Source organism: Miniopterus natalensis, chromosome 2, assembly GCF_054644295.1.
Source record: "Miniopterus natalensis isolate mMinNat1 chromosome 2, mMinNat1.hap1, whole genome shotgun sequence".
In the NCBI taxonomy this organism is placed as follows: domain Eukaryota; kingdom Metazoa; phylum Chordata; class Mammalia; order Chiroptera; family Miniopteridae; genus Miniopterus; species Miniopterus natalensis.
Window position 1 is genome coordinate 124,650,577 of NC_142082.1, and position 72,089 is coordinate 124,722,665.

Below are 72,089 nucleotides of genomic sequence, written 5' to 3' on the forward strand. Positions count from 1 at the left end.
ATTTTTATTTTGTTGGGATTTAAAAATACTTGTTTATTTATTTCACAGTAATTGTACAAAGTTTGAAAAAGAATAGAAATATTTTGCCTCCTACTTTTCAAAATATAGTTAGTCCTCAATCTCCTCTTCTTTGCTTAAATTACTTTAATAGGCTATGGGTTGAAGCTTTAATTAAAATTAGAAAATGCCTTCAGAAATTGCATTCATTTTGTTTGTTTAGGGGAGTTTTACAAAGATGAGAGGAAGAGAACATGACAATAATGATTTACAAGGGGCGAATTGCTTCATTCAGAAGAGAGGAAAGAAAATGGCAGAAAGTGACAGAAAAGAAAATGAGACCTATGTATGATTTACGGACAGGAATCTAGAGAGATTATCCCTTTTGGTTGCCCCTGGAATTGGATATTAAGTGATGAGACTCTGAAAGCAAGAATGAGGGAGAAAAGACCCTTCTATTAAATCTAATTTGTTTCCGACAGATATCACAGGATAAAACTCAGAGCTAGAAGATTTAGCAGATGGAGAAGAGGTGAAGAGAGACACTAACATAAACAAAAGGCAAGGCTTTACCCCATTTTTTTGGACACTGTGTAAACTTTTCAGATTCTTGTGCTACTTTAAGAGTCAGAGCCCAACAGACTGAATGAAATAGAATGGTTGTTAACCTGCCAAGTTGATTTCTTATTAAATAATATTTTTAGTGAAGCATAACAGAGGATTGCACAAATCATATTTTCAACAACTGACAAAACACAGAAAGTATACAGACTGGTGAATTTTCAGAAAATGAACACAAATATAACCACAATTCATATCAAGAAATCCAATATTACCTACCTCCTGGGGCTTCCCATGTGTCTCCTTCTGGTCTTTATGTCCCTCTCTTCCACAGAGATGAGACCATCTATCCTTACTTCTAACACGATTGATTAATGTTGTCAGCTGTTGGTACCATAAAATATGCAATCATTTGTATTTCATTTCTTGTACTGGACATCATGGTTATGACATTCATCCATATTGTGGCATATAGCAGTATTGTCATTGTATAACTATAACAAACTTATTTATCCGTTCTCTAGGTGATAGACATTTCATTTATTACCAGTTTTTAGATACTATAAGTAGTACCTTTTTTCATTCCTGATATATGTAATTTATGCTTTTGCTCTTTTTCTTATTAGTTTTACTAGATATCCTTCAATTTTTAATAAATTTTATTCCTTTATGTTAAATTCATATTTCATTAATCTCTGTTCCTATATTTATTACTTCCATTTTTTTTTGTATTTTCTTTGATTTAATTTGAATTTATATCCACAATTTATTTTGATACAAGTTAAACTCACTTAAAAAATGTTTTCTTTACTTTTTTTCCAGTATAAGCATAGACTCCTGTCTTAGGTCTATCCATGTTTATATGTAGTATTTTCAATTTCATTTAGTTTAAAATAATTTTCTAATATATATTGTGATTTCTTCCTTGACCCATGGATTATTTAGAAGTGAGTTACACACATATGGAGGATATTCTGTTTAAATTTATTATGAGTGTCTCTTTTTTATTTCTACTAAGGTCAGAGAACATACATTCATATAGTTTATTTCTTTGAGGAAAATTGAGATAGGATTTATGGCTGAGTGCATGACCAATTTGATAAATGTTTCATATATACTTGAAAATAATATGAACTTGCTATTAGATGTGATAACAATTGGATGCTATATAAATATCAAATAGGCAAATTATTATGCTAAATGAAATAAACTAGTCAGAGAAAAACAAATACCATATAATCTCACTTATATGTGGAATCTAATGAACATCTGACAAACAAAATAGAAACAGGCATGGATACATGGAACACTTTTTGTCAGTATTTTAATTCTGCATATATTTAAATTCCATTATTCTATGATTATCTAGATTTATTTCTGCATTTACCTTTCCACAAATGTATTAAGTTCTGTATTGCCCACTGTGATGGTTAATTTTATGATTTTATATGTCAGCTTGACTGGACTGTAGGATGCCCAAACATTTGGTCAAACATCATTTTGGGTATGTCTGTGAAGGTATTTCTGGGTGAGAGTAACACTGAAATGGATAGATATAGTAAAGCAGATTACTCTTCCTTATCAACTAGAGACCTGATTGGAACAAAGCTGCTGAGTAAGAAGGAACTCTTTCGGCATGACTGCCTTGAGCTGGGATGGTCTTTTCTAGTCTTTGGATTCAGACCTCAAGATCAGCTCTTGTTTCTCCAGCCTGCCAGCTTTCAGAATTGAATTGACACCTTTGGCTTCCTTGGTTCTCAGACTAGTACTACTATAACTACACACCATTGGCTCTTCTGAGTCTGCAGTGTGCCAACTGAAAATCTTGGGATTTTTTACTCTGTAATTAATAATACATTAATCTCTCTCATCTATCATCTATCTATCATCTATCTATCTATCTATCTATCTATCTATCTATCTATCTATCTATCTATCTATCTATCATCTATCTATCTATCTATCTAATCTATCTATCTATCTATCTATCTATCTATCTATCTATCTATCTATCATCCATCTATCTATCTATCTATCTATCTATCTATCTATCTATCTATCTATCATCTATCTATCTATCTATCATCTATCTATCTATCATCTATCATCTATCTATCTATCTATCTATCTATCATCATCTATCTATCTATCATCTATCTATCTATCATCATCAATCTCTATCTATCTATCTATCTATCTATCTATCTATCTATCTATCTATCTATCATCTATTATCTATCTATCATCATCTATCTATCATCTATCATCTATCTATCTATCTATCTATCATCTATCTATCTATCTATCTATCTATCTATCTATCTATCTATCTATCTATATCATCTATCATCTATCATCTGTCTATCATCTATCTCATCTATCATCTATCTATTATATTTATTTATATGGAAAATAATACAATAATTAATAAATAATATAAAAGAATAAACTGTGTTTCACGTACTCACCACTGTAAACCTACTTTTGCTCCATACTATAAACCTACTTTTGCTCCACACACACGTGCACGCACACACACACACACACACACACAGATCTCCACTTGGTTCTGTTTCTCTGGAGAACCCTAATACATCCATATACCCCCCCCCCACCTCCAGCACACTTTTACTGGTACATATACTCCTATGGGTCACAGCTTCCACATTTATCTGCAGACTTGCCTTTGGCCAACTGGAACCAACTACCCAGGGAATTTCTGTCTGCTTCCCCACCCCCATCTTTGCCCATCAGCCAGTTAACACATGTACTAAACAATAAGCTTTGCTTCAGTGTGTGTGGGGGGGAAATTTGGTACGCAGTTTTCAGATTCTCCCAGTGAGACCAGGATAAAAGCTAGTTTTTATCAGAGACTACACTCTTATATTGCCTTTTTGGGGGGGCCCCAGCTTTACATTGCTTTTGGCCCCTGCCTGATTCCCACTGTCTTTATCATTGTTCTTCCAATAGAACGTTACAAATAAACTATTGAAAACACACCGTCTTCCTCAGTCCCTGTCCCTAAGGACCTGAGAGAAATGGTTCTGAGAAGCAGATGTCACAAAAGCAACTGGGGAATTGTATAATCTACCAGTTAGATGGAGATGAGGTCATCGCCACTAGTCCTAGATGAAGCCATTCTGGTCATAGGCATGATCAGAGGGTGTGATTGCTCATATTGTTCCTGGTGGTCAGCTGGGATGAGATGCAGGTGGAATGAAACTCACTACCTGGTGCAAGTCTTGAGCCATTGAGAGGTATGGAGGAAATGCTAATTATAAGGACAGTGGAACTGGAATGGCTGACTCTTTGAGGAGAGGAAAATTACAAGTTTAGGTCTATTAATTAACATGTTAAAGCAAAGTGGGAAAATTCAGAAAGCTTTGTAGACAGCACTTAAAGGTACCTTCATTGTCAATAGCATGTGGTCAAAAATAGCTAAAGGTCAAGCAAGAAACTTAATTTTATGAGTGGCAGAAATTCAAATAAAGCTAAATTCTAAGACTAAATAAACTTTTTATGCCAAGTTCAGGGCTCTCACAGGGAGGAAGTGAGACTGTTAGACTTGGGATGGAGAGATATAAACAGGCTCATTTGAGAACCTTGAATCCCTAGATTCTCGTGAATCCTCTGAGGCTGAATTATTCATTTCTTGCATCCTAATTTCTATTAATTTATATTTTAATGCTAGACTTTGTACTTGATTCTATTTTACTGGTTTAATTTCTCTGCTAGAATTCTCCATTTTATCTCTTTATTTTCTTGAAAATGTTAGTCACATTTATTTTAAATTTGTCTTTGTTAACTCCAATATCTCATTTTTCTGAGGACTTTTTCTATTGTCTATTTACTTTCTCTTGCTTTTTGGTCCTTTTATGAGTAGTAATTTACAAGTAACTGCTTAACCTTATGTATGAAAAAAACGAGAGATAATGTTACACTTTGTATTATCTTAAGTTTCTCTATAAAGGGCTTCTTGAAGGTTGTTTGGCGACAAGCAGAGTGTGTTAATGCAGTGTATGAATGAGCTGATAGCAAGTGCCCAAAACAAATAACAAACGAAAGTAAAACAAAAGTAATTTCACAATTTCTTCATTTATGCAGGAAGACCCATTAGTCCTTGTAGAGGAGATTTGCTTCCCTTTAAAAATGGAGGCTTATGACAAATTCTAAGTTATACATAAAATAGCCATGGAAGCACAAAGCGTTATACCTTCCCCAAATGCATTTTGAGAATTTTTTTGGAAAGTAAAACAAAGATATTTTAGATGTTTGCAGTTGATGTGGGTTAAGAATATTGTAGTAACTAAATAGATGGAGTGTACAGACCAGGAGATAAAATGTAAGCCAGGAGAAATTGAAGCAAAATATGTTTGTTGAGGTAATTTTGATCAGGAGATCAAGAGGAAGAGCTAACAAAGCCACAAAATAGCCTCTATAAAAAACACATTAAAGAGGCTTTTGTAAAGACATTCCCCCTAACAATGAAAGAAAGAAGTCTGGCTGTGGACAAAGTGGATGTTGTGGTCTAAAGAAAATTACCAAACACCTAACTAGTCATTGAAGGGCCTGGGGAGAACTATTAGAAGTGGATGATTGTGAAAAAATAGTAATTTTGTGGTTTGTGATAGCAGTGAATAGCTGATAACTGCAATTCTTTGAAGACTTTGTAGAGCTGTCTCACACCGTAAACACAATCAGGGGCTGTATAGGAGGTGACGTGACAATTCCATCTCAACAATGCAAGTGGGTGCAAAGTATAGAGTTTGCTGTTTGTCACAACAGGGAATGGAGTTGAAGGTAGTTCTTCCAAGCCTCACTCATTATAGTGATGATCTCTCTGTTGAGAGTAATCTAAAAAACATTTTTAAAGGATCCTATTTTTACAGTGAAGGGATTTGATGTCTCTTTTCTGACACCAAGAATATTTTTGTTGTTTTTTAATGTACTTTTTCTGTTTTCATTTGACAATCCTGAATCAAATGAAATAAAATAATAGCATTTTAAAACAATATCTATGCATATAATATAGCACATCTATGGTCACACATTTCTAGTTTTGTTATATATACATATGAATATAAATATATGTGCATAGTATGTATGTTCTATGTGTATATATCTGTGTGTATATGTGCAGTCTTAAAATGCATAAGACAGCTCCCTTCCCAACAAGCAATTATTTATCCCCAAACATGAGATATTATGCATAGACAAATCACTTATCATCAGAAACCATAAATAAATATTATTCCTGTTTGCTATAAATTTAACAGATATGTCCAGCAACAGATGCTAATTGAGTGCCTCCAGTATAACATATGCTGTCCATTAAAATGAGGGTAAAACTAGCATTATCCAGTTCAAACAGCAGCTATTTGTAAATTATGCCACATTACTGCCATCTTTTGAATATGTTGGTAATAATTAAATTTATGAGAATTCTGACATTAAGGATACTCCTTGAGAAAGCGAAATGCATAACTTGTAAAACTGTGGGCAGAGTCCCTGATAGGATGCCCAACTCGTGCCCATTGTCCCAGGACATTCTCAGTGTTGGCACTGCAAATCACACATCCAGGGAAATTCAGTCTCAAACCATCGTGGTTTGCCACCCTTCTAGAAACAGTGGTTGTACTGTAGGAGCTCCAACCCCGGGAGCACCACACTAGTCTTTGCTAGTCAGAAAAAACACACAGGGCACCAGAGGGGAAAGCCATGGCCTTTATTACCCAGTGGGGAAGACCCCACGGCAGCCTTCTGGTGAGTTTCCCTGCCGCTCTGGGCCCAGCGCGCTATTGCCTGGCAGCAGAAAGGGGGGGCAGCCTTGCCAGGAATGGCCAGGGAGCCAGGCCAAACAGGGGGTCTGGTGAAGCCTGCTAGCCGGCAAGGACTCAGGAAACACTCGAATCTGCGCTTCTCTGCTTCTTGTGGCCGCTGGCCAGGAGGACACCTTTTCACTGATCGGGAGGGGGAACTGGGCTATATCCTCTCTGTACACTACAGTGGTAAACAAGATAAATAAAGCTCCTGCCTTTAAGGGTCCTGCATTTAAATTTTCAAAAACAGACAACAAAATGTAAATGAATAGATAAAATACATCATTCTAAGTATAGATAAGTAATTTATGAAGTGAAAAAGAATGAAATTCAGGATCACTTAAGATTTTGGTAGTAGCTGTAGGGAGTATAACTCTGGCTGAGATTAAGAGGGAGAAACAAATAATAATTCAATTTTAATTAAATGCTCACACACTAGTGCCTCAAGTCAGCCTCAGAAAAGTATTCAAGACACCTGCGTTCTATTCCCAGAATTGTCAATAATTGGCTGTGGCCCTAAATAAACCACTTAACTTTTCTGAGCTTGAATTTCTTCACCTGCCAGTTAAGCAAGATGGGCAATTTGATCTCCGTGGTTCCATCTAAGTCTAAAAGTCTGGAGCAGAGCCTTTACAATCAAGATTTAAATGACTTCTATTTTGTTCTCAGACATAATAAACATCATGTCACCTGTTCCTGTCCAGTTGCTATTCAAACACTTAAGAAGTAGAAAATAATTGCCCTTTTGACTTTTGAACAATGTTAATGTTTCATCAGAAGTGTATGGTGAATAAAAATTTATTGCTGTGTAGCATTTTACCTGCTGGGAAGGGATAGCAGCTAATAATGGAACTGTTTACAGTAAAATGCATTTGTTCTAAAGAGTCTGCCTTCTGTGAGAAGCTGATGAGGGATTTTGCACTAGATCATTTCCTCCTCATGACTTCTTAAAAAGACTTTCCGCTGGCAGGGCAATCATTTAGGAAGCAAAGCGAAGGTTATAGTTTTATATCCTTTGTGTCATATAAAAGGGGACAGAGAGTTTCTCACTGGTGGGATATTTAAAACCATTTAGACCGCAGTCATCATAAGCAATTATCTCCCTGGTGACTGCTCTTCTAAGGCTCTTTGCACTGGGTAGGCTATTTAAGCCCGTGCTCCTTAGAATCCAGTGGTCTGGTTTGGAAACCAGCTCAGTGACTTCCTAGTTATGACACTGTGGGCAGGAGGATAATCACCCACCTTTGTAATCAGAGAAAATATCTCCCATATTATAGATTTGTTTTAATGGTAAGTGTGATGATACAGATAAAGTGCTAAGTATACTACTTGAAACATACTAACCAATAAATGTTAGAATCATATTTATTTTAAAATTCAAAACCAGTCCTGTGGGACTGGTCATTAATAAAGCAGTGGCTCACAATTGGGCACTACTGAGCAATCATTTAATGCAGCCAAGCCCCCCGTCTCTATTATGATAGGGTATTTATAAATGCGGTAAATTTCATGGCAGTCAATAGGTTAGACCTTGGATTTCAGTTATTTGAGGTCATAGCTGTCTTTTTAAAATGTGGCATAGCTCAGCCGGGCGTGGCTCAGCGGTTGAGCGTCGACCTAGGATCCAGGCAATCGGGGTTCGATTCCTGGCCTGGGCACATGCCTGGTTTGCGGGCTGCAGCTGATCAATGACTCTCATAATGGATGTTTCTATCTCTCTATCCCTCTTGTTTCCTCTCTTTGAAATCAATAAAGATATATTTAAAAATAAAATAAAATGTGGCATAGAGCCCAGCCGGGCATGGCTCAGCAGTTAAGCATTGATCTAGGATCCAGGAGATCGAAGTTCAATCCCTGGTCAGTGCACATGCCTGGGTTGTGGGTTTGATCCCCAGTCAGGGGTGTGCAGGAGGCGGCTGATCAATGGAGACTCTCTCATCATTGATGTTTCTATCTCTCTCTTTCCCTCTCCCTTCCTCTCTCTGAAATCAATAAAGAGATATTTTTTAAAAAATGTGGCATAGATGAACATAATGAAGTAATTATTTTCAGTTGAATGTAAATGCATATAGCGAACATTAGGTGAACACTGGAACCATGAAATATGTAAACATTGGATATGTATTTAACCTAAATAGTTAGCATGAAATCAGGTTAATCATTTATAGAAAAAATTTGACTATCACAGATTATGTCAATTATTTTTCTCTTTGTTGTTTTGTGTTAATTATGAAAAGGAAATTGTTCACACTTTTCTGTAAAGAAAATTATTTTACACAGAAGAAAACATTTGATTTGAAACATGAAATAGTCTTTAAAACCCAAGCTCCAGAACAATATCTTGAAATTTATAAGACCTATTCATAGATCACTGGAATAGAACAGAGGCCCCAGAAATAAACCCATGCCTTTATAGTCAATTAATATTTGATAAAAGAGGCAAGATGTAGAATAAAGACAGTTTCTTTAATAAATGGTATAAAATTGGACAGGTACATGCAAAAAAAAAAAAAAAAAAAAGAAAGAAACTAGACCACCAACTTACACCATACACAAAATAAACTCAAAATGTATAAAAGACTTAAATGTAAATCATAAAACCATAGAAATCCTAGAAAAAACATAGGTAGTAAAATCTCAGACATCTCTTGTATCAATATTTTTGCCATTACGTCTCCTAGGGCAAGGGAAACAAAGGAAAAAATAAACAAGCGGAACTATATCAAATTAAAAAGTTTGTGCACAGGAAAAGAAATCAACAAAAAGAAAGGGAACCTACTGTATGGGAGAATATATTTGCCAAGGATTCATCTAATAAGGGATTAATTTCCAAAATATATAAAGAACTCATATAACTCAACACCAGGAAGACAAACAATCCAAATAAAAAATGGGCAAAGGACCTGAATAGACACTCCTCCAAAGAGAACATACGGATGGCTAATAAACATATGAAAAATGTACAAAGTCACTAGAGATGAAAATTAAAATGACAATAAAGATATCACTTCACATTTGCCAGAATGGCAACTATTAATAAATCAACAAACAACACATGCTTTCTAATATGGGGAGTAAAGGGATCCCTTGTGCTCTGTTGGTGGGAATGCAGACTGGTGTAGCCACTGCAGAAAACAGTATGGAGGTTCTCAAAAAATTAATAATGGAACTACCTTATGATCCAGCAATTTCACTTCTTGGAATATATCTGAAAAAAAAAATCCCAAAACATCAATCAGAAAGAGTCTACATTCATTACAGTGTTGATCTGGAAACAGCCTAAGTGCCCATCAGTAGATGAGTGGATAAAAAAGTTGTGGTACTCTGTCAAGATGACAAGGGCTTTCTCAACATCTTATATGTGGAATTTAAAAGAAGAAAGTTTTATTCCATTCTGTGGGGGGGAAGAAAAAAGCAGTGGTAGATGTGGTACATGTACACAATGGAATAATACTCAGACATAAAAAAGGAAATCTTACCTTTTGTGACAGCATACGTGGACCTGGAGATTATTATGCTAGGTGAAATAAGCCAGTCAAACAAAGACAGATACCATATAACCTCACTTATATGGGGAACCTAATTAACAAAATAAACTGACAAAGAAAATATGGGAGGTACTGGATGAAAAAAGGTGAAAAGATTAGCCAAAGAATATATATGCATGATACATAAACACAAACAATAGTGTGGTGATGGCCGGAGAGAGGGAGTGGCTGGGGCTGGGTGGAGGTGGGCAAAGGAGAGAAAATGGAGACATCTGTAATAGTTTCAACAATAAAAATAAAGTTAAAAAAAAGAATTTATAAGAACTATGCCTTATGTAAGGAAGAAAACGATGTTTTATAAACACATAAGGATTAGATAAACACACATAAAATAACTCTCGTGAAATTTCTTTTACAGTACAAAGTAGAATGCACTCAAACTGTTTTATGTATTATTTTTGTGTACAGATAGGATAGGGAAGAAAGTAAAATTTTAAGGATTTAATATCTAATTTTGCTGTATTAAGATGTTTAGCTCCCTGTATACAAATCCCATGAACTAATGACATCTTCCAAGCCTTCAAACCATCACTAACCTTAACTACTTCAATAATACAAGGATACAAGTACATTCATATCATACCTTCACTCCAAGAAGCAAGGATTTTTTGATCACCTAAATGCCTCACTTCCAGGATATACATAAAGTATTTAAAAAAATAGATCACTATAGATCTCAGTACAATAATGAATTTGATACGACAATAAAAAAGACTACAAGAAAAATGAAAAAGAAAACAGAGCAAAGCAAAAATGTCTTGTATTTTTATATTATTAAGGTTTTTATATTATTAAAGTTTTTTCTCTATATTAATACAAATAGAAGAGCCTATCTCTTTATTTTTTACTGATCCTTAGAAATTTCCAGCCTTCTGCTCTTTCTTTATTGAAAGCACATATTAATATTTTCATCATTAAAAAGGCAAGCATATTAGTTGTTGGAAAATTGTCCCTAAAGAAAAATTGTCATCACTGTGTGCTAAGGAAACATTAACACTGTGTTCAAGGAACAGAAAATTTTTTTTTAAATTTTTTTAATTTAATATATCTTTATTGATTTTAGAGAGAGGAAAGGAGAGAGAGAAACAGAAACATCAATGATGAGAGAATCATTGGGGATCGAGCCTGCAACCAGGGCATGTGCCCTGACTGGGCATTGAAACGTGATCGCCTGGATCCTAGGTCAACGCTCAACCACTGAGCCACGCCCAGCCAGGCAAAAATGTTGTTCTTTTTGTGCTAGTAAAGTCATCAAGTTTTTGTTTTTTAATTTATCTTTATTGTTGAAAGTATTACATACGTCCCCCCATTTCCCCTCATTGACTCCCTCCATCCTGCTCCCAACCCCCCACCTAGGCCTTCACCCCGCTATTGTCTGTGTCTATGGCCTATGCATAGATGCATAAGTTCTTTGGCCATCAAGTTTTAAAGGATTCCTATCCTTTCTCAATAAAATCTCCTGAGACAAAGCTCATCTCAGTACACATATGAATATTTATTTATGATTATTCTTGGGATTTCTTTGTATCCTTTACATATGCAGTTGGAAAGAGAGCCGTTAGATCTTTGTCGATTGTGCTTTAGTTTTAGCTAAAGTCCTATTAAACATAGAATCCAGTTAGGTAATAAAATGAATGAGGCAGCATCTGAAAAAGTAAAATATGAGTACACACATATAAAAATTATCTTGTAATAAGATAATGTTGGTAATCCAGATTTATCTATCTATTCATCCAAGTATGGTAAGAGAGAAAAGAAAGGAAGAAGATAACTCTCTTCTCAAAAATAGCTTGGCTCATGTTTTGTTAACTGCTAAAGCAAACGTTTGTTTCAAGAAGATATACATATTCCATATATACATATATTTTATATGTATTATATATTTAAATATATTTTGCTTTTATATGCTTAATTATGAAATATGTAATATTTAAATTTTACAGTATATATAAACACATAGTTTATTATTAATAGCTAAACAATATTATGAAGTCCATCTCTAATCCTCAAATTTTAATAAGGATATAAGTGAGGTTCAGTGAAAATCAAAAAGTCTAGAAGATTTTGGACATCATGTTCTAATTTCTATTGTTTAAAATATGAAAGTAATATTTTGCATTTATAATATAAATTACATAACATTTATGCTATTTAAAAGCATACTCTCCCACTTTATATAATGTCAATACCCCCCACAGGTTGTGACTGTGTAGAATCTCATGCCTTCTCTTCTCTTTCCTCTGTACTTTACTGTTCTGTTATTCCCTGTTAGTGAAAATCATCTCCTAAATGGTCATTAACTAAAAAGTTTTGAAGTATCTCATATGTGTAGGGTTATCCTGTATTTACCTTGTTTTGGAGGGTGGTGATGCATAACAGGCTTATAAAACTTTTTATAATGACTTATGAGTGGCTGAGTGTGAATAAAAAAACTGATATTTCACCATTAATAGAGCATTTTCCATGTGTCAGAAATATGGCATACTTACACTGTTCTAATGATCATAACTCTAAATAGTATATATTACTATCCTGATTTTTTTTGATAAGGAAAGTAGGTTTTAAGAAGCCTAGAAAATTCTCAATACACTGCTTCCAGAAATATGAGTTATAGTTCCCTGATTTCAAAATTCTCTGCTTTTTGTAATGCTGTGCTAGATTATTAAGAATTAAAGGATCATTTTTTAAAGTATGGTTTATGACACTGGTACTCAGACAATGATAGATTCTCATCAAAATCACCTGGAGAGCTATTAAATATACATATTCTCTGACACCAATTCAGTTTTAATGAACAAGAATCTCGGTATGAGATCATGGGATCATGGGATCACATAACTTTAAAATCCTTGCAACTTACTAAAATGTACAGATGCTTAGGGTTCATTGAGACTCTCGGATATATGGATTAAAAGTTTTCATCAAATTTGGAAAATACTTGAAAATTATTTCTTCAAATATTTTATTATTTTTTTTCTTACCCCCTCTTTTTTTGAAATCCTAATATATGAAACACATTTAATATTTTCCCACAAGTCACAGAGGCTTTCTTGCTTTTCTAATCATTTTCCTTCCTGTGATTATTTTTGATAAATATTATTGCTGTCTTAAATTCTACTGTTTTTCCCCCCTAAACTGTACTTTCCAGTAAGTTCTTTTCATTTCTGATATTGCATTTCTTATCATTAGAAATTCACTTAAAAAAAAATAACTTCTACTTCACTAATCACCTTAATTTATTTCCTTTAAGTAATTAAGGACAGTCCTAGATAAACAAAAGCTGAAGTAGGTTCATTATCTCTAGACCTGCTCTACAAGAAATGCTAAAGGGAGCTCTTCAGGTTGAAATGAAAGGATAGTAAACTAACTCAAAAGCACATAAAGAAATAAGGTTCTCTGGGAAAGGTAAATACATGAGTGAAGATAAAGGTAAGTATTATTGTATATTTGGTACAATAATGTTAGTGTACTTTTGGTGCAATTTCACTTTTTATTTCCTGTAGGCTACAAAAGAAAAATGCATAAAATAGTATATAAGTCAGAATCATTGAGTATACAGTGTATAAAGAAGCAATTTGTGATGAAAACAATAACATAATGGAGAGAGGATGGGTGTGTATAGGAGCAATCTTTGTTATGCTTTTGAAATTAAATTGATATCAGTTCAAATTAGATTGTTTTAAAATTAGCATGTGAAATGTAATATCCATGGTAACCACAAAAAAATATCACACACACACCAATTATACACACAAAACAGATGAGAAGAGAAACAGAATGATTCATTACAAAAACTCAACTAAATACGAAGAAGGCAGTAATGAAGAAGATGAAGGACAATTAATATTAATACATAAGATCTATAGGAAACAAATAGCAAAATGGCAAAAGTAAGCTCTTTCTTATTAATACTTACTCTAAATGTAGATGGATAAAACTCTTCCGTAAAAAGGCAGGGATTGCCCAGCTGGCATGGCTGTCATTGAGCATTGACTCATGGACCAGATGGTCACAATTTGATACCCATCAGGGCACATGCCTGTGATGCAGACTCAATCCCCAGCAGGGGGCATGCAGGAGGCAGCCTATCAATGACTCTCATCATTGATGTTTCTCTCTCCCTCTCCCTTCCTCTCTCTGAAATCAATAAAAACACTAAAAAAAAAAGTCAAGGATTGGCAAAATGTATTAAATACACAAACACACAATCTAACTATATGATATCTACAAGAGAGAAGTGGAAATAATACTGGAAAAATTATATAAATATATATAAAAACATGAAATTTGATCCTTAACTAGCAATATATACCACAAGTAAAAACATAAACTAAAATTAGGTTATACACCTAAATCTTTAACCTAAATTTAAAAATATCAAGGAAAAAGCACAAAATAAAATTTTGTGATATTTGATAAAGATTTCTTCGATATAACCCAAACAAATAATCCATCAGAGATAATCATTGACAAATTGGACTTCATCAAAATGAAGACTTTTGCTCTTTGAAAGTCACTACAAGAATGCTGGGGAAAAAGTTAAATCACATATTCTGATAAAAGATTTGTATTTAAAATGTATAAATATTTCTCAAAACTTTATGATAAAAACGACCAACACAATTTAAAAAAATAGAGAATGGTATATGCTAAGATACTGTTAAAGACATTGGACAATTAGGCAACTTTGGTGACCTTTTTAGACTTGTTGTTGAGAAGTGAAGGTAGAATATACAGTACAGTTTAGTTGAATATTAAATAGTATCCCTGGAATGTAACAAGCTTAGAAGTTATTACTTCTGCTTCACAGCAAGAAAAAATATAAGAAAATTGAAAATCAGTTTTTCTCAGACCCATCAAAGAACTGAGATCACAGCAGAAATCTAGAAAGATGACTGAGCTCTGCTTCCAAGGAGCTATAAACTGACAAGCCATTTATGTGACAACTTGGACAAATTGCTGAAAACTGAGAGTGATATAGAATGAGATTAAGAAATCCCTGGTTCCACAGGATTGGGGGAATGTGTACAGGTGTGGAAAAAGTAGGTTTACAGTTGTTCATATGGAAAAATAATAAAATAATAAATAATAATATAAAAATAAACTCTGTTTCGAGTGTACTCACAACTATAAACCTATTTTTGCCCCACCTTGTATTTATATGAATTTTACCTCTGTAGAAACCTCATCAGTTTCTCACTGTGAAAATCCTAAAAAGATGTCTTGTTTCTGGCAGATGGATAGAAAAAGTAACCATTATGAAATAGACTCATAGCATTTCCATAACAAAGGTTGAGGATCAAAAGAAAAGATTTTATCAGAGCTTTATGTGTGACCTGGGAGAAGGTTTTGTTGATAATATATACATTGATATGATGAGAATGGTACTTTCCTTCTGTGGTCTTGCTCCCCAAAATCTATTATCCTAATCTAACCACGAGAATACATTAAACCAATACCTTTGAGGGGCATTCAACAATTGTTCTACCATTACTCTTCTAAACTGCCAAGGTCATAAAAAGAAAGTCTGAAAAAGTGTCACAGCCTAAGGAGACATGAAAACTAAATGTTTTGTGAAAACCTGGATGGGATCCTGGAACAGTAAAAGAACATTAGGTAAAGTCTAAAGAAATCTGAATAAAGTATGGACTTTAGTTAATAATAATGTATTAATATTGGTTCACTAGTGGTGGCAATTATACCCTGTGAGGTGATCATCTGGATACCAAGCACTCCTAACCACTGTACTCCATTACCCACCCAGTGGAATTTCATCTGAAAAAAATGTTTCTAGTGTTTTATTTGCAGCATTTAAAGAGGTTTACTTTTTAAAAGCCTTTCTATTTAATACTTTTCTAAGCTATTAAGTGAAGTTGTGGTAGGCAGAACATTGAGTCTCCAAAGATATCTGAGTACTAATCCCCAGAAATTGTAGCAATGTAATTTTACATGGAAATAAGGATTTTGCAGATTAGAGTAAAAATTAAGGGCCTTGAAAAATAAAGGTTATACTGGATTACCTGAGTGGGCCCAGTTTAATCCCATGAATCTTTAACCTTTCCAGATTGAAGTCAGAGTCAGAGATATATATAACTATTGTTGAATGCCCAGAGAAGTGGATAGCTTGCACTGAAGGTGAAAGGAGACACAAGGCAAAGAATGTGGGAAGTCATTATAAACTGGAAATTGCAAGAAAGGGATGTTCTCCCAAAGCCTCTAGAAAGGACCGTAGTCCTGCCAACACCTGATTTTAGTCATTGAGGTCTGTGTTGGAATTCTGGCCTCAATAAAATGCAAGGTAATAAAGTTATGTTGCTTTAGGTTACTAAGTGTGTGGTAATTTGTTACTGCAGCAACTCAATTTAATACAAAACTTCTTGGTGTACTTGATTTATCGTATCTATAAGCTCTGATTTATTTTATTTTTGATTCAACAAGAAATCAGTGAGGAAGAGTAGGACAAATAGTCCAGGTCAGTAAAAATGCTAAAACCTGAAGTGTGAATTTATGACTGTTTCCCACGCAGGCTTTAGTTTCTTTAGCTGAAATGATGGAGCTGCTGCTCACAACAGACCCACAAACTGTAAGTGTGGACGGCTGGGAAGGCCCATCTAACAACCCCGGGATACTGATAACGTACAGTCTTCTCAGCTTAACACCAGAAGGACAAAATCAACTTCTGTGAAAATATAATAGGTCCAAGGTTAGAGCCACAAATCAGAAATGAGCTGATCTGGACATGGAGCAGAATAGGGTCAAAAGGGGCAAAATGTCTAGTTCAGGATATGGCTGAGTGGGAAAGAGAATGAGTCTGAATACTATTGCCTGAAAAATGTGGCTGAGGCTAAAGGACTCTTTGGAGATTATTCAGGGTTGCTAGCTCAGCTTTTTCTAGTAGGAACAAGGCACAGCCCTGGCAGGTTTTATTTCTTATTGAATTTATTGGGGCGACATTAGTTAATAAAAGTATATAGGTTTTAGATGCACTATTCTATAACACATTGGCTGTATACTGTATTGTGCACTCACCACCCCAAATCAAGCCTCCTTCCATCACTATTTATCCCCGCTACAGCATATTTTGCCTCTCCCAACCCCGCTTTCCCTCTGGTATTCACCATACTGTCGCCTGTGTCTATGAGGTTTATTATTATTATATTTTTTGGCTTAATCTTTTCACCTTTTTCACCCAGCCCCTCCCCTCTGACAGCTGTCTGTTCTCTGTATCTATGAGTCTGTTTCTATTCTGTTTGTTAGTTTATTTTGTTCATTAGAGTCTACCTATAAGTGAAATCATAAGGTACTTATCTTTACCTGCTGGCTTATTTCACTTAGCATAATGCTTTCCAGATCCATCTATGCTCTCATAAGGGGTTAATGTCCAAAACTTATAATGTACTTAAAAAACTCAACACCAACAAGACAAACAATCCAATTGAAAAATGGGCAAATCACCTAAATAGGCACTTTTTCAAAGAGGACATACGGATGGCCCAGAGACATATGAAAAGATGCTCAATATCACTAATCATCAGATAAATGCAAATTAAAACCACAATGAGATATCACCTCACACCATCAATAAATCAAAAAACAAGTGTTGCCAAGGATATGGAGAGAAGGGCACCCTTGTGCACTGCTGGTGGGATGCAGATTGGTGCAACCTCTGTTGAAAGCAGTAAGGAGTTACCTCAAAAAAATAAAAATGGAACTGCCTTATGATCCAGCAATTCCACTTCTGGGAATATAGCTAAAGAAACCCAAAATACTAATTCGAAAGAATATATATGCACGGCTATGTTCATTGCAGTGTTATGTACAAGAGCCAAGATTTCGAAGCAGCCCAAGTGTCCATCAATACATGAGTACATAAAAAAGCTGTGGTATATTTACACAATGGAAGAAAACTCGGACATGAAAAAGAAAATCTTACCTTTTGAGACAGCCCTGACAGTTTTGAGGAACACATTGAGGCTTAGCAGTGACAAGCCATAATTTTTTACAGCTTCACTCAAGTGACAGCTGAACTGAAAAGTCTGTTACTGTTCAATAACAGGACATCATCGCTATAAAATGTTCAGTTACCATAAATATTAAAATCCTCTGGCTCAGATAACCAGGGAGAAGTAGTTTATGTCTAATTATTTGTGTGTGTTTTTTTAATCTATACCAAATTTTTTAGGCTTCGTACCAGAAAGAATATCAAATACCTAATACACAATTTTTTTCAAAAATTGAGTACATGTTAAAATGTTAATACTGGATGCATATATAAACATGAGTAAGGTGGTTTCTTCTTTGAATCCTTTTATATTTTAAACCATCTGTTTTAAACAATCACTATGGAGAATAAAACAAATCACAAATCTGAAAATGTATTAAGCGTTAAGTCCTCAAAATTTGAAAGCTAATACTGAGGCAGAGAGATACAGACATTATAAAATCAGGAAAGAGACTTCTCAGAATCTAGTGTATTATTATGGATGAGTCATATTGAGACTTGATTAGCAAAGTTATATGAAAGATGAGTAAGCTTTTTAAATTTTAAATTTATCATGTCATCCCCTGGATGAAAATATCTATAACTAAAATGCATTTCTAGCTTAATCACCTGTGCTTCTAAATATTAAACTGCAAGCAGTTCCCCCTAATGTGCCCTCTCTCCATATAGAAATACATTTCCACTGGCCTGGGGTAAAATACAGGGTAAATCAAGTTAAAGTGGTCTTAGAAAATTGTATCAAACTGAATCTAGGCAAACAGCCTAAGCCAACTCTTGCAAAGAAAAAGCCCAATGAGAATATTTTTAGAGTGAACAGAATACATAAATTACATATTCTTGATGGTTTAAGTTACCATGCACAAAACTTTTCTCTAGCCAAAATTATTTTTTGGAGTTAGTTCATGTATTTATCATGGTGGTGATGCTGAGGGCTCATAGGGAGGACAAAGAGGTCTCAACCCAAGGACAGTGTCCAGGTTCTCGTCACTGCGCAAGAAATAATTTGAGTTCAAGACAGAAAGATTCAGCAAAGCATAGTAAATTTATTGAAGTGATAGTGAGCACTCAAGAAGGAAGGGAGCAAGGCACGCTCAGAGAGTAGCTGGGTGGTCTGGGTGGAGGTTTTTATCAACTATGAGCAAAGTGAAGGAATAGGAATGGTTTGTGGTTTCTTAAGCTGGCCAGAGTGGTTGTTGGCTGGTGGGAATGGTTGTTGGCCTGGCTCATCTCAGCCCCTCCTCTCTGGATGGTGGGATGGTGATCTGGAGGGCAGAGCAGCTTCAAAATTGGGATGTAGATCAACACTGCTGCCAACTGTAGCTAAGACTGGTTTTTGTTTGTCTCAACTGTTTCTTACCCCAGGAAACTGGGAGGGTGGTTACTGGGAAGGGAGGGTGGGGAGACAGGTGTTTAGCCACAAGTCACATCCATGGCGTCCTAATCTAGAAGGGGAGGGTAGATGGAGCCCGGGGCCTCTGTTCCCTATGCCAACTTTCCTGCCTCAGTTGGTTACCCACAAGATGATCATATCCTGATTTCAGTACAAATGCAACTTTATTCTGATTTTATCTTCCTTGAATTTCCTTATCTCAACTTTTTTTTACATATACTAATGGATTTGTAAAAATTTACTTTCTTTTGCTAACATTTGTTAGTTCCTTAATATTTTCATAACTTTTCATTTGCTCTGATTTTAACTTTGGTCTTAACCAAGTTCAGAAACACTTACTTTCCAAACTTAAATTCAACATGTAGTTATGACATGTAGATATGAGCTTGTGCTCATTTTTGTTCATCTTTATAATGTATACATGGTTACTATGTCACATAATTTGTAATAGAATACATGGTTACTATGTCACATAATTATTCTCACTTGTATCAAACTTTTTAAGGAAAAAAATGTAAATTTCCATATCTTTAAATGTATTAAGACTCTTGTTAAAAGTATGTTTTATAATCAACTTTAATTCACACCATGTTTTACTTACTTGTACTCACTACCTTAATATAAACTCATGATGTCTCCAAAAAGCATATTTTATATTTGTTCATTTACTTAGTTTATTAGATACTACTACTTCTTCATCCTATGACTTTTATTGCCTTCTACCACTTTTCTTTAAATCTAGAAATGCCATGAAATTTATTACTAAAGGCTTTCTCTTTGGGACTGGATTGTGAGCTCCATAAAGTAAAAAAAAAAAAAAAGCTATTTTCTGTTTTGTAATGCACAATATGTAGTACATTGTCTTTTACTTAGAGATCAAAGGCTTTTAGTTTATTTTTCCAACTAAAATTATTAAGCGATATATATATATATATATATATATATATATATATATATATATATCCACTTGCTAATCTAAATATTTTCTATTTATTGAATCTTTGTAGTTTTTTATTTAGAGAAACAATAAGACTTTAAAAACAAATTGTCTAAGATCCTATATTTGAGGCCTGAATTTTATAGTAAATATATATAAAAAGAAACATTAAATTATTCCATAGACCAGCCGGGCATGGCTCAGCGGTTGAGCGTCGACCTAGGATCCAGGAGACCGAGGTTCAATTCCCGATCAGGACACATGCCCAGGTGAGGGCTCAATTCCCAATGACTCTCTCATCATGGGTGTTTCTATTTCTCTCTCCCTCTCCTTTCTTCTCTCTGAAATCAATAAAGATATATTTAAAAAAACTTAAATTATTCCATAAATCTAATGTGAACTCTAGGTGCAATTACACATTTTAAATAGAAACACATAATTTAAAAATCTGACGATTCAGTTAAAAATATTTACAGAATATGTGAACTGTGCAAAGCACTTTACTTCTATTTTATTTTAAAATGTGAATCATATCTCACTGAATTAATTTCATGATTATGAGTAGATCAAGGCTAACTATTTAAGAGACATTTGTAATAAACCAAGGTTCATGAAGTATGGAAATGTACACAAAAAAATGAGATTTCTACAAACTGGATAAAAGGTACAGAAAAATAGTGGAGAAGTGCAATTTGCAATCAGTCTAAAAATGGGAACTGCACGCAAATATGAAGCTATGTTTTGAGGTTTTATCTATACACTACTGTAAGGTGTATACTTTTAAGAGGAAGTTAATTCATTACATTTTTGCTTTAGACAATTATCATTATCAGCAGCGATAGGGATGGATTGGACCTAAGAGAAGCTAGAGAAAAGAGAGTCCTATTGGAATAATGAAAGACAAAGGTTAATGAGGATTCAAATGATATAAGCACAATGAATGACTTTGAAAAATGATAGAAGATATTGGAAATGTAGGATCAATAAACTTCTGTAATTGATAGAATGTGTTGGGTGAAAGAAAGGGAAGAGTTTTCCATGATTCTTGGGGTTTTATTACCCAATAAATTGCTACATAGTAGTCACATTATCTAAAATGCACAACCCTAGAAAGCAGACTTCTAAGAGGAAAATATTAGATTTACTTTTATTTCCTTTGAATTTGAGCAGTTGTCTCTGTGACTTGACAATTTAAAAAGTATTTCTGGCTTTATGATTTCAAAATACTCTCTAATATCAGAAAAAAATCACTTTTAATAAATATTCAGATAGCAGTAATAGGAAAAGTGTTCCACTCAACTTGCCAGCACAACAGGAAAAAAGTTCCTTGACATTGTTTTTTCAATGATTTTATAAATATGACATCAAAAACCCAGACAACAAAAGCAACAATAAATAATTAAGATTATATCAAACTAAAAAAGCTTTTGCACAGCAAAAAATACAATGAACAAAATGAAAAGACATTCTATAGAATGGAAGAAAATATTTGCAAACCGGTTATCTGATAAGAAATTAATGTCCAAAATATATAAGTAGCTCATACAAGTCAATAAAAAAAAATGGACGAAGGACCTGAATAGAAATTTTTACAAAAAAAGATATACAAAAGGCCAAGAAATGCACATAAAACAATACTCAACATCATTAGTCATCAGGAAAATGCAAGTCAAAAACACACTAATCACCTATAAATAACATGTCAATATTATAACTCCTTGTGGTTATAGTTCTTTTAGTTACAAAAAAAAGAAGTTACAAATTATTTATAAGTACCAAAAATCAAATTCAAGAATAATAAAAATGATGATCATATTCTTTTCCTAAAACCAGCAATTAAATTTTATTTTTATTCAGTTCTTGTATTTTGACTTCAGTAATAATCAGTGAAAACATGCATTTTAAAAGAGAATGGTGTATAACATGGTATTAATATGAAAACTTTGTTTTTAGCTTACATAATCATATCATAAACACAACCCTCAAAACCCACAAATATTATTTTTTATTGTGTCATTGAGTCTTGTTATTAGCATTCTCATTAATATAAAGATAAGTTTAGTAGTGTAGCATTATGAAAATATTCCAAGTGCACACTATATCTAATTATTAGTAAAGATGAAATAGATAACACAATTTTAAATTTTGGACTTGGAAATTTTGTGCTTATATAAGATTTTAACATTATTCTGTATTCTGTTTTATGGGTTCTTTTGAATTAGGAATGCCTGGATACCATGTGCCCTGTAATGACTCAAATCTCTTCTCTTTTATTGTACTTGAACTTCTGAAAAACACTGTTCATATAGTACAATTATGATGTTATTTAAACAACACAGAAGAGTAGACCATAATTAAACATGCTGGAACATACTTTCTTTTGAGTTGTCATCATAATGGAATATTATAGAACATGCTGATTTTCTTTTGTAGGTGACATGTAAATCTAAGCCAATGGAAACTTGTATTTCACTGTGATACCTCAAGAATACATGAAAAAATGATGGTTAATTGTAAAAAGAAACATTGGGACAATTTCACATGCTATCTAAAAAGTAAAAATTATTTTGTTTTTTTAAGGTTTTTAATATTTATATTTTACATCAAACTTTACAATATTCAGCACTTCACAATGGTAGAATTTTTCCTTCTGCTTAAATGTTCTGTATATTCTCCCATAAGTCTACTGTAAAAGTGATATTCTACAGCTAGATAATGTCTTCATGCTGGTGCTTAAACGACAATAAGACTACTTGGAGCAGTCCTGGAGGCAGTGAGACCACATTATATAATATGTTAACAATAAATTATATTCAAAATAAGAGACAAATGTGAAATAGTAATGTTGCCTTTGCATTTCATTAGCATCATCTTGAATTTGTAGCCTAGTGTTGCATGTGTTCAAATGATACCAGTTGGAATTTCAGTTATGCCACTTGGAAACGTGACTTTGAAGAATTTCCTTAATCAACTGCAAACTCAATTTATTCACACATAATATATGATAGTACTACCTATATAATATGATTATTTTGAAAATGAAAATTATTAATAACTGCATCTACATAACAAAAGGTTCTACATGATCCAGAATAGGCATTTATTAAAAGAATGTTATTGCTATTATTAGAAATAGAATTTGTGTCTAGTCTCCTGGGACAAATTAGCATCCATTCTTTTCATTGGTTAATGGGGAGGAGGAGATCAAAGTGGGAAAAAGGGGCCTGCTTTATCACATTTATAAATAACTTGTATACAAAAAATTTTGTGTAGTGATTTGTTTAGATCTAGGGAGTAATTCTCCCAGGTAAACAATCTATGAGATAAGCCCACAGAATTTTATTTAGGCCATTAATATAGCCGACATTATGTATAATTGCAATGAAAAATAGTAGGAAAATAATACTGTTGCAATAATATCAATTAAACAAAACAGAGAAAAAATAAAATAAAAATTAGTTCCTTCAATTAAATTTTTGGGTTGACTAAAAACATTTCAGCAAAAGATAAAGGAATAATCACCTACCATTTATGTATGAGGTTCACATTATGGCATTTTAAGAGCCTTTGGAGGATGATTACACTACTCATTAAAGCTAATCTGACTTTGTGTTGTTTTTTCTTTCTATTTTTAAAGATATAATTAAGAGGAAAAAAGATAATGAACATGGAGAAAATATTTTCCTGATATTGGAAGAGAAATGCAGTTCAAAACTGGAGAAAGAAGAAAAGGCAGGTTTGTTGAAGAGGGGAGTAGATATTTGTTGGCAAAGAAAGGGGGAGAGTGAGAGAAAGACTGAAAGGAAGAAAGGAAGACGCACAAGGGAAAAGTGGAAAAGAAAGAGGAATAGGATTTGTTGAACAATTGTATGCAATGTGAGATCGAAGGAAAAGAATTAATCCTCATCATTAAGATCTGATTGTAATATGAAACAACCTATTGAAAGTGTGATTAATATCTTATAACTTCTAAATATGTACAATAATTTTGCATTTTACAAGAAAAATATGAACACACTGGAAATTAATGACCTTTCTAAATAGATCACAGATATGTGGTCACAGGGCAAACTGCCACACGGAAATCTAGAATTCAGGTTAATACTAAGAATCATAACCCAGATCAGCTCACTTGGAGCAGAAGCTTTGGAATCATATACTGTAGAAACACATATACAGTACTTTTGAGAAATTACTGGAGACTGAGTGAAAAACTCCAAGGAATCCAGTTATAGGGGGTCCCCACACTTGTGGGTTTAACTACAGGAACCTCACTGGTTTCTCAAGGTACCAGTCCTACAAAAATCCCCTCATGTTTCTTGTTTTGGGCAGGTTTGTGGTGGAATGTAAACATTTAAAAATATAACAATAGCATTCTATATAACAAAAACTTGCTCTATAAAGAAAATTAATTTTCAGAGCCTTATTTAACTAGGAAATTGAATATTAGCCATCTTCAGCCCTTAGAGCTTTCCCATCTCACCGAAAATGGGCAGGTGGGAAAGCTAAGAAACACTTCTAAACTTCTAATTTTCACAGCTGCATACACTTAAACCTACTAAGAGAGTGAGATTTAATCATAAGATTATAGAACACTTTACCACATCAACAGGGCTCCAATACAATAGCAGTGGATTATGACAGAAAAAGCTGCACTACAGAAAAAGTTCTTAGAAAATCCAAAGTCAACAGGAAGGGAAAAAAAAAACAATCCAAGGACACTGCCGGAAACAGAGGTTTTTGTCATGTACAATTACAGCAAATATTAAACACACCCAAGTTTCTATCCACATTACCATAAAACCTCTCATTAAGAACCATTGATTCTTCTCCTTATTACTCATTACATCATATCCAACTATTAACAAAAAATTTTTAAAAAGGCATACAAAAAGGCAATAAAAAACACAGTCCAACTAACCAAAGCAAACATCAGAATCAGACTCAGCTATGACACAGGTGCTGGAATCACCAACAGACAGGAAATTAATAAGTATACCTGCTATGTTAAAGGCTCTAATAGAAAAAAGACAACATGCAAAACAGACAGTTATTGTAAACAGAGAGATGGAAATTTTAAGAAAAATAAACAGAAATCAACACTCTAACAAAATGAAAAATACCTTTGATGGGCTCAGTAGACTGAACACAAAAGAGAAAGAATCTGGGATTTTGAAGATAAGGGAATTAAAATTTCCCAAACTGAAATGCAAAGACAAAAATAAATAAATTAAAAATAAAACAGGACATTCAAAGACTGTTGACCATAAACAAAGGATGTAACATGCACATATACTTGTCATTGAAATACCAGAAAGAAAAGAGAGAAAGAAACAGAATAAATGTTTAAATAAAGACAGAAATTTCCAAAGCTAATGACAGGTGCCTAAGTACAGATACAAGAAGCTTCGCCGACAGCAAGCAGGATAAATACCAAACAATCTATAGCTAGGGATGTCATGTTCAATTTGCAGAAAACCCAAAGCAAAGAGAAAATTGTGGAAAAAAACTCAGAGTGAAAAACCAAACAACAAAAATGCTTTATCAGACTTCTCGTGAACCATACAAACAAAAATACAATGGAGGGAAATATTTAAAGTTTTGAAAGAAAAAGTAACTAATTTAGAATTCTACATGCAGCAAAATTATTCTTCAAAGATGGAATCAAAGATTTTCTCAGGCAAATATTGAGGGAATTCATTACCAGTAGGCCTGCCCTGCAAGAAATGTTAAGTAAGTGCCTTAGAGAGAAGGAACTGACAGAGATCAGAAACAGCTGAATGAAGAGGGGGAGAGTGTTGGAGACAGGGTTTAATGTACCTGCTCTTCCTATGAAGTGTTATTTGTAAGCAGACTTAGATTAGTTGTAAAAGTATATTAGGTATATTGCCAACTCTAGGACAAACCCTAAAAAAAAATAACAGTACAATTGATATGGTGAGGGAGGGGAGAAAATAGAATCATGTAAAATGCTCAATTATAACCAGAGAGAGCAGAACAAAAAAAGATGATAGGAAAGGAAACAGAGACTATGTGCAACAAATACAAAACAGGAATATGATAGATATTGATTATATTATGTAAATAATCACCTTAAATTTCAATGGCCTAAATGCAATAATTAGAAGACAAAGACTGTCAGGGTGTGTTAAAAAATAATAATAAAAGAATGAATAAATAAGTAAATAAGACCCAACTTTATGCTGTCAACAAGGCATCTTCTTTGAATATAAAAACCAAAAAAACAAGATTGGTTAAAAGTAACATATGAAAAAGATATGCTAATACTAATCAAAAGAGAGCTGGAATAACTACATTAATTTCAGACAAATCAGACTTGAGAGCTAGGAAGATGATCAGAAATAAGGAGGAACACTGCATAATGAAATGATGAAGTAGCCAATGCTCCAAGAGATAGAACAAATATGTAGGCACACCACAATAGAACACCAAATTATTTCAAGCAAAAACTGAAAGAACTACAGGGAAAAACAGGTAAATCTCCTACCATAGTTTAAGATTTCAACACTTACTCCTATTTCAGTAACTGATATCCTATAGACAGAAAAGCAGTAAGGAGTTAAGGTAATTCGAGCAACACCATTAATCAACGTATCTAACTGACATTTATAAAATGCTCCATCCAACATCAGAATACACACTCTTCTCAAGATAACATGTGTCATTCAACAAGATAGATCGCATTGTGGGTCATAAATCACACCTTGAGAAACTTAAAAGAAGAGAAATAATGCAAAGTATGTTCTTAGACTACAATGGAATTAAATAGAAATAAATAACAGGAAGATAGCTGGGAAATAAAATTTAAAAAATTCGGTGATTAAACAACACACTTTTTATAACAAAGGGACAAAGAGGAAGTATGGAGAGTAATATTAAAAATATTTTAAAGTAGTTGTAAAGAAGAAAGATCACCTACCCTTTGAGTCAGTATGGATAGACCTTGAGAATATGCTAAGTGAAATAAGCCTGGCAGAGAGAAAGACAAACATCACATTATCTCACTTATATGTGGAATCTAAAGAACTTAATAATTTGATGAACAAAACAGATTCAGTGACATGGAAGCATAGATCAGACTGACTGATGAATCTCAGAGGGAAAGTGGGGGTGGGCGGGGAGAGATTAATCAAAGAATTTATATGCATGTATGCATAACCCATGGACACAGACAATAGGGTGGTGAAGGCCTGGGGTGGGGAGTGGGTGCAGGGAGGAAGGGATCAATGGGGAAAAAAGAGAACATCTGTAATATTTTGAACAATAAAAAGAAAAAAGAAAAATATTTTAAACTACATTTAAACAAAAATGCAACCTATCAAAATTTGTGGATTGCAGCTAAAGCATTGAATAGAAAAAACTATAATATTTAAAGTTTATATTATAAAATACGAAAGAGCTGAAGGTAATAAACTAAGCTTCTACTTTAAGATACTAGAGATAAAAGAGCAATTTAAGCCTAATCTATGCAGAAGAAAAGAAAAAAGTTAAAATTAAAGTAGAAATCCTTGACACTGAACATTAAGCAAAATAAAAATAGAAAACAAATTAATGAAAACAAAAGCTATCTCACTGAAATGTTTATTAGAATTAATAAACCTGTACCCTAAACAAAGGAATAAAGAGAGAAAACACAAATTAATAATATCAGGAATAAGAGGTCATCACTTCCAATTTCAGAGCATTAAAAAAATAGTAAAGGAAATGAATATTATAAGCAGCTATATGACCATACATATAATTTAAATGAAATGGACCATTTCTTTGAAAGACACAAAGTACTAAAACTCCCACAAAGAGAAGTAGGCAATTTTAATAGGCCTATAACTATTAGAGAAATTGAATTAACACTTAAGAGTCTTCCAAAAAAGAAAAAAGGAAGCTCCAGGTTTAAATGTTTTCACTCATGATTCCTGCAAAGTATGTTAGGAACAAATGATACCAATTTTCTATAACCTTTTTCAGAAAATAAAAGTACAGAAACTCTTCCTAACCTGTGCTATGAGTCCAGCACTACCTTAATGACAAAAACAGGTACAGAAATTATAAGAAAGGAAATTACAGGTTCATAATTCTTATCAACATAAATGCCAAAATCCTAAACAAAATATTGGGAAATCAAATCTGACAAATTATAGCCCCAAACTAATGAGGGTTTATTTCAAACATCTAACATTGGTTGAACATTTGAGAACCAAGTATATAATCTATCAATCAAAGTCAGGGTAAAGGTGAAAATAATATAAACTTATCGATGCAGAAAAAGAATTTGATAAAGTACATCATTCAGTCAAAAAAAACCAAAGACTAGAAATAGAGAACTTCTTCAATTTGATAAATAACATCTCAAAAAACCTTGCAGCTAACATATTACTTAAAGATGAGAAATTCCGTTATTTTCTCGTAAGACTGTAACCATGGTGACAATATCCTCTTTTACCCTCCTATTCAACCTAGAAGTCTTACCTAGTGCAATAAGGCAAGAAAAGAAAAAACAATGTGAACAATTTGGAAAAGAAGAAATATTTTTGTTGTTCACCTGATGGTCTATGTACAAAACTGCAGAGAATCAACCAAAAAACACACAAACAACTTCTGTAACTAATATGCAATTATACCAAGGTCCTGGGACACAAGGTTAATACACATACATCAGTTGCTTTCCTTTATTTCAGTAATGAATCATTAGAGTTTGAAATTAAGAACACAGTTTGGTTTACATTAGCCTCCCTAAATTAAATACTTAAATATAACTTTAATAAAATATATACAGAAATATATTTCTATATTCAGAGCAATGCAAAACTTGGATGAAGGAACTAAAACAAAACAAAACCATAAAGATATATCTAATATGAATTGGAAGATTCAACATTGTTAAGATGTCTGATATTCTAATTCGATCGATGCTATCTCAATAAAATGAAGTTAATTTTATGGCGTTCAGCAAGCTGATTCTAAAGTGGATACGGAAAGTCAAAAACTCAGAATATTTAACACAATATTAAGGAAGTAAAAAATTTGAAGATCGGCATTACTCAATTATAAACCTACAGTGATCAAGACAGAGTACTATTAGTGAAAGATTAGACATGGAAATCAGTGAAACATAATAAAGAAACCACATATAGACACACACAAATATAGTCAACGAGTCTTTCACTAAAAAACAAGGGTACAATGGGGGAAAAAGAGTTCTTTCAAACAATAGTGCTGAAAGGATTGGATATCATATGTTAAAAAGAAAAGAAAGAAATTCAGACACAGACCTTGATGCTTTTCACTAAAATTATCTCAAAATATATCAAACACCTTCATTTAAAATGCAAAATTATAAAAACTGTAGAAAATAATCTAAATTATTTTGGGATTGACGATAAATTTTTTTAAATTTACTGAGTTTATTGGGGTGACAGTGGTTAATAAAATTTGGGTTTCAAGTGTACAATTCCATAAAACATCATTTATATATTATATTGTGTGTTCACTATCCAAAGTAAAGTGTCATTTTGTCACCATTTATCTACTCTTTGCTCTCTTCTTCCTCTTACCCCCCTTTTCCCTTTGCAATATTTTTTCAAAAATATCTCCTCAGGCAAAGGAAACAAAATAAAAAATAAAAAATGGGACTACATCAAACTAAAAAGCTGTGAAGAGCAAAGGAAACCATCAACAAGATGAAAAAACAACCCGCTGAATGGGAGAACATATTCACCAATGATACATCTGAAATGAGGTTAATATCCAAAATTTATAAAGAAATACAACTCAATGCCAAAAAAACAAACATTCTAATTAAAAAATAAGCAAAGAACCTGAATAGACACTTCTCCAAAGAGGACATACAGATGACAAATAGACATGTGAAAAGATGATCAATGTCACTTAATCACCAGAGAAATGGTAATTAAAACCACAATGAGATTATCACCTCACATCTGTCAGAATGGCTTTTATCAGTAAAGAAATGAACAAGTGTTGGCAAGGATGTGGAAAAAAAGGGAACTCTGGTATTCCCACTGTTAGTGGGAATGCAAATTGGTGCAGCCACTATGGAAAACAGTATGGAGTTTCCTCAAAAAATAAAAAATGGTACTGCTTATGACTCAGCTATTCCACTTCTGGGAATATATCTGAAAAATCCTGAAACAACAATCAGAAAGAATATATACACCCCTATGTCCATAGCAGAGCTATTTACGATAGCCAAGATTTGAAAGCAACCCAAGTGCCCATCAGTAGATGAGTGGATAAAAAAGATGTGGTACATTTATATAATGCAATACTATGCAGCTCTAGAAAAGAAAAAAAAGTCTTACCTTTTGCCATGGCATGGATGGACCTGGAGATTATTATGCTGAGTAAGATGAGCCAGTCAGATCAAGGCAAATACCATATGACTTCACTTATACATGTAATCTAATGAACAAAATAAATGAACAGACTCATAAATACAGAGGATAGACTGACAGCTATCAAAAGGGAGGGGGTATGAAAAAGGTGAGGGTATTAGGCAAAAAAAAAACAACCTCATAGACACAGACAATTTTTGATACAAAGATACACACACACACATAACATAAATCATGATTCAAGAAAAACAATAGATTGCTTGGACTTTGTTAAAATTAATAGCACCTGTTCTATATAAGACACTGTTAGGAGAATAAAAATATAATTAACCCATTGTCTGGGAACAATTATTTACAAAACATTTATCTGACAACTTATATCTAAAATATTGTTTTTTAAATATCCTAATTTAAAAACACCAACAAATTTAAAAATTGGCAAATATCTGGACATTTCACCAAACATATACAGATGGAAAATGGGTATATAAAAAGATGCTCAGCTTCAATTTTTGTTAGGGAATTGCTAATTAAGACAAGAAGATAACACTAAATATACCAAATGCTTGTCAGGATGTGGAACAACAGGTATGTCATTCATTACTGATGTAATGCACAATGGTACAAACATTTTTGAAGACTGGTTGGCTGTTACTGTAGGAGATTCAAGAGATTTTGTGATTACATAAAAAAATGATGTGGGCATGAGAAGCAGTAACACATAATAAGCTTTGCATGCAAGACTGTCATTCAAAAATGAGCATGTCAAGGGAATTACTAGGGGAGAGGGGATTGGAGATGGGATTTGTGTGCGTGGGTGATGTCTCTCAGGAACATGGTGGGCCATCTCTGGGTCAGAGAATTCTGAAGGGCATTGGTGGTTTAGGGGTTTTATAACCACAAAGTTCTATCTCATCAATGGCCAATGAACACTGGATCAGCTTCACAGTGCTCTGAACTAACTTGTAACCTCCTGTAAATTCATATGTTGAAGCCCTCGGCACTAATGTTATGGTATTTGGAAATGGGCCCTTAGGAAGGAAATTAGATTGAGGGCCTTCATGATGGAATTTCTACCCTTATAAGAACAAATACCACTAAGATTGCTTTCCCTCCCTCTCAGCCATATGAGGACACAGAGAGAAGGTGGCCATCTGCAATATACAAAGAGAGGCATCACCAGGAATCAAAATGGTCCACACTTTGATCTTGGACTTCTCAAACCCTAGACTGTAAGAAAATAATTTTGTTCCTTAAGCCACCCAGTCTATGGCGTTTTGCTATGGCAGCCTGAGCTAAGACACACAGAGTATGCAAAGCAGAAAATCTCTAAATGGCTAAACATTTGTTTGTTTAAGTGGAGTTTAAAGCTGTGGTACTTGTGAGATCATGAGACTCATCCTACAGTAAAGAAATAAAAAAACCTAGGGGCCAATAAACAGAGGCCATCTTTGGTTCATTCATATAATTTACAAAGCTCAGCATAGTCTTACCATATGATCCAGCAATCACTCTCCTAGGTATTCATCAAATTGAGTTAAAAGCTTATGTCCACACAGAAAACTGCACATGAATATTTATAGCAGATTTATTCATAATCTCCCAAACTGTTACCATCCATGATGTCCGTCAATATTTGAGTGAGTAAACTGTGTTACATGCACACAATGCAATATTATTCAGCAATAAAAATAATGAGTTAGCAAACATAAAAGACATGGGAACCATCTGATGCATATTGCTAGTTAAAAGAACCCAGTCTGAAAAAGCTACATACTGTATGATTCCAATTATATAATATTCCAGAAAAGGCAAAACTATAGAGATATTAAATATTCCTGAGTCCATACTGATATAAATCAGTGGTTGAATAAATAAACAAAGGGGTAAAAAGAGACAAATTTGTGCAGAAAAATTCAAAATAATTTATGTAGATATTCCACCATAAAAAAGGGAAGTATAACTCCCCATTCTGTAAACATGGGCTGCACTTAGTGACTTTCTTCCAAAAAGTAAAGCATGGAAATGGGAAATGGGGGGGGGGGGGGTAGAGAAAGATAACTATGTCAAAGCAACTTGACAAACACAGTATCAGCCATCTGATCAAGATAAGCATCATAAGTCAACAGTCCTGACCAACAGACTGATCAAGGTCAAATGTCATAAATTGTGTTGATATTATGATGTGATGAAAATGACAAATACTTCTGCATAATTGTCCAAAATTCATAACCTCAAACTAATCATTATAAAAATAGCAGGCAAATTTCAAGAGGGGCATTCTACAATATATCTGTCCAGTACTCCTTAAAATTGTCAAGATCATAAAAATAAGGAAAGTCTGAGTAAGTATCCGAGCTAGAGAAGCCTAAGGAAACATGACAATTCAATATTCTTCAGAATCTCAGATGGGATCCTGGAAAGAAAAAGACATTACATAAAAATTAAGGAAATCTAAATAAACTGTAAGATGTGGATTGATAATAATTTTGTAATATGGGTTCATTAATTTTTAAAATGAACCAGCCCTGCCCGGCCAGTCAGGGCAAATACTGGGGTTGCAGGCTTGATCTCCAGTCAGAGCACAATAGGAGGCAACTGATTGATGTTTCTCTCAGATCAATGTTTCCCCCCTCCCTCTCTCTCTAAAAATCCACAAAGATATACTTGAGTGAGGATTAAATAAGCAATAAAATAAAATAAAAATATATCAGGGTAAATTGTGTGGGGAAGGGTGTATATAGATATATGAGAACTATATATACTATTTGCTCAATTTTTCTGTAAATTTACAATTGTTCTAAAATATAATTGATAAAAATTAATCAATTTTATAAAATGTTTTTCATTACAATTGATGTTTCATTTCTGTTTTAAGTTTCTTATAATAATCTGAAAAGCAAGGTCCTAAGAAGAAGACAAAATTAAAAGTTGTGGGGCAGTGGTTGACCCATATGTTCCCCCAAGAGATATAAACCTAAATTAATTGACTTTCCTTTAGGATTTTTTTGTTGCAGATATTTTATTTCATTACCTTGAGGGTGTTTTAAGAACAAGAAATCAACTTTTGTTCAAGATGGTGGAATAGGAAGCTGTGCTCGCCTCCTCCTGTGACCACATCAAAATTACAACTAAACTACAGAAAAACAATCATTGAGAACTGACAGAAATCTAGCTAAACAGAATTTATAACTAAGGATATATAGAAGCCACTATTAGACTGGTAGGAATGGTAGAGATGTAGAATAACTGGTCTCACACCTACGTGTAACTGTCAAAAGTCAAGAGGAATATCTCAGCTATGGAGGCTCCCCTGAGGAGTGAAGGGTTCCAGACCCATACCAGGCCCCCCAGCCCAGGGTTCAAGTGCCAGAAAGAGAAGTCCAAAATCCCCATAACTTCTTCCTGTGAAAACTAGTGAGGATTGTGGCTGAGTGAGATGGACGGTTGTTGGATTCCTAGGCATTTTTTTAAAAAGCCTCTCCCCCATAGACTTGCTCACTGATAGACTCACTCACTCTGAGCTCCAGTGCTGGAGAAGCAGCTCAAAAAGCATTAGAGGCAATTCCATTCAAGGAAGAACTGAATTGTTGCCTTGAGAACAAGGACTGGTGGGGCAGCATTCTCCCAGACACCATCAAGAGTACCAACTTTTGCATCATAGAGTTACCAGGAGGAGAAGAGAGCAAGAGATTGAAATTATATTTGAAGAAATAGTTATGGAAAACTTTCCTAACCTGATGAAGGAATAGACATACAAGTCCAGGAAGCACAGAGAGTCCCAAACAAGAATAACTGAAAAAGGCCCACACAAGACAAATCACACTTAAAATGTCAAAGGTTAAAGACAAAGAGAAAATACTAAAAACAGCATGAGACAGTTACCTCCAAGGAAGTTCCCATAAGACGGCCAACTGATTTCTCAACAGAAATGTTGCAGGCCAGGAAGGATTGACACAAAATATTCAAAGTGATGAAAAGCAAGGACCTACAACCAAGATCACTCTATCCAGCAATGCTACCATTTAGAATCAAAGGGAAGATGAAGAATTTCCCAAAGAAGAAACAGATAAAGGATTTCGTCACCACCAAACTGGTATTATAAGATATGTTAAAGGGGCTTTTTAAAGAAGAAGAAAGAAAACAAAGATCAAAATTATAAATAATAAAAGACATAGCACGGCTGAATGGATAAGAAAACAATGATGCCTATAATAGACTTACTTTAGATTGAAACACACAGACTGAAAGTAAAGATATGAAAAAAGACATGAAAATGGGTGTTAACCTATTGTAATATTACAGAAAGAAAAAAGAAAAGGGCTTAGTTCTACAGTAGGCTTTTTTAAAATTTAGCATTAATAAGAGAAGTTACCACAGATGAAGAAGAAATCGCCGCTGAGATAGAAAGAATATAAAAAGTAAAGTATATGTAAGATCAAATTAAGGAGGAAAAGGTCAAATGGTCCAGCAAGTTCAGTTCATAGAATCAACTATTACTCTTGCCAAAATAGACTTCAGTAGAGTCAAAAGAACATGTCTGGTGTTTTCTGCCACCTTATCTTCCGAATTACTTATTTGATTCTCTGTCTCATCTAATCTACTGTAGTCACCATAGCTCCTCCACTGTAGTCACAGTGGGTCCTCACAGCCAATCAGTCCAAGGGTCAGTCCTTCCCATTGACATGACAAGAGCAATCAAAGCTCAACTACAACAAGAGATCTCACAAAACCCATATAAGTGTATACCTGGAGCACCTGGTTCAGGTGAAAAAGGTGACTGTGCCCCACAGAAACAATAATGTCCATAATATTTACTAAAGACATTATAATCTAGGCATCAGTCTGAGGACTCTATTTGTATCACTTCTCACAAAACTAAATGTTTTCCTGATATTACAGATGAGGAAAATGAATCATGGAGGGATTAAGTTAAATTTATTTCAAGACTGCGCAGTTGGTAAGTGAGGCAGTTAAGATAAAATCTGGAGAAGTCTGATTTTGTGTTCATGCTCTTAACCACTGTAAGAAATTTAATGTTGAAGGCTTTGAATCATGCCCTTTAAGGGAGAAAAGCAGATGAGTCAGCCAGTTATCCTTTCTTTTGTTCAACCTATTTCCAGAGATCCTAGTTAATCAATAAGATAGAAAAAATAATTAAGAGACATGAAGATTGAAAGGCAAAATCAGTTTTGCTATCTCTATATGAAATTATTAAGTAAGAACACAAGAATCAGCAAACAATTAGAACTAAAAAAAAAAAAAAGAGTTTGGAACGTTGTCCTGATATAAGCTAAATATATAAAATGCAGCATTTCTTTTCTGGACAGTTAGAATATGGATGACACCTGCTTACGTGTCATGACTTTACATTCCCTTTAAATTTAATTCTGATTTTTAAAAGGTACTGAGCAGTTATTATGTACCAGGAATTTTCATAGCCTCAAGGCACAAGAGATCCATAGGATACAATAAGTACCACAAGGAACTCAACATTTAGTAAAGTAAAAAAATGAATTGATAAATAACCACTGCGAAGTGTTGCACATGAGAACAGACACATGAACAATTATGTGAAAAAGAACAAAGGAGTATTTAATTTTCTCAGGGCATAATGAGGCATTTGTAATTCCTGAAGTCATTACTGATGGCAGGGAGGGCATTCACAGGGGCCAGGAAGGTGAAGACAGAGTGATAACACAAGCGCATGATCTACTACACCATGTAGTTCAAGGGAAGACCCTCAGCCTCTCGTGGAGAAGGCAGGCATTTGAGAATGAGAAAGGTGGGCAGTGTAGATAGAGCACCCAAGAAGCAAAAGGCACTATACGTCATATTAGTAGTTCAGTGTTTATCTCATAGAAAATGTAAAGTGGAGGTTTATGTATTTTTTGGAAAACAAAACACTTTTATATGTATAAGAATAAAAGAGATGGAAAGAAACAATGAAGGAAAACCAAACAGGTCAAAGGAAGTAAAATCTGCCATTTCATTTTCAAAACCCTCTTGTTTCTTTTCCCTTTTGAAAATCAGTTTCCTTCATTCTTATTAAAATGTTTCTGGTCTCTATTGATATTTTCTGTGTAGCTCTTTCCAGCTATAAGCAACTCCCTCCTTGATGAAAAGATCCTTTAGTGCTGATCTATACATTTTGGAATTAATTGCTTGCTATTTTACTAATATACATTGTCTTTTCAATTTGGCTGTTACTCATTGAAGGCAAGACCATTTCTGACTTTCTGATATTGTCCGTTATATTTAAAGAAAATTTGGTAAAATATGTAATTACTAATGAATTCCAAATTTAATCTCTAGTCTGACCTTCTCCCCTAAACTACAAACTCATATATTTAACTTCTTGCTGAACATCTTTACTTGATGTTGAATAAGCACCTAACACTTAACACATAGAGACTGAGCATTTGATATTCCCTCCCAATCTGATCTACCAATGTTGTTAGCTATTTCATGAAATGGCAACTTTATTCTTCCAACTGCTGAGGTCTCAAAATGTGTAGTTTTTGTCGGCTCTACTTTTTCTAACATTCCACATGTAATCCATTGTTCATTCCAATCTTGGGAGTTTCCCAGGTAAAATCTGAAACTGGGCCCCATACATGGAGAGCAAGAAGAGACCAAAGAAAGAAGCAGGCCAATCCAGATTTGTAGGTGTAAGTCTTAATAAGCAAGGGAATTTATATACAAAGCTTGCCTTGGGCGAGTAGATCTCTGCACCTGTCCCCCAGAATCTTTATATAGAGGCCTTAATGGGGTTCAGTCATATATACTGTCCAGATGGTCTCAACAATACCTTATTGTCTCTAGGTGTGTCCTTGAAATGGCTACAGCTATGGGAATGGTGGGCAGAACATACATTCCAAGGACAAGGGAGGGGATAAAGAGCCTCTGGTTGCCAGGTCCAATTCCCAGGTCATCCAGCTGTCACATCCTCTTGATAACCTCCTCCCACATCTATTGACGAATTTTATGTTTCACTATCAACATTTATCCAGAATCTGTTTACTTCTCACTGCCGCTACTACTGCCTTCAGAGCTACATTGTTCGCATACATTCAGTACACTCTCAACAGCTGTTAGGGCGACACTATTACATATATACAATGGGACACTACTCAGCCATAAGAAAAGGTGAGATACTGCCATCGGCAACAACATGGATGGATCTTGAGAATATCATGCTAAGCAAAACAAGTCAGACAGAAAAAGTTAAGAACCGTATGATGTCACTCATATGTGGGATACAAAACTGAAAGCAACAAACCAATTAACAAGAAAAACAATCGAACGAAAACTCATAGACACAGACAACACTATGGTGGTTACCGGAGGAAAGGGGGGTATCAGGGACAGTAAAGGGTAAAGGGGGTCAAATATATGGTGATGGAAGGAGATTTGACTTTGGGGGGTGAGCAAACAATGCAATATACATATGATGTATCATAGAACTGTACACTTGAAAACTGTATAATCTTATTACCCATAGTCACCTCAATAAATTTTATTTAAATAACAAAATAAAATATAAGGTGGATCCTATTGCTTTTCTATTTCAGTGCCTTCTCTAATCAGAATAAAGTCAAGGTCTGTATAGTGACTTTCAAAGCCTTACATGAACTATGAACCGGACCCTGTGCTAAGCCATATGTGCTGAGTTCTGGCTCTCTTTTCTGCTCACTTTGGAACCGCTCCTATGGGCTGCTTTAGTAGACAGGAGGCAAGTAAACAGATTGTCCTTTAGAACTAGTGCAATTTCATTTTCCGTCTTGAAGAACGGACTTCAAGAAGGATTTTGTGTTTTATTTTTTCTCCCCTCTCTCTTTAATGCTTTGTTCTCTCAACCAAAAGTATCCCAGCCCCTATCCTGGGTTTTGTGGCTCTCATTTTTATTCTAGTTCAAGGTATATGGCCTTATTAGCACAATGCCACCTGGCTTTGTTTTTAATCTGTATTGGGCAGCCATACTCCTCACACAATGCTATCAGGAGGAAATTCTCTTGAAAATTCCTAGGGATGGCGAAGGGACTCTTTATAGACTAGGATTGTGTCCAGGGCCCAGTATTCATCTGTCTGTATCTTGAGGACAACAGTGTGGTTTAATTTTATTTGCTGTTTTTATTAACTCCTCTAGTATGCAGAAGAAGCAGAGGGAACAATTTCAGCTTTATGCTTGAGTAGCATTGAGAAATGAAGGAAGCACTGTCTGGGAGTCAAAAAATCTGCACTGTGTTCTTCCATCTGTCTCTCTGTGGCTGGATGGCCATCCTCTCACCCTGTCTCAGTTACCTCCCTGGGAAAGTGGATTATAATACCTACCTGCCTAAGGCGGGACCTGTATTAATTAATATATGAGGTTCTTTGAAAATCTTAATTTCGATCACAGGATCACAGGTTCATCTGAAATTTACCGGTTTCCAAAAGAGGCCCTGATGCTGATGATAAGTAGAGAAAAAGACACATCCAAATGAAATGCCCAGAGTGGTGGTAGGAATGCAATTTATTGAATGTTTATTCCCTATGCGGCATTATGAAGGCACTTAACTGAAATAGGAGCAAAATCAACAATGTCCCTAACCTCACTGAGATGACTGGGAAAGAAAGGGAGATGATGTACCAGGTGCTGTGATTGATCAGAAAGCCGTGTGCTCTGCCAACCTCTTTATGCCCTAGTGTTCTCCTCTATGACCAATTACTTAATCTATCAACAGTATCAAAATGGAAGTACTTAGTGAGACTTCCCTGCTTCTTCAGAGTTGGCAGCAGAAACCTTTTCTAATGATGTGGAGGCATGAAGAACACTACTTACATTCCAAGTTCAGAGAACCTCCAGCTGTTTGTTCCCAAACTAAGAAGCACTAAGGAGAGAAAAAGCATGAAAATGTCCCCATCTTGTATGAAAAGGGGTTTGAGTCATGGGAGAACACTGGGCACCTGAAAGGGTAACCTCATTCCTTACTCTTCTTCAATCTCCAGCAATTCCTTTCCATGGGGATGAGTGGAGACTGTAAGCTCTGGGTTGCCTTTTTTAAAAAATATATATCTTTATTGATTTCAGAGAGAGGAAGGGAGAGGGAGAGAGAGAGAGAAATATCAAAGATGAGAGGGTCATTGATCGGCTGCCTCCTGCACGCCCCTGATGGGGATCGAGCCCACAACCCGGGCATGTGCCCTGACCGGGAATCGAACCACAATCTCCTGGATCCTAGGTGCTCAACCACTGAGCCATGCCGGCTGGGCTCTGGGCTGCTTTTTCTATACTAGACAGCAGTGAGAAGAAGAACCCTGTGATGCTAGGCCAGGAATGTTTCTCTGCCACCTGGCCTAAAACATGTTGCAGATACTCTCAGATTTCCCAACCTGCCCAGTGCGCCAGCCCCACTCTCACTGAGGTTCCGTACCCAGCCTGAGGATGGAGGGGGCCGGGAAGCTCCTTGTGCTTCTGATTTCCCACCAGCCTCTGCCAGCCCCTTAAGCAATTTTTAGAGAAATGAACATAACTGGTCTAACTGGTCCCTGCTCTCACTCACTGGCACTTCCTCCAAGAAACAAATGCCTTTCTTTTCTTTAGTGCACAACTACCCCTTTTGTATATAACATAATGATTTTTGTCATGGTGGGCAAAATCATCAGGTGCTTTCCCCTCCCAGATTTCTGTCCCTGGTTATACAATTAGACAGTGATCTAGATACTGTAGTGAAGGGACCTGGCTGGTGGAATTAAGGTTGCTAATCAGTTTACCTTAAGATAAGGAGATTATACTGGTTTATCCAGGGAGGCCCAATGCAGTCGCATGAGCCATTAAAAGCAAAACAGGAAGGCCCATGAGTGAGTCAGAAATATGTGGCAGATCGGAAAGTAGGAGAGGTTTGTAGCCTAAGACAGATTGCACTCACTGTTGCTAGAAGGTGACAACATGGAAAACACAAGGAGAAATGTGGGCTACCGCCCGGCTGGGCATGGCTTAGTGGTTGAGCATCAACCTAGGATCCAGGCGATCGGGGTTCGATTCCCAGTCAGGGCACATGCCCGGGTTGTGGGTTCGATCCCCAATGACTCTCTCATCATTGATGTTTCTATCTCTCTCTCTCTCCCTCTCCTTCCCTCTCTCTGAAATCAATAAAGATATATTTTAAAAAAAGAAAAAAAAGAAAGAAATGTGGGCTACCAAGGAACAAAGATCCTTTGCTGGCAGCCAGCTAAGGAATGGTGATCTCAGCCCTACAACCGCATTAAACTGAATTCTGCCTAAAAAAATCAGAACTGGATTATATTCAGAGCCTCCAGTAAGGAAGGTTGTGTTGCTAACATCTTGATTTTAGTCCTGTGTGATACATGACAAATCAGAACTATAGTGTATTGTTTTAAGCTGTTAAATTTGTGGAAATTTCTTGTGGCAACAATAGAAAACAAACACAGTCCTATCCTCCTTCTACTGTAAGGAGCATTTGCCTTCCTGTCCATTAGGGACAATTATAGAAGGAATGTAGGATTTTTAGGGCAATGAAACTATCTAGATGAGACTATAATGGTAGATACATGTCATTATACATTTGTCCAGACCCATGCCATGTGTAACACTGTGAGTGCACCTTCGTGTACACTGTGGACTCTGGGCGATGACATTTGTCAGTGTGGGTTCATTACTTGTAACAGGTTCCGCTCTGGTGGGAGATGTTGACAGTAGAGAGGGTATGTATGTGTGGGAGTGGGGCTATATGGAAAATCTCTGCACCTTCTGCCTGATTTTACTGTGAACTTAAATATACTCTAAAAACTAAAGTCTCTTTTAAAAAGTATAAGAAAGATTAGAGGGGAAAACTATGTTTAAAAGCTTGAGATCATCTACAGTAGAAAGCTATGTGAAACAAATTCAGACTACTTTCATAAGGCACCTAGAAATTAATCCAGCTTTAAAGAAATGTTTGCTGAAATTCTAATATTGGTAGTTGGAATATAGTAAAAAAAACACACACAAAAACTCACACAAAGCAACAACCACCAAAAAAAAAAAAAAAAGCTATTGATTTTGAGTCAGAGCTAAATATAATTCCTAGCTCCAAAATTTAACTTGTGAGCTATCTTCCAGCTAATATTAACTCTGACAAGCCTAAACATTTTTTTTTTTAACCAGATAAGGATAATAAATATCTTTTTACGTTGTAATGTGGCTAGGTAAGTGGAATCATATTTTGAAATTATTTAACACAAACTAAATGTTAACTAAATACTAACCTGTAGATAATTTGGTAATCAAAACATTTTAATGACCAGAATCTCCAATAAATGTATTTTTATATCTATTTTACTTAAAGTTCTTTGAATTTAAAAATAATAGATGTTTATTACCTTGTAATCCTAGATGTGGCCAGGAATAAAATACAAAACAAACATTTATTAAATGTTGAATAATAGTAAGAAAGTTTATGCATCTTTCCTTTATTACTATGAGTTTTTTCACAAGTTCTCAACTTTTCATGTTTTCTTATTTACAGTTCCATAAATTCATGATGCTCAAAAACATGTCATAGAATCAACTCCAGCTTCACCAAAAATGCATATGGCTTATCTTTATTTTAGCATTAGTGGCAGTGTTTGGACAATGAAATGAAGGAATGCAATCTGCATGATGAGAACTCATTATATTACATATAATAAAATGATTACAAAGATACAATAAAACTTTAAAAATAAAATGATTCAAAAGTTAAGATATCTCAAATATCAAAATCTTTGGTGCTTTCATTATTTTTATATAATTTACCTAACTCATGAACGTTGGACTTAGGCTTTTCATTGGTACTGGTAGCTTCACTACAGTAATTACAATTAGAAATTCCCCAACCTGCAGTAATGAACATATCTGTTAATAACTTAATTATTTCTTGTTTGCTTTATTAAGTTTATTGCATAAAGGAAATCCTACAGTCTGCTCTTGAATAGATGGCAGTTACCATAAAGTTAAGAAATTACTGTAACAAGAATATACAATTAATCAGTTTTATGTTTCATACCACCATGTGCATGCCCTGATGCATTGCTTTCAGCAATACAACAGCTGTTCTTTAATGCATTTTTTAATGTTTCCAAGTAATTCTTTCATGATGAATTATGGCACATTCAGCCAGAATTAATAATGCATCAAAAGCGTGTGTAAAAGTGTAAGTACAATCTTTACTGAAGAGTTAAATTTGATTTGAGATTTGTTTTCACTGATTTGAGAGAGGAAAGAGAGAAACATTGACTTGCTGTCCCACTTATTTATGCATTCATTGGTTGCTTCCTGTATGTGCCCTGACTGGGGACTGAACCCACAACCTTGGCATATTGGGGTGACGCTCTAATCAACTGAGCTACCTGGCCAGAGCCTGACTTGAGATTTTAAATTTCTAAAAAACAAACACAAAGTATGATAACTTTCCAGCTAATCAGAATCCTACCTTGTAAATATCTTCAAATGGCAAAGAATTATACAACACATGTAACTGAATTAAAAATACATATTAACTTCAGAAAGAAATAGGAATTTCCCACTTTTGGTCACAATTAAGAATAATGCTCATTGAAAAACTACCCAAGTAAATATTGTTAATTTATGATTTTAAATTTAAGGGACCTTCATGTTAATTATGTGCTGGCTCCTCAATCTTTGTCACCAGTGGAACATGTCCAATAATTTTACTTTTCTTACTCACTTTCATCCATGAACCCTATAAGAAAAACCTTGAGATGTGTCATTTATATTGTAGTATGAATTAACTGAACTCTATTCAGTTAGCAAGTATTCCTGCAATGTTGATATTAAGGGGGGCCATTAAGAGTCTGAGTCCAATCAAGAGAGAGAATCCACATAGTAATTTAAATAAGGAAAGTTTAATGTGAAGAAATATTAGCTATAATAAGGGATTGAGTAATGTGGCAAAAGCTTATAAGAAGTGAAGACATATTAAACATTATAGGTACAGCAGATGTCAAGAATAGCCACTCCCTCCCTGGCTGAGATAGAGCACACAAGGAAAAAGCCCCGCAGGGCTGACATACAGACCATGTGGGAGGACACTCCATGGTTAACTGGGTGGCAGAAAAGTCACTTTGGTGCAAAACAGGCAAAACTTGCTGGGAAACTACCCTCTAGCACTTGCTGGATATCTACCCACTAGGGTACTAGGGAGTTCTTTGCTGGAGGTATCTCACAGGAGACACTACTATAAAATCACTCAAGGAAGGTGTGTGGTGGAAACTGCTGTCCAATGAATGCTGCTGGCTTCTGTGCACTGCCGGAGTCAGGGCAGAGAAGCTGAAACCCTGAAGGAGCCAGGTGCTGAGGGAGGTGTTCGCTTATAGAAGGCAGCTAAGAGGACGCACAGGAATCAGGAAGCAAAACGCTTGCATCCTGCACTTTCTCTCTGGCACCCTCTACTGATGAAGCTGAACATCATGCCAGCGGGCACAGCAAAAATATTTAAAGGGCATGAACCCACTTTTACAGAGCAAGCAAACTTGAATTGGGAGGTGAGAGCCGGTAAATCAGTAACTGGCATAGTGATGTAAATGCATAAGGACAATTATCTATGAACCCAAGACAGTTATGCTTGAAAGTGTGATATTCATCACATTAGGTGATAAGTATTATCAAAAAACTAGCTACAAGTAGGTTAAAGGAGGTTATGCAGGTGATTGGGTAGTTTCACAGGACAGGAAGAGCAGCTGGATGCTAATATAGAGGGAAGAGCATGGTTAAAGGGACAGGGGAGAAGATGGAAGGGAAAGAATGCAAAGTCCCAATTAGCGGTTATGTAGCTATTCAGATTTTGATGACTTGCAAATCAAGAGATAGGTCTTACTTAATAGAAAACTGAGACAATAAAGGTTTTTAAGTAAAGGGCTAAAAAGAACCCAAAATGTTCTCTAGAAATATTTATCCTATATAATGTGCAAGACAGATAATCATTGCTGCATTCCAAATATTGTGGTATTCAATAATCTTCTCTAGTAGCTTTAAGTTAATTGTAATGAAATTTTAAACTAAATATTGCACAAAGGAAACTGAGTATAGAGCAAAAACATATTCAAATCTAAAATATAATTCCAGTCTAAACTGTGCTCTCTATGTTCCATGTCATGCTATGCATACAAATGAACTTTAAAACAGATATGGTAAATGACTGTCATAGGAATAATATAGAAAAATGCATTTGAAACATTTTAATTAATTGGAAAGCACTAAATAAATATAGGCATTTGCTCTGATTTACTTCAACTGTGTTGAGGAATGCTAGTATTCTAATAACAAAGATTTATCTCTTAAAGAATTTCTTTTTGAAAGTTGTATCCAATCTGCCTTTTATTAAGGATATCTTTCTCAGAATACCCAGCAAGAAATCTATTTTCTCCTCTAACCTGAACAATGAAGAACATGGTGTCACAGTTAAAGTTTTTGATAGAATTTTCACAATCTTACGCATATTCCATATTTGATTTTGTAATTACTATAATTTGTGTTTTTCAAATAAATATGCTTCAATTTTTTTTTTACATTTTATTAAATGATTATCTGCATTCTCTTTTCTTTTATAGGTCTACTCAACTCAAGTGACATTACAAACTTATTTTTAGATTTCCAAGATCCATAATTCTAAGCCTTCTTTTGACACATTTAAAATTTTAAAAAATATCTGTTTTAAAATATTTATTTTTAGTTAAGTAGGTTTAAAATTTTCTTGTTGATAAACTTACAAAAGAGAGAATAGTTTACCAAATAAGTATTATTTTGTAGAAAACTGTTTTACATGGGTCATATATCTCAAGTAATAGAAGTTAAAGAATGTAATTTCTATTTCCATTAATTAAAAATACATATATTCAGCACTCAATTTGCATTTGCTAAGAGAGCCAAGAATCATCCTTGTTTTGAATTATGCCTACTAAAAAGAAATGAGCCTCATAATGTAGCCCCAAACTGGCATTAATCCCAGAAATCAAAGGGGAATTTTGCCAGGGTAAGCATAACAAAACAAGATTTGATACTTGAACCATAGCCACTTCCATACAGTGTGTCTCTTTGCAGAATAGAGAAACACAAAAAGGGAACTCTCGAGAAGTATGAGGGCCATGAGCAAAATCCAAACCAGAGACTGAAATACAAAAGCCAGAAACTTGCTTATATTTTTCCAGAATAAGGAAGTCAGGCCACCTTATTTTGGATTTTAGTAAGCATAAGTGCTGCATGGTGGAAGATGATCTTGAAATAGGATGACTTAGCCTAATTTATGAAAAAGAAGGAGGTACCCTAACATAACTGGGGGAAGATAAAATGCAAATATCAGTGTTTGATGCCATTTAAAAAATATTTTATTGGATCACATCAAGATGGTAATTAGCTTAATAATGAACATAGGTCACTGAAACTATTGAACTATTAAATAGATTTAGAAATTTTAAAAGCTATTGATTCATTCAGGTGATGTGTATCTTTTTCTCATTACACACTATAATGATTTTACTTACACAGCAAAACATGAGCCTTATTGTTAATTACAAAAACTGCATGAGTCACAAAAAATTGTGCTTTTGTTTTTCAGAAGCCCTTTAAATTTAGTTATATATACCATAATGTTAAAAAATGTTTGTTTAAAAAAAATTGAATGTTATTGTCGATTATCTCCACCTGATTTTAAAACTGAATTAAAAACTAACTTTCAGGCTATTTAAATGTCTGCTTATAATGGAATAGCTTATATCAGACACAATTTTTCGACAAGAGTAAATATAAGCCCTGAATTAAAAATGAAAACTTCTGTTTGAAGATATTGAAAATCAACTCAGGCAGTCAGGGCTTCAGGGTGCAAAATTCCCAAGAGAAGAAAAACACAATGAAAGGATTCCGACATTGTTTATCTGCCATTTCTCTTCTTGAGGCATTTACAAAATTGTCAGCAACATGGGGCCCATAGGCCAAGTAAGTAACACGTGGAAATAAGGAGGAAGACGCTGCCAGAAAAATGACTATGGATTTACTCAGAGTAGTAAATATCCATATTCTTTCACCCAAAGACAAAGTTTGTAAAAAATTTTATTTCTTTAACTCTGTTGTCTTCTTCAAAAACTATATAGAAACTATGATTTCATAGCTATAATTGAGTTTTGCTTTATAAAAATTTCTGCTTTAGTCCTTTTAGTTTTTAAAATCAATAGCATGTAAAAGTGTGACCATCGAAACACACATGCTTATAGACAGCATAGTTTAGTAAAAACAATATTCTATTAAGATTCATGAGTATTGAGTTCAAGTTCTGCTAATGCCACTTTATCAGTTAAAAGTAAAATTCATAATATTAAAAAGAAAGCTGACTACAGTGGCTTTCCAAATAGAGTTATATTTTTCTTATAAAAAAGACCAGAGATAAGCAGTCCAGGATGCAACTGCTCAAAAAGGCAGTACCTTTAAAATCCAGCATCCTTAGCATGTGTGTTTCATCCTGCTGGTTGCAAGATAGCTGCTCCCACTCCTGATATACATATGACCTTTTGACATAAAGAAGTAAAGACAAAAAGTAAATCAGTTGAGTTTATAGTTTTTTATCAGGAAAACAGTCCAAGAAGCTCTATCTAGTAGATGTCTATTCACGTACCATTAGCAGTAATTGTGATACTCTTATTTACAAGGTATTATGAGTATATGAATATTTTTAATAAGGCATATGAGCATCCAAATAAAACTGGTGTTATATTAGTAAAAAAGAAAGAGTGGATATTGAATAGACATCTAGGAATGTCAGTTCCTGTAATCATATTTTTCTCAAAATTTACAAGGGCCAGGTCAAGTCTGAGATTCTAAGATTACATGTCAACTGAAAAAAATGTGACCAACGTCAGATGTCAGTCATATTTTATATCATAATCATAATACAAAAATCAGTTGTTTTGTCTGTAAATAGAACCACCCTGGGATTGCATTTGTGATTATGATAGCAAAATGCTTCATTATAACACAATTTCTCTCTCATTAGACTAAGCAATATTTCTGAACACTGAGTAAGCTAATGTCAGAAATGAGTTAATTAGACTTTTTGCTTTTTATATTGTTTACATCAGATCTAAAGGGCTCTTGCATTTCAAAGTAGCAGAAATGCAATTTCATGGTATTCTGCTTAAGTGACTTAGAGAGATATACTAACTGCCTCAAGTTTGATTATTTTAATGATTTTAAGTCTACCGAAACTCAAATGCAGATTTGTGATTTTCTAACCAACATACTTGTTCCAGAATTAATACTTTAATCTAAACGTTAATTTATAAATTTGCTCATCTAAACTAATGTGCGGATCACAGAGAAGACAATTTTAGCAAAAAAAAACTAAAGTCTGTAAAAGTTTTGTAAATAATTTATAGCTAATAAATCAGGCATAGAATAAACTATCACAGAACCTAAACATAATTACCAAACAACCTGAGGTTATGGGTAAAGCTAATTTAGCATTTTAATCAAATATTCACTAAAAATGATTTAGATCATTGGTAGAATAATTCAATCAACTAAATTTCAATTAGTTGATCAAAATTTCTATTGTGTCAAGTGGCTTTTTGTTATATAAACACTATTTTGAGATTCTGATAGATGCTGTATTTGAGCAAAATATTTGAAACTATATACTATCTGTGTTAAGTTAAAGAGCAATTTAAAGATTTATATTTAAAAACATCCTGTGATTTAAATTTGCTTATCCATTCATTCATCAGGGATAAGGACTTTTCTACATTATGACTAAGCATCATGCACATTTGTTTTGCAAAAGTAAATGCAATGCTATGTCATTTATTTCATAAATAACATCTCAGAAAATTGGTATGAGAACTAAGGCCAAGAGAGACATGCATGAGAGTTGGACCTTTTTACTCTTCTGGGTGTTTTATGATTCTGGTTAAGGAGGCTGAGGAGCTGAGTGGCAGAGCTGAGGTATTTTCACAATTTTTCATGAGAATTTCAAAGATGGGTGCCAATATAGGTAAGTATACATTCTCGGAGGCCAGATAACCTAGGTTAAACTGATTTTCCTATTTATTAGATCTAATTCCTCAGAAAAAATAACCTTCTTGTATTTGCCTTCTGCTTTGTTTTTGATATTTTATAACATAAACAGTAAAATATAAGGTTTTTATTACTAACCAAATACAAAATGATAAGGTAAGGGGAAAGGGAAAGAACATTTCTTAATAGATACACGAAGCAGAAGCAAAAACACTCAGTAGACTTACTCTCCTTACTTGTCAACGATTCTGTATTTGTCACTAGTATATTTATTTACTTTCCTGATAGATATAAATCTACCAGTGTTAATGAAAATATCTTTTAAAACATTTAAAATTCTACAGGTAGAACAGAATGAATCTAGTAGAAAAATAATAAAAAATATTAACTGTTAGTTAGGCCAGGTACAGAAACCCAAGCACAGAAACTCGGGTACAGAAACTCTCCAAGGCAGAAAGCCCCGGATGCCTGGCAAAGGGTAAAACAAGGAAAACAAGAACCTTGTCCCCAGGGGAACCTATCCTCCCCCAGCACCTTGTTGATCATGCAGTTTAGACCCTCTGAACTTTCCTCTCTAAAGATAACATCTAGGCCTCAGTTGTTTTTCAGCTCCAGGCCCAGAAAAGCATGGAAACCAGAGAAGTGGGCCCTTGGCTGCCTCAGGACCAGCTACATTGACTAATGACCCCCTGCCCTCGCACCGACCAGTCAGCGGAGACCACAACCCTGAAGGAGCACAGCTGGAAAGCTGGTGGATTTTCTATTGAGACCCTCCCCTAAGATTTCCACCTGCAAGAAAGAGATAAATACACTTGGGACAAAGGACCCAGTATGAGCTCCCCACTAAGGGAGCACACCAGGGCCATCTCCAGCCCTCCCAGGGGACCCCATGAGCCATGCAACCAGGAGAGCATGAGCAGCCACAGCTCCTCCTGGGCTTAGACCTTGAACCTGCCTCCAGGGCCCCCTTCCTGCTCTGACTTCCCAGCGAGCCACAGGAGCCCAGCCTGGGCTCTCCTGTTACTTCTGTGCTCTTTCTTGTTTCACTGTCCCAAGTATATTTTTGCTGCCATCATGGACCCAATACAATTTGGCTCAGTGCTGGATAGCCCTTCCCTTTGGTTATCCCCACTCCCTTTCAATAAATTTTATTTTTCTTTAGTCACCTGTCTGAGATGGCTATTTAGCCTACCCCTGCACCACCAACTTTTCAGATGAAAAGAATGGAAAATAAACAAGAAAATTTGGTCAGTCTTAAGTATACCTTGGAAATATTAATTCATATAATGATATGATACAATTTCAAGTCTACCAGACAGTGAAAGAAAGGAAGGAGGGAGGGAGGGATGGAAGGAAGAAAGGAAGGAAAGGAACAAGGAAATGCAGGAACAGGAACACAAACAAAAACAAAAAGGAAAGGAATCTGAGAAACCAACATTCCAAGTTACTGAAGATGTGCAACAATATAAACCCTCAGACTCTGCTGGTTAGAAGGGACGCTGGCAACGTAATTATGAAAAACAATTTGACACCCTCTAGTAATGTTAAAGATGTTCATAACCTCTTACCCACCTCCAAGGATTATAATCATGATTATTTATGAACATGTTCATATGAAGACCTATAAAAGGATATTCTTTGGGATACTGTTCGTAAAAGCAATGTGTTGAAAACATCTTCATATATAAGAAAACTGATACCTAAGTTGTAGTAGAAATATACAATTAAATATTATTTTAGCATAGACCACAAAGATATAATATTGAAAAAAAAGCAAGATATGTGAATTCTTATAAAACAATAATTTAAAATACATGTAAATGTGCACAAATTCCACATGAGAATGATAAGCACTGAGACAGGGTAAAGGATTCCTATAGGGGTAGAAAGGATACCCAGGAAATGGATCAGTGACAGGTTCTTTATTTATTTATGGTTCCGTTGTTCCCCCAGTTCCTTAAACAGAAACTGGAACAAAGCAAGTTCTCAAAAATGTTCGATGAATGACTGACTGAATGAATACTATTTTCAGTTTTTTAAAATCTGTATAATTACTAAGATTTTAATTATATTCTCTGCACTATTATGTTAAATATAAAACACTTCAGAATTTTTAAAATTATAAAAATACTGACTTCACATAAAAATTTAAGCAGTTATTCTAATTTTAAAAATATTTCAGTGCCATTTTGAGAAAAAGTTGTTCATTCTTACAAGACATTAATATTTTTTTACTAATAATGACAAATTGAAACATATAAATAAAGTCAACGCTGTCACAATTTCATACTCAAAAATGTTTTGAATTAAAGATCTTTTATTTCCATCATAATCTCCCATCTAATAAACATGATTGGTGTAGTTATATATATACTTGAAAAAAGGTCCAAGATTAATTGCATCAGGTATTGTCTAAAGCTTCAACTAAGCAAAATAATTCTCTTAATATCAGAGTAACACCCATCATCTTACCTCACCATTAATTTGTACTGACCCAGTGACTGACTTAAGGCAGGTTAATGCTAATGAGGCCAAGGACACAAGCTCTTTGCCTTGCTCTGTACCTGGCTATTGATTGCACCATATGGTGGTGGGTCTTGCTTGATAATTCATAAAAATAGGAGAGAAAAAAAGGTTTCATTTAAAAAACAGACTGGAAATCTCTAGAAAGTATTCCTCTTTCAAAAATCAAGTTGTTACTGGAATGTAAGAAGCTAGATGAAATTCTCAAAGTTAAGAACAAAAAGCAAGTTATTCATGTTTGGGTCAGAGTTAGAAATGTAAATCTGAAGCCATTCCTGGATCCTGTCTTTAAAGATGGTACATAAGGTTCTCTTCTCTTTAGTTACAACCCAGATATGTATAGCTAAAAATATAAGAAAACATATAAGTAACTCCTAATTTCCTAGTAATGATAGGAAAAAATTAAAGCACTAACATTTGCTAATTTCCGTTCTTTAATCGTTAGCCTTTGTTCAAAGCAAAACTTTTTACATTATCGAATTTAATCAATTGCAACCAATTCAAATAATTTCAGGAGACAAGGTAGTCGTGTATATATGTAAATAGATTTAATGTTCTACCTGTATAAGGAATTGTGGGTATCATAGCAAACTGGAAATTTCACACTTTAATTTTCTGTGTGGATATTATTTAGTCTAGTTTGTGATTCCTTTTTCTGGTCTCTGCCTCATTGATCAAGTGATCTATAATACTTCATATTTATATTATACTTTAGAATTTAAGTGTAGCAACCATATATTATCAATTTCTCTTTCCCTAGCATTCACTTCATTTAATATATTTTTGGTGTTATAATACAAATGCATACTATTACATTTGTCTCTACAGGAGGTAACAAGATCATCAACACAGCAGTGGCAGTGTGGCTCCCGAGTTTTATTGTTACTACCAGAGGACATCTGCATAACATAGTAAAATGCCATATGGGAACTTAATTTTGGAGGCTTAGCACAAACGTTTGCTATTATAAAATACTTAATTTGTATGAATCAATACTATTGTACCTGAGTGTCTTCCTTGAAAAAAAAACAAATGAGTTCTCTCCTAGAGAGCACTGTACCATTTCTAATTATTTGATGAGAGTACTGAAGTGAATTCATCTTCAAAATTTTAGAGGTTTGTGAATTTATGCTCGATTGAAAACATTTTCATCCTAGAAATATCTACTCTTTACATGTTAATTTTCCCTCCAGCTGTCCAAATATTCAGAATGTGAAAAATACATTCGATCATATCCAAATTGTCCTTTTTCTTTTTGTTTCGCTAAATGAATTCCTCTAGGGAAAGGCCATTCTCCATCTTATTACATTGTTACTCTGTCTTGGAAACATCATAATGTAAGGGTTAAGGTATCCGACTCCATTCCTTTGTTTTAGTGACTAAACTGCCTTTGTAGTTCATCTGGACAACTTTGGAGTCCTATTATACAGTAAAAAGATCAGATTATTTCCAAAAACTGCATCAACAAAAATATACCTCATGAACAAAAGATTTACTAAATCTTTCTCTTAATTTCTAAGTTCCTATTATTATAAGACCAGATTGTTTTGCTTATGGCTTATCAGCCAATGAGTGGACAGAGGCTGTGCTCAAATGCTTTGTGTCCCTAAGGCTTCCACTTTCTGCTGATGGATCTGGGGCTGCGAGCAGGGGTTGAAATTTTTTTTTTTTCACCCTCACTCAAGGATATTTTTTCCATTGCTTTTCAGAGAGAGCTGAAGGGAGAGAGAGAGAGAAACATCGATGTGAGAGAGACACATCAATGGGTTGCCTCCTGCATGTGCCCTGACCAGGGCCAGGATGGAGCCTACAACCAAGGTACAGGCCCTTAGCTGGAATCGAACCCGGGACCCTTCAGTCCACAGGCCGACACTCTAACCACTGAGCCAAACCAGCCAGGGCAGAGAATGAAGAGTGTTCAAGCCTCCTTTAGCTTTTACTTCCTGGCCCAGCTCAGTCTCCTCTGTGCATGCCCATTGTTTTCTGGTCAGCCAAGGATGTGTGGAGAACTTGTCTGTCCCTTGCTTCCAGGACTCTTATTTCCAGGCTCTCCCTTTTTTATTTTTAAATATATTTTTACTGATTTCAGAGAGAGAGGAAGGGCGAGGGAGAGAGAGATTGAAACATCAGTGATGAGAGAGAATCAGTGATCAGCGGCTCCCTGCACACCCCAGCCCCCTGCTGGGAATGGAGCCCGAAACCCGGCACTTGCCTTGATGGGGAATCCAACCAAGATCTCCTGGATCCTAGGTCCATGCTCAACTGAACGTCTGGCTTGTCTGCTACTTTCCCCAATCCAGTTCACAACTTCAGGTTTCTAGCCTTCTTTCCTACACTGTTACTTGTACTGACTATGCAGCAGGGTGTGATTCTCACTCTCTGTTCCAAATCCAGTCATCTGCCTTTGTCAGCTAAATTGCTAGTTTTCTTGGCCAGCCACACCCTGGATAGCCCTGGGGCTGTGAGAGGTGGAAATAGGAGCAGCCTCAGGCAAGAAAGCCATAGTATTTCACTGTTTTTAATTAAAATTTTAGTAGCTTCTTAAAAATAAATAAATGGTTCTCAATTTCTTTTTGCCTTTGTTCAATATTCAGAGTCCTGATGTGGTTTTCAACAACACTGTACTTTTATACTTGCTCTTTTTAGATTTACCGATACCTGCTATCTATCACTGCTAGAAAACCTGCTTTATTTCTTGCATTGTTAAAGTTTTTCCCAATTACCTCATTTTATCATCACAACTAGTTCATTAATTAATAATATTCATATTATGATTTTACAGAAGCAGAGTTCATGACCATATTGTTTCAGAAGCATAACCGGGGATAGGACCTACATCTACTCAAAAAATGTCAAATGATTGGCTTGTTCCAGGAAACTCCTTCATACCGAAGTGATAGTGGCCTTCCTTTACATAAATGCCCTAAGGAAGGCGAAACAAAACCATCATGCTTCACAAACAATCCACACACTCATACATAATAGTATCATTTTCAAAATTACAATAGAATGATCTCTTTCCACTTCCCATACTGCCATTCAATACTCAAATATTCTCATTATTAAAATATATTGTTTTTAAGTATAAGGAATGCATCTAAAATTAAGAGCATACATTCCAAAGACTAACAAACAGTTTATTTATATAACATGTAACAAAAACACTTCATTAGGAATAACACTTTTGAAAACATAGCATAAAAGTGAGAAATTATTTTAGTATGTAACAAAAATTTTTAGTATCTAATAAAAATTTCCAAAGTAATCATCACTTTATTTTTTTCTAATTCTATCATTGAGGTTGAAAACATTTTCAAAAAGTGTTTTCCATGTGTACATTCTGTCTTTTCATACAGCACTTAGTTTTGTAAAAAGAGAATAGCCTATTTTTTATGTGAAAATTCTGAGTAGTCCAAACAATAGGCTTTGCGACAGGGAAGTTAAATGATATCATGAGATACTATAAAATAAACAATTCTAAATTCTGAATAGATTCACCTGATTCACCATTAGGTTTATTGAAAAATGTATGCAAATATCAATTTTAATTTGTATTTCAATATTCAGTGTTTTTTTAGTATATGATGCAACTTTTTAAAAATTATGTCATTCTCCCTCAATTTCCTAAAACTGTGTATTTCGGAGGAAGTCATCATTCAATGCTGTTTTATATAATTTAGCTGTCATTGTGATTTCATCTTGGATAGCACTGTAATTTTCTTTGCTTGAGGGTGCTTGTGCCATTCCAAATCTATATACATAAATTTTCAGCTGGCATTCAAGGCCTTCTGCACTATGATACAGACGAAACACTATTTTTCCCTCTCCTAACCTATACTTCCTGGCCAGGTCTCACATTGTTCAAGTTTCCAGGAAAACTGGATTAATTACTGTTTGCTGAACAACACTAAATCTTTTCCACACCTGTGCCATTTTTTACACTGCCTTTTTCTAGGAATGAAACACACACACACACACACACACACACACAGGTGCATATACCCAGGGAATAATTCCCATATTACATTCCTGAATTTTCCTAACCCCTTCTGTGACTTTTACCTCATTAAATCTCCAGTCACACACTTCACAACTAAATTTGAAGACAAATCGTTAAGTGTTTTCAAGTCAGATGAGAACAACAGCAATCACATAAGGAATATTGTTCTTATGTGGTTCAAAGTCTGTAAAAAAAAAGATATATACTTTTTAAAGTATAGAATATGTGCTGCTTTGTTTCTTTTTGTCACAAATTGTTAACTGTGTAATTTTTTTGTCTCTCCAAGTTAGCTAGCTTGGAAGTAAATTTCACATACAATTGTGTGCAAACATTAGCTCCCAGGAGGACAGTTTCCCATTCAAAAGGTGTGGCACATAGGACAACCATAGACAAGAAACGGAAGACCACATTGAAGACTGTGCTCTATGGGTGCAGGTTAAAACCCTGTTTTGGAAGAAAAGAGAGCACAGAAAAAGCTTTGGCAAAGCTGAATGTATAAGGCACTCTGTGTAACCATGAGGAGGAAGCTACGGGAAGGAGGCTGGCGGGCATGAAGCAGCCTCGGTCAGCTGCCTGGCGGAGGAGCCGAGAGCTTCGTTGGGGCTCAGACGGGAGCAAACCTGTTTTCGGAGCTTGTTCTGCACCTGACATCGCTCAGACGCTGGGGTATTGATTGACAGGAAGAAAGCCAAAGCCCTGCTCTCATACAACTTACATTCCAGTGTCACAGAAACAAACAAACACGTTGTATTATGTCAGAAAGCGATTGACAGTCAAGAAGATAAATAAAACAGAGTCAGGGAAAGGGGGCGACTAAATTTGCTATGGTGAATAGCAAGACCTTTCAAATTAGGTGAAATATGACTAGGGACCTGTGTAAAGTAAGGAGGCAGCCATAAATATTTCAGAGTAATACACCTTTTGGACAGAGAGACAAAAATTAACACATCTAGTTAAGAATATAACAAGCTTGGTTAGAGGAGCAACGACATAGTAAGGAGGTTGGGACAAAGTGAACGAAAGGAGAGTGGCCTAGAAGAGTTTTTAAAAAATATATTTTAATGAACATTAGAAAAGTTCATTGTACACTTAGAGCCATTTGTAAAAATACACTCTACATAAACACACTTTTTTGCTGATTTAAAGAAGAAATGATTATTTCTTAATTAGACTTCTTTATGAAAAAGAAGGTAGTAGAATTTAAACCGATTTGTTCCAGATCTAAACAAGAATGATTACATTTTCTCTATGGAAATTTTATTTTGATTTTTTCAAATTTTTTGTAGGTTTATACAGCAAGGTTTTTTTATTGTTACATAACAAAGCTAAGGTAAAAATATGTTCTTATAAAATAAGTCAAAATGTTTCAGTTTCTTCTGAATATAGGAGATAAGCAATTTATCAAAATCAGTATAGTGGGGAAAGTGTGAGGACTATTTTTGATAAATGAAATCTATTTTTCAAGAAATTTAGAAAAGAGATCATTTGTCATTATTTTTAAACCATAAGATTGAAGTACGGTGGCATATTCTTGTACCTGGGAGAGTCTCATTAGCAGGACTTACAGCATTTGGATACTATCTAGGACAACTGGGCTCTTCTATATGGAATTGTGACCAACCTGACAGCAATTATTAATATTAAAAGTTGAGATAAGAAAGGAAGATGATTATAATACTCTAGTTATTATAAATAATGAAAATGTTTGCCTTTGATACTTTTTGTAACTTCTTAATAAATGTTGGTTATTTAAGAAATTCAGATGAAGATATATAAATATATATATATAAATGTAAATTAAATGAATAATACATTATTCTTTTCCTTTGCCAAGCATTGTGTCTACAGCTATAACTAATAATGACATAGTCTATGTCTTTGTGAAACTTGTTTTTTATTTTTTCTTATAATAAAAACCAAGTATTTAATTGATGTGCTGAAATGCATATTGAAGAAGGAATGTAAAGTACTTCCATTCTTGGGATATTAGACTAATCTAGACTAAATCTAGACTACTTCCTGCTGTGAATAATTAGGAAAAAGTGTTTAAAATATAACAATAATTTGCTTAACAACACTGAAAATCTATCTAGGTCCTACAAATGTATGGTTCTAATATCTGAGAAGAAATCCAGGTGAGGGAGGCCAGTTTGGGAGCTGCATTTGCAATAAGAGCATATAACAATTCTGGAAGAGATGGCCTAGAGCCATGGAACCATGAAGAACTAAGGAAGTCAATTTTGGAATACAGAGTCTATAAAGGAGAAGAGATCGCCCTCCCCACCCCCCCCAAAGGAAAACCTTACACACACTTTTTGGGGACTCTACAGAGCCTAAATGCAGAATTAAGGACAGAGTAGGCAAATCTGGCCTTGCAGGGATGAACCCCAATTTTGAAACATGACAATTTCTGATTGAATTAGGTGATCTAGAGTTGTAAGGCTCTTGGGCAGCTGCCACTCTTAATGGATATAGTAGCACCCAGGTCTCACATAATATCTATAATGTACCACTTACAATTTTGAGAAAGCAGCAAGATATAAGCAGATAAATGAGCAGATAAGATAGTGTCATTGAAATTCAAGAGGAACTACAGCTCACTGACAAGCCTCCTACTGGGAATTCTGGGAAATATAGCTCCCAGCATCCCCTCTGTGATTCAGGACCTGAAAAAACATATTGATAATGGAGAGTTGACAGTGGACAAGGCAGCACAGTAAGGACAGAGATGTGGACAACGTGATTAAGAAACTTCACTTAACAAAAAAGACAGTTGCACCTAATAGAATTTATATTTTAAAAAGTCAATTTGTAAAAATTGATTGTATGTGAGCTATGAAGAAAGACCCAAGCAATATTAAAAAATTGCAAGCATATTAGTGTATTCTCTATGTAGATAGAAATTAAGCTAAAAATACTAAGATAGGTGGAAAATAACAGTATATAATTATGAAAAATAATTAGAAAATGAGTGTTAGCAAGGCTGTTGGACACAAAACACTATATTAAATTTAATTATACTTCTATATTTAAAAGTCAAAAAAATAAATTTCAAATGACCATTTGCCATAGCAGCACAAACAGATACACACATATATTTGGTAATAAAGCTAATAAATATCAGAATTCTAAGAAAACTGAAACATTTTTGAGCCATTGATAAGGTATAAGTAAATCAAGGCATATTCCATTTGCAAGATAGTTCTTAAATACTAATCCTCCTACTATTACTCTTTATATTTATTGCCATTTCAATAAAAGATTCAACAGTTTGTGTATATGTACATGTGTAAGTTAAAATTTTGATTTTTAAATGTATACAAAAATGCAAAGGATTTAGAATATCAGTCAAGTCATTCATGAAAATGATAAACATTTTTGATCTGGAATAAAGGATAATGTTTTTAGTAAAAGGTGCTCAGAAAACTTACCTGTACGGAAAATGAGAAACTTGAATATTACCTCAGACCTCATATACATATAAATACCAAGTGCACTATAGATCTAATTAGAAAAAACAAAATAAATCAATACAGGATGCAGACATACATACATACATACATACATACATAAAATTTCTAGAATGTACTATAGAAAAATGTTTATTATTTTGTGGTATTGAGTTGGGACACATAACAATGTCTAACTTTCTGACAGTTCCAACCAACTAACTTTGTACTTCAGTTAGATAAAAGAGACGTTAATTTTAAGAGACCTTTATTCTTACTGGCCCTTAAACTGTTTTATCAACTGAACATAATAATGCTTTTCTCTTTCTATATAAAATGTGTGTGTGTTTTATAAAATGTGTGTGTGTGATTTGTAGGCAAAACAAGAGCAAGAACTTTCTTGGGAAGAGAACAATGACTCCGATGTTAATTAGCACAATTAAGGTGACAATATCTCAGATTCTTAATTTTTTTTTCATCTCCTTACAGATCCCTGCCACTCCAGCTAAAGAATTTCTCTCTAAGAGGTTAACAATCCAGCCTCCTTCTAGTACCAAGGGAAAAAATGTACATGCTGATGCCCACAAATCTATATCTGAACTTGTGGACACAACCAGCAGTGTGGTAGTTGCCAGAGGGAAGGGGGTGGGGAGAGAAGGAGGTCCTAATATATGGTGATGAGAGAAGACACGACTTTGGGTGATGGGCGCACAGTGCAATATACAGATCTTGTAACATAGAAACCTGTATGTTCATATTAACCATGGTCACCCCAATAAATTTAATTTTTTAAAAAATATTTTAAATCTATATTGTAAACTAAAGTTACCTGTTTATTTTTTAATATATCTTTATTGATTTCAGAGAGAGGGAGAGAGAGATAGAAACATCAATGATGAGAGAGTCATTGATCGGCTGCCTCCTGCACGCCCCCACTGAGGACTGAGCCCCCAACACAGGCATGTGCCCTGAGTGGGAACCCCACCTCGATCTCCTGGATCCTACAACTGATGCTCATCAGCTGAGCCACACGTGGATGGGTTGAAGGTATCAGTTTAAAACATCGGTTAGCTTTGCTAGACACACATTTAAGAATTTGAAATACAATAAAGGCAATGCATGATTTTTTAATAGAAAAATATTTGAAGACTGAAAAAATAAAAAGAATATGATAGGGGAAGATGCACAGGGGCTGGAATTCATTGAAACTTCTCAAACGTCCAGAGGGCATGTTCTTAGAAACCAGACCTCTCCATGTTGCAACAGTCATGCATGACATTCCAGAAATAATAGAATATTGGTGACATTTATCATAATGATGACATTACATTATGTCACTGACAAAGAGAGAATTACATAAGGCCTCTACTGGAGAAAATAAAGGAGAGAAGATTGTTCCTTACAATCAAATGTTACTATCAAACAGAGGAAGGAATTTATACACCAAGCCTGTTTTACAAAAATATTCTGTCAGTAGAGTCAGTCTGGTAGAACTTTAAAGTGTGATGTTATTGATGTATGGTATAAAGCATACATCTAAAGAAATAAAGCCTTATTAATGATTTTAATAGATTTGGTTATTTTTAACTGCTTGATTCAATTAGTGAAATAGAATTTTGCCAGGTAGTTTCTGATTCAATATCAAAACAATGATAGATTTATTAACTGATCTTACAAAAAAAAAAAAATACTCATTAAACATTTGTTATGTATCTAGAAATTGTTACATGGGGCTGAGCAAATACCTGGGTTACCCTTTTTTAATTTTTTTCTACATATGTCAATATAATTTTATAGTATGATATACGCTCTGCCTTAATTTTATTTTACTTTTATAAAATAGTATTAGGCATATACACATATATTTGAATCTTTATAAGCATGCATGAGAGTGTGTAAGTGTATGATTTGTAGGATTTAGCATGTGGGATTGAGAAAAAAATGGGAGAAAAAACAGTTGTATAAAAAAAGGAATAAATGAAAGAAAAGGTATTGAAATCTGTCACATCCTTATAAGCCATAACTGTACTAAGAAAAGTCCAACATGATTTACATCACTGAAATATTAACTCTTGGGAAAGCTAATATTGAAGGTATATTTCAGGTAGCCAGTGGCTATGCCCCTGGGAAAAGGCAATGATTGAAGGATATGGAATGAGGGAAAAAACCCACAAAGCCAGATGTGATTCTCAAATCTACCCATTATTAACTGTGGAAACTTGAGGAAACTATTCAGCTTCCTGAAGCTTCAGTTTCCATCTCATCAACCACCTAAGGTTTTCTGCATTTATGTCAATTTATATTTTACGTAGCACTGGTAAAATTATTTGTTAATGTGCCCAGCTATAGAATTATAAAAGGAGCAGTACAGGAAATTACTGTTGAGTATACAGAAGCACGTTATTTAAAAGTTTAAAGCTAAACCCTTCTTTGGCCTCTATAACTTGTTTTTGGATCCCATGAAGCACAGCTGGCTCACTTCATAAAAAATTTAAAAAGATAAAATTTTAAAACTTAAGATGTTAGCTTGAAAATAAGAGTTTATACAAAATTTTTAGTGACTTCAACAGGTTCTTGTTCAGGATATGTATAGGTCAGCCTCCCACCTATTAGGAAGATCCATCTACGGCAAAGAGTGGTGTAAACTAAGAGCACTAGAAACCAATAGAAAGGAGGGTTTTTACTTGCTTTTAATAAGAAGTCTTTTGTAGCTGATACATTTCTATATGTTCAAATAAATAAATGCATCATGAAAAAACTAGAAAAAATACATGAAACCAATTGCTTGGAAAGGAAATTATATTTACATGGTGGACCAAGGAGAGCTATTGCTTTATTTATAAATCAGCATTATTCACAGATTTATTTTCATTATTAATTAGAAAGCAGATGTAATCTTACTGAGGGATAAGTGAAAGCAGGCTATACTAAATTCATACATAGTCAAAGACGCTCCAGAAATGACCCTACAATTACACCCTCACATTTGCATCAGCACTATTCCTTTCCCTGCAGTTCAGGTCTTACCTGTACCTTGAAACCAGAGACCAGAAATGGAGGAATACTTTGCCCCTTTCCTCTTACACTCCACCTTTTCGACTCACTACGCTGCTTCTGGTTTATTCGGGATTAGAGGGTAGGAATTAGGTACAATGGAAAAAAGGAAAGTAACATTTTACTTATTCATGGGTTTCTCTTGACTCTTGGCCATTCACTGTCACAGCAGAACACAGAATGGAGGCTAAGTGTTCCCTGGGAAGAACACCTTTCCATGGGGATCTGATTTAGAAGAACTGGTTGCTGATATCGTAAACATTTGTTCTGCTGAACTGACCAGCACCTATTCCCTCTTCTCCCACTGCCTTCATGGGTTGGTCCAGGCAGTGAACTCCAGCTTTCAATAGTCTTGGGATGAGAGGTGGGGCACAAGCACCTGTTTTCACATGTCTTCATACTTGTGGGACTCCTGTGAGTTTCTCACAAAAACTCTCCCATGCTCTGCGCTAATGGTACTAACATGAGGCAGGCCTACAATTTCCATAGCACAGCATACGCCTTCTTGGGTCGTGAGAGTCCAGCCTTCTCATTCTTGAGTTCCTCTTCCCGGCTCCTACCAATTTGGCTGTGAAGAAGCATCCTTAATCATGGAAATGTTACAGCTCTGTGAATCCCTACAAAATCTCTTCAATTAATCAATATTTTCTATGAATCTGCAATATATGGATGCTCCTAAGAGTTACGTACGCTGGGCGGCTTTTACCATCTCTCATGATGCCCTGCAGGGTTGTGTCTGGCAGTGCTCTTGGAAATGTTCAGGTAATTCCTCCTATTATCCTCAGGCTTAGCGCCTCAGCCAGCAACTCAGACAGAATGAAAATTTCCATTCATTACTGTATTCATACTATAAAGCTTGACAATAGAAAAATGTTAATGCACTAAGTTAGAGTTGGGGTTGAGAGTAAGAGGTAATAATAAAAATGAGTGTAAGTGCACTAATATCCTTTTTATAAATGCAGTTAAGAAGTAGATATTACCTATATATATAAACTGACAAATAGAGTTTTAAGTATATGATAAATTAATAGTTACAGAAATGGAAATTTGAAATCTGTTAAGAGTAATTGCCTTTGGGAACTACCCTAGGAATTGGAAATAAGAAAGAACTTATATTTCCATATCCTATGTATTGCCTCAAGGCAGCTGTGCAGACTTGGGGTGTGTGTATGTGTGTATTATCAGAAAAATTGACTAATCAAGTGATATTGTCAGATATTGGGTCCACTCTTTTCAGATACAGAAAACATCTATATAAATGTGTGTGTACACACACACACACACAGGGTGTCCCTCAAAATGTATACACACTGTAACAGCTGATAGCCCATTTTTGAAATTCAATGTGTGTGCATTCCTTTTTGGGACATCCTATATATGATAATTTTCTCCTAAATATACTAATATTGTGCTTAGTAATGGAGACATATTCATTCTTCATTTTATTAAACAAACTTTAAAAAATGCTTGTTGTTTGTCGGACAATAAAGACAAAGATTATTAGGACACATTCTCTATACTTCAGGAAAATGCAGTATATATTTAGCAAAGATATAGTGATAAAGTTTAGACAATTTCTTTAACATGTAGCAACTGTTTCACTGGGACTGTTGAACAAGTAATTTAGGTCTTTCCTGGGTTTCTTCAGAAAGAATAAATGAAATTTCTGATACAAACCCATAGATTTCGATTTACTAAATTTAAGATCATTTTTTAAAATCTCAAAAAATTTTAAACTAATAACATCAGTATTGATTAAATCTTAACTATTCATACTTACATGTTAATATTAAAAAGTACTTTTTGAAATAGTGTTATGAATTATTTTTAACGTGCTCAAAACACTGATGTTCATCTATGGCTAATGAGAACTAATTTTGAAGCTTCTATGTTACAAACTCCTCTGATCCTGTCCTGTGCATGACTCGTCTAGCAAAATCCTTAACTACTGTCGTTAAAATGCCTAAACTGCTCATTCTCCTAGAGGCAGAGATGTCTGATTAAAATACTTCTGCCTTCTGCCCACTCCCTGCCTTCCTATGAGAGTGAATCCTTCCTGTATCTACCTACTCCCTTCAGGCATCCTGTCAGTATTTGAAAGCTAACTTAACCTCTTAGTTAGCATTGCATTCAAGCCATGTTCTGTATTGATATTCTTAACAACCCAAGGGAGAGTCTTATGACATTTCTTCCCCTAATGCCAATCTGAAGTAAAGTAAGATCTTCTGAGAATAGCCAACCCTGCTTCCATTATTGTTTTTCTTCTCATCAGAATAGAAAAAAAGCAACTTCTCATTTCATGCACTGCATTTCAATGCCAAATTCTTTCTTCCAATGGTATGAAGATTTTTATACAGCAGAATATTGTTTATATAGAATTAGTACCTATTTTTCTTTTTTAAACATATCAAAAAAATCAAGATATATACAGACAGGAACTTTGCTATGCTCTGATAATTGTTAGATAACTCCATTCATTTAATAAATATTTATTAAGTGGATACAATGCACCAGGAATCCTTTTAGGCATTTGGGTATATCTGTGAATTAAAGAGAACAAATTCCTATCTCCATGGAGCTTATATTTTAGCAAGAAGGGATAAATGATAGAAATTGATACAGTGAGTGAATTAGATAATATTTATAAGTGTGAGGGCTAAAATGTTTATTAATATACATGGGATCAAGAGTGTCAAGGCCTACGAAGTGCAGATTGCAATGTTAAATAGAGTGATCTGACAATTCTCATCGACATGATGAGATCTGAGTAATGATTTAAGAAGGTAAGTGGTTTAGTCATATGAATTTCTGGATCTATTCTAGAAGAAATGAATAGCAAATGAACAGTCTTATGGTGAAACCAAAGAGGTCAGTGGGGCTGGAATATCTTGATGGGAATAGAGGTAAGGAGAATGTGAAATGAACCCAGAGAGTTCAGGGGGAGTCAGGGGAGACACAGTTATACAGGGCTTTATAGACTGCATAAAGGCTGTGACTATTACTCTAAATCAACTAGAACATCATCACAGAGTTTGAGTCAGGAGTGACATGATCTGACTTAGGCTTCAAAGGACCCCTTCGCCTCCTCTGAATTCTGTATATGCATTCATTGTATTGGGCTAAAAGTAGAAGCAGAAAGGCCAGTTAGGTGACTCTTGTTTGAGGGAAGTACCTGCAGAGCAGGTGAGAAGTTGCTGGATTCTGGAAGAGCCAACAGTGAGGTGGAAGGGGTGGGGAGATGAGGTGGGGGGGCAGGGGACAATAAAGAATGAATCCAGAAATTTGGGGGTTAAGCAACTGAAAAGACACCTTTGTGTGTAAGATTTGTGAGGAAGTAAAACAGGGGTCAACATTGTACATATTCAGTTTGAGAACTACAACAGACATCCAAGTAAAGAGGCTAGTAAGAAGCTGATAATCAAGTTTGAAGTTCAAAAGGAATATCAGGCTAAAGATATACATTGAGGACCATTAACATGCACACAATATTTAAAGTCATAAGACTATGTGAACTAGCCAAGGAAGGGAGTCTAGTTCAAGAAGAAAAAGGCCAAATTCTGAACCTTGAGATATGCCACCAGTTAAAGATAGGGAATATTAGGACAAAACAGTCAGGATTAAGAAAGAACACCTCTGAAGTGGGGGGGAAATCAAAGCAGATAGTGGTGTCCTTGAGAAGAAGTGAAGAAGTATATAAAGAGAAAGTGCGCATTTGTGTGAAGTGCTGCCAACAGACCCAATAAAATGAGACCTGTGGCCCTGGCTTGGTTGGAGTGTTGTCCCTTGCACCAAAAACGTTTGGGATTTGATTCCTGGTCAGGGCACATACCTTGGTTGTGGGTTTGATCCCCAACTGGGGCATGTATGGGATGCAACCAATTGATGTTTCTCTCTCATATTGATTATTCTATATCTGTCTTCCTCTCTATCTAAAAATCAATAAAAACATATCTTCAGGTGAGGATTAAAAAAAATGAAGACTGTGAACTAGGCATTGGATTTAAGAGTGTGGATGTTACTAGAGACAAGAGCAGCAATGTAGGAGATGTGGAAGCAAAAAACATATTATTTCAGGGTCTAAGAAACAATGGAAAAGAAAAAATTGAAGAAATTTAATATAAGAAACTCTTCCGAGGAGTTTCATAGCAAAATAGAGTAATCCTTCAAGGTAAGAGCCATTACTATTTTATAGATTAGAAAAACAAAACTGATAGAATACATAAATGGCCTAAAGTCTCACAGCTTACAAGGGATAGAAACTTGATTTAAAATTCAGTCCTGCCTGACTTTCTGTTATACTCTGTTGCTTTCCCAAGTAGCCAAAGAGATCAGAGAATGATTAATCAATTCTTATTTTATGTGGTATTGGGAGAATTAAGTGGTTTATTTATACAACTTTTATAGCACAGAATCTATTACATTATAGGTAAAAAAATACATGTTAGATTTCTTCCTTTTTCCCTTACTTTTGTTTACTGCCTAAAATACAGAAGGTAATTGGTAAATGTAAAGCAAATGTTTATTGCTTATGAAATATGATAAAATCAAACATAGCCAACTAATTACATATGAAATTTGTAACATATTTCTTCCTATAATAGAGTACTGTAACCAAACTCAGGTTCAGCTGCCCGTTGTAACAAAAGCCAAACTGGTGAGACAGATGCTGGTGAAAAGAGGTTTATGTGAGTGCCAACATCTCAAGAATAGGAGGGACAGCCATCTTCAAAAACCCATCTTAATATCTGAGTGCAGGCCGAAGTTTTTATAAGGATGGAGAAGGAAAGCCAGAGTTCAGGGAAGGGTCTGTGGACATGCCATCTCTCTGGGAATAAAGGGAGAGGGAGCTAAAGGGGAGTCATACATGCTACTTCTCAATCTTCCTCCCCTCCTTTTAGTGCTCTCTCTCTCCAAACAGGAATCTTTAGATTTATAGTGAATACCTGTGGGTCTTCACAGCTGGTGCTAAACAGCCCTTCTCCCCAGAAACAGACTGTTCTAAGCTGTAAAAAAGGCTAGATAAGAAGTGAAAACACAGGATTTTATTTACATAGTTTAAGAAAATAGAGAGTTGGCTGTAGCCTAGAAATAATGCAGAATACACAACCTTTATCACTTAATTAAAATATTAAATTATGGTTACAGAATGACAATAAATGTAGGTCTTACCTTTTCTTGCTCACATCTTGTTACCAGAAAAAAAGGAATATTGAGTCCTATCCAGCTGACTGTAAAAATGTGCATATATAATTTGTAAACTTATATTACTCTAAAAATTAGTTATTCATCTTTACAAAAAGAATGTTAGAATCTTCCATAAGTTTTCCTATAATATTCTTTTAAAGCATATATTTTATATAAACTTTTTTCATTTAATGACAGCACAATTCTGAAAATGAACATGTGGTACAGGAATACTGACAAAGGTTATAAAATTATTTCAGGCACTGAGCAGAAGAAACAAAACAAATTTAAATTGATATAAAATGATGTTTTTAGATTAGCAATCACACATAGATGTTTAGATTCCAACTCCCTAGAAAAAATTACTTCAAAATTACATTAAAAATAATAACTGGTCCCATTTTTCTGAAATTCAGATAAAAAAATGAATTATATAGACAGATATAGCTGTAAATGTATATACAGGTAAAGGTAAGAAGAGAACATATTTGAATTTGAAGTCTTTAAGAATTTGTCTTTGAAAATTCTTTCCAACCCAGATTAAGAAAATGCCAAAAAAATCTTTCAAAATTATATGCCACCTTAGGGGTGAGCATTGGAAAGAGACAATAAATATGCAAATGAATAAATTGCTTATGGGAGTTGGGGATCTGGAAAGCTGTGTTGATCTACCATTATCAGGAGATAACTCTGAGGGGATATTTAATCTGAGCGCAAACTGACTAGAAAGAGGTAGTCAGGCAGGTTTTCCAAATACAGGTTAAAGCATGTACAAAGGTCTTAAAAAATATCAAAATGTGATTATGAATTTAAGAATCAAAAGAGAAAATGTATGTATGCCTGAAACACAGTAGGTGTATGATAAAACCATGGGAGAGATGGTTGAAGAGGTTTGCCAGACAGATTACACAGGATCCTGTATGTCAGGGTAAGGAATAATGACGATGAAAGCCTTTAAATAATTGTGAAGTGAGGGAGTGAGAGGATTTAATAAAGCCTTTACCAAATCACTCTGGCTGATGTATTCAGAATGGGCCACAGTGACTGAAAGGACTCACTACTAGGAGGTTGTCAAGGTAGTCCAGGTGATTGACAATGGTGCCGTGAAGTATGAACTCAGCAAAGAAGAAAATACAAGAGCTAGATATAGTAATTTTAGCAGATGAAAATAAATTACATACGTCTTTGTGCGAAATGTGAGGCTGTTTAAAAGAGAGGAGTAAAATATAATTTTGACTGTGTAGACCTAAGTTTGAACAGATTGAGTTTGAGATACTGGTGGTAGAATTCCAGAAAGACACTGAAAATGGCAACTAAAGTTTACCAGGAAGATAGAACCAGCCATGCAGTTTTGGGCATCATCAGTCTGTTACCAGACTAAAGTGGTCCATTTATCTGGGTACATCAAAGCCCAATAAGACACAAAGAAAGTAAGGGTTTATTTTTAGGAAGTGATCCATGCTGGAAGACAGGTGAGCTAATGCTCAAAGGCCTGGCTCCTGAAGGCTTCTAGGGAATGGGTTATATAGCGGAAAAATTATTAATCATGGTGATTAAGGGAGCTAGGATCATGGTCTGGATCGTGAACTTTCTAATGATTGTTTAGCACTAGGATAGGGGGTAGTTGATCAGTGTATCTGTTTTTGATATCAGCCCCGGCATAACTTCTTCCAGTTGCCCTGTTTTTCTGGGCCTGGAGCTAAAAAACAACTGAGGATTAGATGTTATCTCTAGTTTGACCAAAACTCTGTCTCTGGAGTCAACAGACCTAAGGCTTTGTTCCTAAAATTGTTTGATGTGGATCAGAACTTCATTGTCCTGAGGACTTAAAGATTAAGGGATGGGTTGTGCAAGGAAGAAGGAGGCAGCTGAGAGTCAGGGAGCTGGATGAAACCAGTTTGAATCAAAAAGAAAGAAAGGAGAAAAGTTCATATTAAAGAAATGAAGTTTCTACGTGGTTGGTTACAAGTCCACAGGGGATCATTAAACTATTAAAGACTGACTTTAGCCTAATCACAAAGGTTTGGGGACTCTGCAAAACACTTCTCTTTTATAATTCAAAAGCCTTTAAATTTGAAGAGCTTGGATGGGAAAGAGAACAGTTTAGAATCTAAAAGAAAGAGGCAGAGAGGAGCACAGACTCACTTCTATGCCCTCCTACCCCAATGAGTGCCACCTTCTTTTCTGGGGAAAACTGCAACATATGTTCCTACAATGTGAGTGGTGTATTTACTGACAGTACTTATTGATAGAAGATGTATATGAAAATGTGCACCCTGTCCTGAATGAAGTTATAATTCAATTGCAAAACAAAACCATCGACTTCTTGCTTCTATTTCAAGATTCACCACTGCACAATATTTCAGAGAAAAGCTGGACAAATTCATTTTAAATTGTATTTTCACTATTCCACTCTACATGGCCTTTCTCAGCCAGCTTCCCTCACTGCCATCCCCATCTATAACAGATAAATCTCTCCAAGAAGCCCCCCTCCCAAATTTAGTGTATTTTTTATCACCATCTCTCACTTTGTTTCCCATTATATTTCTACCTCCTTACTGTAGATAAATTCAGAATTTTTCCCTTCTTTAAATTTTCAAGCTACACTTTCAAGGTCAATACTACATAAGACCAACAGGAAAGCTAATCAAATAAAGGGTTTTTCATAGAAGACGTGTGTGTGTGCACGTGTGCAAGTATGTAGTTGATGTTGAGGAGAGGGGAGTGTGAATACTTCTACACTAATCATTTTTTGTCCAGAAAGATGAAATATTATCTTTGGAATTTTTAAATATATAATAAATGTGTGAGGAATCTTCTCACAAAAGACAAATTCTCTGAAACCACAAAATGGTTAAATTTTCCAATTTTAAGTTTCAAGTTCTACATCTTAAGTAGTACTAAACTTAATCAAGAATCAGAAACTCATACGCTTTCAAAACTGAAGCTTATAAAAACAATTAACTCGCCTCTATCTTAATTAAATAATGAAGCAGTTCAACCAACTCAGCTTTTAAGTTTAATCATAATCAATCTGAATAGGTACAGAATGCTGTATATAGTGGCTCAATAAGACAGTGTAGGCAGCAGGCAGGAACATTCCAACTCTTTATGTTGCTTCATTTATTCAGAAAGTGATAACAAGGCAGAAAATCATTACAAAGTTTTCTGCTGAGATGATGGTGCATTTTGCAGAGTTTGTCTCTAGATATCTAAAAAGATGTAAACTTCACACACATTTAGAGTCTAGTATGAGAATTCTTAGACCTGGTGTAAAAAGCATGAACCACAAAAAGAAAAAACTGATAAACAGGGTCTCATAAAATAAAATAAAAACTGTTTGCTTTGCAAAGACCGTGTGAAAGGATGATAAATTTGCAAAAAAGACTTCTGTATTACATTTTTTACACATATGTGAATCACCTATGTAATTAAATATTATCTTATATAGAACATATAAAATTCTAACATAATAGCAGTGTCTCCCTAGACCTATTTATTATTTGAAATAAGTACTTTGTTTGTTAATGATACCATTGAAATTAGCTAGTTATTAATAACAGAAGAGCAAAGGGAAAGCCAGCCATTATAGGCATGTTCCCTGAAAAACACTGGGAGGAGGGAACTACACAGGGATGATAGATGCATGCCCAGTAAAGTTAGGATGACATAGAGAAGGTACTTGCCTGTCAATCACACCTGGGGACAGAGATGGTTGGCCAGAATGGGCATGGCTACTGCAAGTGGGTGGAAATGTGATACATAGTCCCCTGAACAAAGTTTTCCTTCTTGGTTCTTCTTGGCACGCTTGGTTCATGGTATTTTCCCATGTGGCCCATGGCCATGTGGACCCCCACATGCAATAGACTAAAGGGCTGCAGCTAGCCTGATGCTGTACTGAACCTGTATCAACATGGAGAGAAAACTGGTCAGTGGCTCTGATTTTTGTCTTATTGAATCCCCAGCTACATGTCTATGACTAGACAAAGGTAAATGGATCTTTGAAAAGCTAGGCATTGCTCGGCTGGGCATGGCTCACTGGTTGTGTGTCGACCTAGGATCCAGGTGATCGGGGTTCAATTCCAGGTCAGGGCACATGCCCATCGATGACTCTCTCATCATTGGTGTTTCTCTTTATCTTTCTCTCCCTCTCCTTTCTTCTCTCTGGAATCAATGAAGATATATTAAAAAAAAAAAAAAGAAAAGAAACCCCAGGGGTGTAATTCCATGAAAATAAAGGTTTTTTCCATATCTCATCTTCCCATGGGGGATTCCAGAAATGCTTACTCAAGCAGTACCCTAAGAACCCCACTTCCAACAATACCCTTTTCATTAAAAGAATTGGTTCAATTTTCACAGTCTACCATTACTGAAGGCAGAGGTTCTTAATTCAATTTTCAAAGATTTATTTAATCTCCTACTCCAAAATAGCAATTACTTTTCTGAGAAAGAATATGGACAAACAGATGAGGAAGGCTTTGTCCTATACAGAGTAACTGATGATAATTTGGACAGATGAGAAAGAGATGGGTGTGGGGAAAGGGAGAGGGGGAGGGGGATGGGGGGAGCAAAAGGGGTGCTGGAGGACCTGTTTAGAAGTATAATAAAAAGGGTCTGAGTAAGAGTAAGTGAACTCCTGATTTGAGAGTAGCAGGGTGACTGAAAAAGAGATGACAGATAAGAGAAAACCATTCCTGACTCTACTTATTATTCTTCTTCATCCATTGTTTTCTTTTAAAAAAAAATGGTAGCATAATAGATCCAGAGACATGGAAATGAAGCATGCATCAGACTGACAGACCTCAGAGAGAAACCAGGAGAGAGGAAGAGATTAACCAGAGCTTATATGCATACATGCATAACCCATAGAAACAGACAATAGTGTAGTGAAGGCCTGGGGAGGGGGTGGAAGCAAGGTGGAGGAGGTCAATCAGGGGAAGGGGAAGAAAGGGCACATTCATAATACTTTCAACAATAAAGATAAAAAAATTTTAAAAATGCAATCTGTAAACCAGAAAAAGTAAATAAAAATACAACCATATACAGTGATATACATTATTATAATATATTGCACTCAGAACTAAAAAATATATCATTGAATTAAGTAACCATATTTAGAAATGAAATCATTCAAGGGCTTAACCACTTGGAAATTTCAACAATTTACTAATGTATCTACAATTGAAAATCTGATTTGAGTAGATTTAAA